The sequence below is a fragment of the Cupressus sempervirens genome, chromosome 7, assembly GCF_028749045.1.
Source record: "Cupressus sempervirens isolate cs-2001-9-10 chromosome 7, ASM2874904v1, whole genome shotgun sequence".
NCBI classification, from domain to species: Eukaryota; Viridiplantae; Streptophyta; class Pinopsida; order Cupressales; family Cupressaceae; genus Cupressus; species Cupressus sempervirens.
Window position 1 is genome coordinate 711,520,211 of NC_143124.1, and position 72,089 is coordinate 711,592,299.

At 35.8% G+C, this 72,089-nt stretch overlaps 1 protein-coding gene and 1 long non-coding RNA gene across 2 annotated transcripts; both read right to left on the bottom strand.

The window, feature by feature from the left end:
- Positions 1-6,599: 6,599 nt before the first annotated feature.
- LOC149549202 (Iron-sulfur cluster biosynthesis family protein) lies at positions 6,600-41,484 on the bottom strand. Its single transcript, XM_089792624.1, has 4 exons — positions 40,931-41,484; positions 27,974-28,104; positions 27,767-27,875; positions 6,600-6,898 (listed from the first exon to the last, which is right to left on the bottom strand). Exons 1-4 carry the CDS (start codon positions 41,171-41,173, stop codon positions 6,836-6,838), a joined length of 546 nt encoding a protein of 181 aa, XP_089648750.1. The 5' UTR covers positions 41,174-41,484; the 3' UTR covers positions 6,600-6,835.
- On the bottom strand, positions 28,243-28,915 carry LOC149549203 (uncharacterized). The gene is made up of 3 exons (XR_016354061.1): positions 28,806-28,915; positions 28,413-28,449; positions 28,243-28,296 (listed from the first exon to the last, which is right to left on the bottom strand). It is a non-coding gene; the product is annotated as an uncharacterized LOC149549203 (long non-coding RNA).
- Positions 41,485-72,089: the final 30,605 nt, after the last annotated feature.

The following is a 72,089-nucleotide window of genomic DNA, read 5'->3' on the forward strand; positions in this document are numbered from 1 at the left end:
GTTTGAATCTATATTGGGTTTTGTCATGAGTTATTAAGCTCTCTATGAATTGAGATCGATGTGCTACATCATTTGGTATCAAAGCCACAAGATGGCTGGGAGAGGAAGAGGAAGAGGAGGCATCACCCAATTTCAAAGAATCATACTAGACTTGCAAAGGCAGATTGATGAGCTTACTGAAAGAGTTGATAATCAAAGAACACAAAATGATAATGTATTGGAGGAAGAAACAGACGAAGGAAGCAGTGATCGAACGGAGGGAAATGTAGAAAATGAAACTGAGGAGTTAGCAGAAATGAGCTACGAAGATAGAGTCCTAAGGGCTTTCGAAGGAAAGAATGATGGTATCAAAATTGAAGTCTCAAACAATGCTGGTAGCCTTCAAGCAGAAGAATTGATAGATTAGTTAAATGAGATGAGTAAATTTTTTGACTAAATTAAAAGGTCATGCCATGATCTGGTGGGATCATCTCCAAAAGAAGCGGGTGAAGAAAAACAAGGACAAGATCAAGACAAGGAGTAAGATGGAAAAGAAATTGAGGGAAAAAATCTTGCCTATAGATTATTCTCAAACTCTCTTTCGTAGGTTCCAAAATTTGAAGCAGAACTTATCTTCTATGCAAGAATACATAAATGAATTCTATAAGCTCTCCATGCATATAGAACATCAAGAAGATGATGAGTAGATGGCGGCTAGGTATATAAATGGTTAAAATTCACCATCCAAGATGAGTTGAGCATGCACCATGTCAATAGTATGGAAGAGGCCTCTTAGTTGGCTCTAAAGGTTGAAGAGAAATAGAACAGACAATATAACCAGAGGAATAGAGGAGGACGAAGAGGCACATCAAACCTTTTTTGAGGAAGTTCCAGTTATGGTCGAGGAGACTCATCCTTGGGATTTGATAAAGCAATAGATACCTGACAAGAACCTCAAAACCCGAAAAGAGGAAAGGGTTTTCAAAGAGGACGAGGCTATGGCAGCGAAAGAGGATGGGAAAATCAAAGAAGGCCTTTTGTTTGCTTCAGATGTGAAGAGGAAGGACACATGGTTTTCAAATGCTCAAACTATAACATGCCAGAAAGATTGCAAGGACGACAAACCAGAGTGAACCTGATGTAGACAGAAGAAGACGAGAAAGAAGTCTCAGCAGATGTAGGAGAAAATATATATGGTAGACAGGGAAATCTCCTTTACAAATTATTTATGGTAGAGATCCTTCAGGTGTTCTAGATCTCATGCCTCTACCATTGGGTGATAGGATTAGTGATGATGGAGTGGCCTTTGCTGAACACCTTCAACAAATCCAACAAGATGTCCAACACAAATTACAACTCAACGATGATAGCTACAAGATTCTTGCAGATGCTACTAGAAGCCACCGAACATTTACTGAAGGTGACTTGGTCATGGTTTACTTACGCCGCGAGCGGTTTCCTACTGACACATATCACAAACTGAAATACAAAAAGATTGGGCCTTGCAAAATCCTTAAGAAAATTAATGATAATGCTTATGAAGTTAGGTTACCCGACAATCTAGACATCTCTCCTGTGTTTAATGTTTCTGATTTGCATTAATTTCATTGAAATGTTCAAGAGGTAGTTGATGGACAGGAAGTTGAGTGGCAATATCACCTTCCAAATAAGAAACAAGATACCATTGCTCATATTCTTGACAAACAATCTACTTCCACAAGGCACGGTCAATACAACCGCTATTTAGTACAGTGGGGTGACTTACCAGACATTGAAAACACATGGCTATCTAAGCGGGCAGTGTTGCAATTAGATCCTTCCAAGTTGCACCACTTCACCAACAGTCACTTGTAGGAGCAAAGTTTCTTTCAAGAAGGGGAGAATAATGTAGGGAGTTTGGAGAGTCGTAACTTTTGACTCGGATCTAGGTTTTCTTAGATTTTTCTGAATTTTTTCAAAATCTATAGTTGAGGTAGATTCCAACTTAGCCAGCTCTGTTGGGGCCCATTTTGATTTATTTTAGAGAGCCATAAATTCCATCTTGACCTCCAAATTTCAATTTTAAAATATCTCAGGTGGTTTTTTATTTTTTCTACTTTGTAATAACTTCGAAATTTCTTTCTAAATTTTGAAGATTAGTTGGCAATTCGCCTTTATGGTTTAAAGGGTAGATATAGGAAACTTCGAATTTGCTTTCAGAGATTTTTTAGAAGTTACCAAAAATGGCATATTTTTCCAGTTGTCAAAATCTGCCAAATTTGAAATTTCTCATTTTCTCATTTTGGAGTCAGCTGTTATTTAATGGAGTTAGAGATCCATGTAGAAGGAATTTTTTAGTAATGAACAATTCAGAGTTTGAATCTATATTGGGTTTTCTCATGAGTTATTAAGTTCTTTGTGAATTGAGATTGGTGTGCTACATCACAAGTGCTCGAAGCACGAAAGGGCTTGGTACCCTAGGTAGAAATTGATATGCTATCTTAGCATGAGATATTAACACAAAGAACTCAAGTATAAAAAATAAGGAGTTAGATTATTTCATATCACTTTCTACAATCAATAACATCACAGTATCCATTCAATGAAATCAATTAGTATTAAGAACAAAGTGCCAAATTTACCATTACAATTTGGGGTTTTACAACACTTCACCCAATGCTATTGTAACATTGCTTGCATATTTTATGGTTATCACTAACAATTTACAGCATAGCTCATATTGCTTTCATGACATAAGTTACATACACATTCACACACATGGGAGTGGCATTGCAGTGCCAAAAATGTGGAAGATAGATATTGGTTTAGAAAGACCTTTACAATCATGGGTTTCGTGTTCACAAGAATTACTCATTCAAGGTTTTAGAGGCTAATTGTTATCACTATGGACTCGTTTGTGATTGATGTGCCTTGGAATAACATCTCACATGATTTGTGTGTGTGGAATTTTCTTAATAATATTTCCTATCAGTGAATGTACTTTTCTTGCTTCTTACTTTTTGTGGATCGATTTCCTATACTTACCTAAAAAAATTGAAAAACCCTTGCCGAACTTCTAATGCTATTTATGTTTTGGAAAAGAATCAACAAATTGTTGTTGATTAACTCTAGGGCAATGATGACAAAAGCTCATTTCCACAAGTAAGTTTCTAAATTTGCAAAGAGGGAAGATCTCCTACACTTGCTTAGTTTCTAAATTTGCAAAGAGGTAAGATCTCCTACACTTTCTTTCTTGTGCTTTATTAGGATGTCAACTTATAAAAAATGCAATAGAGTTTGTGCTATAGTAAAAATGTTAAGTAGAGATCACATTCGTTGAAGGTGAATTCAGCATTGACACAACATAATCAATTAGTATTGTGATTTTTACAGAAGTGTTCACCAAGAGATTAAAATGCCACAATAAGCAAGACAATTGTTGGGACAAGATTTCACTCTCGAGACAATTTTCATATTACTTGCAACAGCAAGTCAAAAGCTTTGGCAAACAAACACAAAATAAAGCACATCAGTTTTCAAAATCTTCTGTAACCAGCATATTGAGGGGGCAAAAGAGAAATTTGAAAAAAAAAAAAAAAAAAACTCTGTAGAGTAAAAATTCCATATCCTTAGGCTTACTATTTCTTGTTGTAATGAGTAGACTCTCATTAAAAACATTTACTTGTAATAAAGTTGAAAACATAAGATGAACTTAAGGGGCTTTTTAATGAATGGTTCATAAGGCACAACACTTGGTGAAGGTTTTGCAAATGGAGTTGCAAATAGGGTGGAATTTACCATGGAGGAAATTGTCTAGCTTAGCACGCTCAAGTTGGAGTAGTATTGGGATGGGGGACCTCCCAAGAAGTCTCGATGCTTCACCTCTATGAACATCACCTAGATCCAATGAGTGCCAAGTGCTCCATTCATTCTCATGAGAGACAGGTTCGTGTGAACCACTACTCATGAAACATGAGTCAATGAGTTTGATTCAAAAACTACACAGTTGACTCTTGATAGCAATACCACAATTTGACTTGTTGTGGGAAATATCTTGCACTTATTGATGAACTTAAGGGGCTTTCTAATGAATGGTTCATAAGGCACGACACTTGGTGAAGGTTTTTGGTGCAGGAGCACCCTAACCATCTCCTTGGAATTTTGAGTCTTAGTTAGTATGCTTTTGAGTCTTGATAGATGAGGGAATCAGTTATTTCAATTCATGTTATTAGGTGTTCAATTAAGGTCATGTTGACCATGGTTATGTCAATGTGGGTCAAAGAGAGTCAAAATGTGGAAAATGCCATGTAAGGCCATAGATGGAATGTTAAAAGGTCATAATAAGCTTTTGGACCTATTTAGGGTACCAAGAAAGTATGTAAAAGCATAAAATGCAAAGATGTGGAAAAAGTGTAAAAGTTGCTATGTTGTCAAAAATGTTGCTGACAACATTTTGCAACATGACAAATTGTGGAAGATGGAAGGTCATCCATCTTGGACAAGCTCTTAGGGGAGGTGAAAGGTCATGTTATGGTATAAACAATGTAATCTCGTGTAGAAGAGAGGGGGAAGAGGTGAGAAGAAGAAAAGTGCATGGTATGGTGCGAATTTGTATAATAAATCATTCATTTTTTTTGTGAAATTTTGTTGATATACTAGTGTTTGAATTACAGCCCTTGTATCTTCTCTCATACCTCATGGTTATGGCAACTCTTGAGCTCCACATATATGGTAATGAAGTTTAGAGTTAATACTAATGTTATAGGTGTACATAACATCATTGGGTTATTGCTAAAGATCTCACTGCTCACTGTTATACAGTAAACACTGCACAATTTTAGAGTGAAGTATACACTGATTACATGAATTTCACTGTATGGGAATTAGGGAAGATGTTGAGAGTTTTTCTTGGTTGTCTTGATAGCCATCTTATAGGTTTGAATAATAACCACTGCCCTCTGTAAGGAGTTGGCCAAGAATTAGCAAGTTACATGTTGTTGCAAGGAAAATATAGAGATTCAACAATTAAAAACGTGATAGTGGCTTGGTTAGAGCTTGCATGTGTGTTGGAAGGTGTATATATATTCATGGGATGTTAAGGAACCTCTTGGAAGAGTAGAGTAAGTGAGCTATTGGAGTTTGGAAGTCAAGTCTCCATATTCAACAATGAAACCCTCATTATAGCAAGGGTTTAAAGGTTTGGGTATCTCCTCAAAGACTAGGAGCCTGAAAGTCGGCAATTGCAAAGTTTTTGATAAGGTAATGGTGTATTGAAGGTTGTTTGTTCAAGTTCTTGAGGGTTTTGAGAGGTGATAGGTGGAGTGTGTTCTTTAGGCCTATTAGCCTAGATTAGGGCCTATGAGTTATATGCTTTAATGAACAAGTTAGAACCTAAGATTTTGGAATTTGATAGAGTTAGAAATGGGTGTCTGAATCTACCTTTAGTATAGGTAGATGATTGAGAGGTTTTGATTTCTTACCTAAATCACAAGCTAGGGCTACAAGGAAGAGCCCTCATTAGGTTTGTTTGTAAGAATTGATGTTTGAAGCCCACTAAGGTGTGTAGAGCCTTATGAATGTTTGAAATCTCTTTATTGGTAATGAGTTAAGCCTTTGGAAACAATTTGGGGTATGGTGTTGTGAAAGATCTTGGAGAGTGTAAGGTCATGGAAGTGTTGTGTGGAGTGAGAGATAGTTGTTTGGGCATTGTGGAGATTGAGGTGGAGATACTTGGTAGAGGTGAGTATGGCATGAGGAAAAGGTCAATCACCTGGTCGCTAGCCTTGGAAGAGTCCTGAGGGACTGATGGTAATATGTTAGTTAGGCTTGGAAGAAGCCTAGTTATATAATTTGGTATTAAGAACAAGATTAACACCTCCTACTTGAATTAGTTTTGCAAATGGGCTTGCAAGCAGAGTGGATTTAACCATGGAGGAAACTCCTTAGTTAACCGCACTCAAGTTGGAGTAGTACTAGGATTGGTGACCTCCCGGGAAGTCCCAGTGATTCACCTCTATGAGCATCACCTAGAACCAATGAGTGCCAAGTGTTCCATTCATTCTCAGGAGAGATGGGTTTGTGTGAACCACTACTCATTAAACATGGGTCAATGAGTTTAACTCAAAAACTACATAATTGACTACTGATAGAAATATCACAACATAAGATGTTATCCAGACATTATTTGATCTACCATCTAGTTACAGTGGACAACATTATGCACTGCATATTAAATTGGAAAGAAATTCAAGGAACTTGAGTACTGAAATTCAAAGCATACTTGTAAGCAAAACCTACCAAAAATTTCACAATGGAGATACCACAATAGTTATGAGGACATATTAGATCATTTCAAAGACCCAAGACTCTACTCTCCATTAATCTCTTAGGAAAAAAAAAATCGCATTGAATTGATTACTCAAATTGTACATTCACAAAAGGATCATTGTTGAAGATGTATTGTTCCAAATTGGAAGAACAAAATTTATTAAAATCTTAAAATCTGTGACAAGTAAAACAATAATCGGTCAATATAATAGAAAATAATGAAAACTTCAAAGCCTAAACAAAGAGAATCAAAGTGAACCGAAAGATTACAAGAATATAAGGGTTAACACCACAAGCAAGTTGACTATGCCTCCTACACGTTCAATTGTATTTTTTCATTTTATACTTGTTCATATTAAACGTCAAGCTGAACTAAGGTGGGTTACATACATTAAAATGCAAGGGAACTAGTACAATAATAATTTGTTATTTTTAAAGTTGTTTGAGAAAAATCTGAGCAGAATTTTACAGGAAGATAAAAAAATGAGACTACCAGGATGGATTGAAAAATAAGATTTTATTTTCATTCGACTCCCTCTATGTGGTATGCTTATTTGACTGTGAATGAACTTCCACAGCTACACCCACCACCTGCATTAGGATTTGTTGATACCTGTAAAAACCTAAGTCAATTCAGTATCTTCTGTGTAAAATAATAAACAGATTTTCTTAATTTTTACCAAAACCTAATCACTTGCTCAAATAATAAACTAATAAACTGCAACATTGTATAGTATAAATATGATGGCTCAATCAATTTGACCTATAACAACCAACAATCAGTTCTAAGTTTCTGTTACAAAATGAGATATGATTGCTATCTTCCTTCGATGGAGCACAGAAACATTAATGCTTCACTCTCATATGCCTTGCAATCAGTGTTCCACTGAGTTTCGGGATTGGGGGGCAACCGGCCAAAGTTGGGGGCTTGGTTGTGGCAGTGCTGATATACATATGGTACTTGAAAAACTAGTTATGAATTAAATTTCAAATGAAACTTTAGCAAATTGCAAATACTAAACACTAAGATTTAATATTTCCATTTTAATTTTGAATACTCAATTACTAAATAAAAATTGATGAATGAAATTGTCAAATTGAAGATTTCTAAATATATCGTAAAGATACATCAATGAGTAGCATGATATCAAAATAAGTACAAAAACTCAAAATCTAGTGAAGGGAGGCCTCTGCCCATCCCTAAACTCCTCATACCAGGAACTAATGGACTCTTATCATTCGACCCTAATCCCCCCCACACAGAAAAAAACAAATTAAGAGAAAAACATTTTTGAGAACATATATTCCTAGTTTGCCCACTCAGATAGCCATATGTTTCCATTTTGACAGGTTGGCTTACAAATTCATCCTGCCAATTTGCCAAGTTATAAAATGCTGCATGTGTAATTAAATCCAGCAGATGGAAGAGACGACAATTTTAATGTAGGAGAGTGACTAGGATAAAGAAGAGCCAAGCCTTATGTGCATTACCAAAGCCCTCCATTTCAAGATAAAGATCTACCACATGTAGAGTGGACAAGAGAAGTGTAGGAGCAAAAGTAGAAAAGAAGGATATACATGCATAGATAGAGACTAGATAGTAGAATGTAGAAGATGTAATAGAAGATATCTAAGTAGGAAAAACTGGAACTATTTTTACAGGCATGCACCTTGCTCAGAGCTATGTAAAAGTCGAATGAACATTAGGAGTAATTCAAATGTAATACAATATGTTTTGAGCCACTTCTCTATAATAAGTGATGATGCTATGAACTGCCATGATGAATGTTTCATTCAACCGATATTTGAGGTAACTTTGCTAGGATTCTGAAAGTGAATGCGCACTAGTGTCTGTTTAGGTATGAATCCAGAATTCGCATCAATTTGCTAAAATTTTCTCAATGAATGGTGCTATTATTTATTAAAGAAGATAGAACGTCTAAAAAAGATCAGATATGTCATTTCCACTAAGGCAAGTAAAGCTGCAAACGCATCCTGGGATGTGAGTGCAATGTTACATCAACCAAAAAAAATTCTTTATATAATTTTTGCAATGCATCAACCAAAAAAATTCTTCTATATTTTTTTGCAATAGTTTAGTCTTAAATGTTTTGGTGAATAAATGTGAAGTAATAAGGCCTAAAATATATGATAAATCATTTGGCCAAGTCATAAGGTTTAATCTAGCATAGTATTACAAAACTTTATAAAACTAAACTCACTAAAGAAATCCTTCACTAGGAAGAAAACACACTTTTGCAGACATCCAAACCCTGGGTTTGGAAAAACCAATCGCCATTAAAGAATGGCCTTCAAATCTGCAAAGTCATTTCTGAATAATGAACTTAGGCTGAGACAAAAGTAGAAAACACAAAAATAAACTGCGAGGCCATCCAGAAAACGTAAGACAAAATGTGGGTTGCAGAGGACACACCAGTCATGGGTTGCAAAGAATGGCACACCAAATATAGAGAAAGCCGGAGCCATCACCTCAAATGCTTGGACATGAGCATGTCACGTGAGTTGAAGAATGCAGCTCAAAACAGTGCGAGCATAGGAAAAATGACTGACTTCCTCTTCAGCCTGTGAGGTGGATGGGAGATTCACATGAATATGGCTGCAATTTGCATAAATGCAGCTACAAAAACCTTTGACAAACAGAAAAAATCACTGTTTGGGGTCATGCAGGGAGAAAAACTGCAATCACGGGCATAAAAAACCTCAAAATGGTAGAAGAACCTGTGTTTTTCATAGAATAACAGACTCCCTGAAAAAGTGCACAGAACTTTCACAACTCAAAAATGACCTTGATGAATTTTGTTTAAAAATTCAACAAAAAACATAAGGCCACAAACTTTTCTTAACAAATTTGCCAAATCTTAAAGAACTCCATCAACCTGCTCTGATGCCATGTAACAAAACTTATCAGTTTGATATTAAACATTAATTTATAAAGACGCAGTTTCTAAACGAAACAATTGGTAACTAGGACTGAAACAAGAAACTAACTAATAAACTGAAGACTAATTAAGATGACCATTAAAGAAACATTAAAATATTTTAATACATAGTACTCTGACACATGCCAGCAACATCTTCTTTGCTTTTTCTTGAAATCCTCCACTTTGACTGTTGGTGGTGGCAGTTACTGGACAAAAATATTCTAATATATTACATTTGATATGTTTGAAGAGCATCTGTTCATAGGTGCATATCCAAGTGACAAGTGACAGTGCCGGTCTTTCTACAGATTGTTGTGGGGTTATGTAGCTGTCACAGTTGACCAGTTTGATTGGCTGTTTGAGGAGGTGGCTTATGACGACATTGACAAAGTATCTTGCAACATATTTATTATTATGGGGTGGCCTCCTTTTGGATGTCATACTTGAAGTAAATCTGAGATTTACATTAATAATTTATGTTAATTTTCATTGGTAGAAGTTGGGGTGGACTTCTGCAGCAATATGACAGCATTCAATGCAAAACGAGTTCTTGTTGGCATCGCATTTCATAAATTGAAGATAGGAGTTTCCAGAACAGATGCTGAAACAGTTGCTGAAGGATATTGGGATAGAGTTTCCAGAACATGTTATCATACATTGTGGTAACACAAGTACAGTGAGTATGTCTAAGAATCAAGTGTTACATTCAAGACAAAGCACATATCGATTAAGTATCATGTTCTAAGAAAGTTGCAGAGAAAGAGATTAGATTAGAGTATGTTAATACAAAGGAGCAGATTGCAAATATTTTTACGAAACCTTTGCCTAAGGATACATTTGAGTATTTGCAAGGTATGCATGGGGTTATGTCCCTGCCTACTTCAGAATAGAAGATGTAGAGATTGCATCAATCCAATGGTACAAAGCACTATTGTTTATTTGGACTAAATGTTGATGCTTCCTCAATGGAGGAGTATCTGTAATTGAGCAGAGTCATGAAGGACTCTTGGTAGCTAGTATTGAATAGTGTCTTTGGACACTTGAGCTAGTTGAAGACTTTGAGTAGCTGATTGACATAATGATGCCTTTGTCATTGATGTGAATAGGGGAGAACGAGCACATGAAAAACATCTCCTATGAATTGGGGAGAAGTAAGTGCATAAGAGAAGTATCTCTTGTGAATAGGGGAGAGTTATGAAGGAAAGATTGATTGATGTCAGTGGGGGAGAAATATGTCTATGAGAGAAGTTTATCAATGGGGGAGCAGCAATTGTTCCTCAGAGTTTTGAATTTGATTGATGAAGAGGATTTGAAAGATGAGAGCACTAGTAGCAGTAGAGTTGGATTTGGTATTCTTGGAACTTAGATGTTTTTCATCGATGTTGCCATCAATGCGAAAGGGGGAGATTGTTAGCATGAAGATACTATGAAGAGACAGTTAGCATGACTGTGTGTTGCATTCATGACTATGTTTGTCATTGATATCAACATACTATGAAGATTGGCAGAGTAGCAGACAGAGATGGAAGTTGTACGGATCTAGTATTAATGATAAGGTCAAGCGCTACTGAGGACATGTTCTACAGTGTGTCCTAATGACGTGGATAAGTGTGCATGCAGAAGCCTAGTGTAAGTTATTTGTGATTTACAAAAAACAGTGTGCAGATAAAGTATCTGAGAAGTTGTTTTTGGTCATTGGATTGTATCTCCTAACACGGATAGAATCTGGATGAGCGCAATTAGACAGAGACAATACACAGCCTATTGATGACATCAGCGAGTGCGCAAAGTCAAAGGTCACACATGTGAGAAGTTGTGAAGACTCGGAGCCGACAGTATTTTGTAATTATGAAAAGATGTCATGAATTGTATTATCTTAGTGAGGTCCTATTGTAATTAATTGGGAAAGCCTCAACACCAACTCAATGAATTATTTTGAGGACATGGTATAAAGGAAAGTTATTTTCCTTGTGAAGGGATGTGCTAAGGATGCAAGTGATTAAGTAATATGCGAATTTGGTAAATGCGAGTAAGCGATCAAAGGGATACTTATGATGCAAAATTGGAGATCTGGTATTGAGATCTGAAAAGTATTTGGGGTGGTATTGGCACGGTAAGAGGAGAGAGCAAGAGTTTGAGTTGCTGAGATCAGTTGCATTTCTATTATTTTGGAAGGAATAATACAGAGACCAATTGGACAGTGAGTTCAGTGGTCTTGCCCCTGAAGTTGTTTGGACAGTTGGTCCTTCTACCTTCTACAACTCCTAATAGGGTTGGAATCTCCTAACAGGGACTGATATGTCCTGAATGTATTTCATTGGCTCCTAACAAAGTCCATTCTCTTACAAGGAATATTTATATTAGTACATCATTTTGTGGGTATCATCCCCACTAGGGTTTTCCCTCTAATCAAGGGTTTCCCTAGTTAACATATCTGGCATTATTGTTCGTGTGTATCTTCTTATGGTTATTTATATTGATCACATATTTGAAGTTTAATAAGGTTGATAAGAGTTGTATTGATCAGATAACTGATTCACCCCCCCTCACGTAGTTATCTTTTGGTGGACTTAACTTTCAAACAAGTTTAAGGCTTAAAGCAATACCCAAATTTCAACCATGCTTTTTTTTCATACCATTCATCTTTTACATGGATTAACTTTCAAACAAGTTTAAGGCTTAAAGCAATACCCAAATTTCAACCATGCTTGTTTTTGTTAGTGTAGTTTTTTATTTTTCCTATTTTGCTAGGTTTTTCCTACACTTTTAATAATCTCGCTTAGGTTAATAAAGCATGTCTTATTAGGTGAATGGTTGTGAGGTGTCACCTTCTTACATGTGAGCATCCATTAGCTATCTTGGGAAGATACTTTGCTATTTTTAGTCCGATAGATGGTTGCTCCTCAGTGGTTGGTGTTGCCACCTGCTCCCTCTTCCTAGCCTATATAAGCATGCTACCTGGCTTGTATTTGTATCTCTTGTTTTTGCATCCTCCTAATGCTATTTTGCTTCCAGCATTTGCATTACTCTCTTGGAGACTAACTCTATGATGCTATTTTGATTTTGTATCATTTGCATTCATAGTTTAGATATTTACTCTTTGCACTAGTTTTCTGGGTTATTAATCTTTTCAGATTCTAACATGGTATCAGAGCTTTTCTATGTGCAAGAGTAGATTTTAGTTTCCTTATTTGAGAGATTTGGGGGGGGCAAATAAACTTTATTTTAGTTTTTTGAAAAATGAAGTATGCTCTTCTCTTGCATCTTTGGATGATCTTGAGAATCAGAAAAGTTTTGACAAAAACAGTTTTTTTCTGGGGTTTCAATCTCAAATCTGACAACCAACTTGCATATTTGGAGTTTTTAATCAGTTTTGCAGGTTCCAGCATGCCATTGATGGACTTAAGAAGCTGATCCAGCTTTTGCATGTCAAATTTTGGTTGCTGGGGTCGTTTTCTGATTTTTTGAGCCGTTTTTTACTGTTAAAGGCGTCTGATTTACACTACAACAACATCTTCTGTTCATCAGCAAGAAAAACACTTTCTGGGTTTTGTTCGCAGCCCTGAAAAACCATCTGGGTATCTTTTAGATTTTGCATGCAAGCTGTATATTTTTCAGGATCGAGCATGCAAAGCTACAGCCATACCCCTCTCCGTTGGCAGCCGCAGATTTGAATGCAGTTTTCAAATGTCTCGTTCTTGCTCATACGGACTTCGATTTTGATGATTCTTGTTATGAACTTGGCTATTTTTTTGTGCTCTATCCACTAGTGGAGTTATTTTTTGATTTTCATGCATGAATTCTTCAGAAATTGCAAATTCTCAGCCGTGACTGTGCACAGTTCTCATTTTGGAAACTTCGGAGGATCATAACTTTCTCATACGAACTCGTATCGAGGCGATTCTTTTTTTGAAAGTGCATATTTTTCGAGTAGATCACAGTGGTGTTGTTTGTTTCCTTGATTATTGTGCCCAAGTTTCACTTTTAGCATATGCTCTTCATGAGGGTTTGTAATGCATTGAAATCAAGACCACTAAGTATCTCTTTCTAGTGGTAGATGCACTAAAATAAAGTGCCAAATCATAATTCTTTGGGGGGGGGGGTTCTTTGATTGAGTAAAAAGGGGGGGGGGACATTGTCGTGGCTGGGTTCTCTTCTTTTTAGCATTTCTTTGCATTTCTTCATCATGGATCAAACAAATATGCCCATCCTAACTCCATACAATTACTTTGAGTGGAAATCACGCATGACAATTCACTTAAGGAAAGCTGGATTAAATAGGATAACTATGGGACTTGAAACTGAACCTGCTAAAGATGAAGATAAGCCTAAGTGGTTTAACAAATGTGATGAGGCATTTGGAACATTGTGTTTGTCTGTTTCTCCTGACTTGCTATTTCACATTGAGTCTTTGGATACACCAAATGAAGTATGGACAAAGCTAGAAACACTATTTGGCACACAAGATTCAATGAGGGGTCATATGTTGGAAAATGAATTAATAAGTTTGAGTCCAGGCAATTTCAACACAATCCAAGATTTCTTCACTAAATTGAAATCACTAAGGCTGCAGTTAAAACAATGTGGAATTGAAAAGAAAGATGAACAACTGATTCTTAGTATTCTCTCTAAGCTAAGTTCAGAATATTCTGTGTTTGTCTCTACCTTCTATGCTACTAAGGGTGCACTTGGTACTCAATTCACCATGCCATCTTTAGATGATTTTGCTATCAATCTCACTCGAGAACAGGACAAGCTAATCCAGATGGGCATTCTTAAGTCCTCTAAGTCACATGCCTTGGCTGCCAACCAAGGCACAAAAGAACAACAAGGAAAAAGTAGTAACAACAATAGTAAGGACAAGAAACAAAAGAATAGCGAGGAGAAGAAGGATCAGATGCCAGTTTCTTCAAAAGCAACTATTGATACACCATCTTCCAAGGGCAATAAACCTAAGAAAGAAAAGGTCAAATGTGCTTATTGTAAAAGACCTGGTCATGATGAACATAAATGTTTGCAGAAACAACTTGATCACTTGACATACATTCTTGAGAAGAATAATATCAGTGTTCCTGAGTCTATCAAACAAAGTTCTAATGAAGGGTCTAACAAAGAAAAAGAAAACAACAAGGGGAAAGGAAAGGGCAAGGCCCTTTTTGCAGTTGCTTCCTCACCATCCACTTGGGTTCTTGATTCGGGTGCTTCACACCACATGGCTTCATCTAAGGAAGAAATTGCATCCTTGGAGCAATGCACTATGCCTTCTATGTTGATGGGTGACAACAATCCTATTGAGGTGTGCGAGAGAGGGTCTGTTGATGTGGGGGATGGCACATTCCATGATGTTCCTTATGTACCCTCATTGTCAACTAATCTCCTATTGGTACACCAGATCACTCACACAGGTTTAGGCAAGCGGGTTGAGTTCACTCCTGATTCAGTGGAGATACGTGAGTTGCACAATGATTCTACAATTGCAGTTGGGAGAGCAGATCATCAGTCAAGACTCTATATGTTTTCTCACCTTGTTCCTGATCCTCCTTTGACTATTTTTCTCACTCACTCTAATGATGTGAGCAGATTATGGCATGAGCAGTTTGGCCATCTTAACTTCCACTACTTGCATCAGCTTAACCAGCAGAGCATGGTCACAGGGTTGCCTTCTACTTTGACATTAGAGTCACTTGGAATACATGATAGATCTCCTGATGGGTCAGATTCACTTGAGCAGTCTTCTACCTCCACTTTTGATGCAGAGAGTGACTCAGAGGACTCACCTCCTTCCTCTCCTAGTCATCATTCACAGGTTGATGATTCTCCTCTAGATTCTCCATCTTCTGGTCCACTTTGGGCTAGACAGACCTTGCAGTTTGCAGGTGATTGGGTTGGGGATCCATCAGACACCAAGCAGACTCATTCACAATTCCAGGATGCTCTACATATCTTCATTGCTACTGCCTCAAATCCACAGTCCTTTCATGAGGCTTCTGGTATTTTTGAGTGGGATACAGCTATGCAGGAAGAGTATAGTTCCTTGATGAGGAACCACACTTGGGATCTTGTCGCTTTTTTTAAGGGAAGAAAACTTGTTCGATGTAAGTGGATCAACCGGACAAAATTTGCAAGCTTTGCTGGAGGTGCGGGATGCTTCATCTTTTGGGGGGGCCTCTTCCTCTTACTTGGAGTCCTAATTTTCTTTGGGGAGTCTCTTTTCTCTCTCTTTTGGGGGAATTTTATGTACATGGGTACCTCATCAAGCTTGACTTGCCGGGACCCATTTCTACATCCACCTAAGCTTCACTTATGGGGGGGTGTTAGTGTAGTTTTTTATTTTTCCTATTTTGCTAGGTTTTTCCTACACTTTTAATAATCTCGCTTAGGTTAATAAAGCATGTCTTATTAGGTGAATGGTTGTAAGGTGTCACCTTCTTACATGTGAGCATCCATTAGCTATCTTGGGAAGATACTTTGCTATCTTTAGTCCGATAGATGGTTGCTCCTCATTGGTTGGTGTTGCCACCTGCTCCCTCTTCCTAGCCTATATAAGCATGCTACCTGGCTTGTATTTGTATCTCTTGTTTTTGCATCCTCCTAATGCTATTTTGCTTCCAGCATTTGCATTACTCTCTTGGAGACTAACTCTATGATGCTATTTTGATTTTGTATCATTTGCATTCATAGTTTAGATATTTACTCTTTGCACTAGTTTTCTGGGTTATTAATCTTTTCAGATTCTAACAGTTTTTCATACCATTCATCTTTTACATGGATCACGAGGCCTCAAAGTATTTGATTAAGAAACCCAATGTTTATGGACAAAGATGCAAGAGGATTGTCTTATTTCAAGAACATTTAGTCTTACTCCAACAAGAACCTAGTAAGTGTCACTATGGATCAGACTATTTACATCCTATTAGAACAAGAGAGGATGTAATATCAATCAATGATGATATGATGGAAAGGCATTTATTTTGGGTCAGCATGTTCTGAAGGATCTGACTGAGTTAGAAGCATTTGTCACTCCCAAACAAACCCCTAAAGGTTACTCTATACGCCAACAACAACAACTAGCAATATGAACTGCCCCCACACAATCAGAGAGATGAAATGTCACTGATTCCTGTTCTTGCACGAGAGTCATTTGACAAATGGGCAATATATTTTTAGGGACCTATTAGCTCTTTCCCATGCGAAAATATGATGCCCAATACATTATCACTGCAACTAATTATCTTATCCAATGGACAAATGATGCTCCAACCAGAAATTCCTATGGTTGTCACAGCTGGAAAGTTTATTTGAAAGTTGGAACTATTATCAGCCAATATGGGCTATAATCCAGTTCAAAAAGAGACTAACAAAGCAATTTATGAATAATACAATAAAAATACACTTGAGTGAGTTCATGATGGCACACAAAAAAGTTAACACAAATAACCAAGACACAAATGAAACCATGGAAGCATTTAACAAAATCCTTGAAACCATGCTTATCAAGGTTTGTGACCTGGCCAGACATGATTTGGATGATCATGTTACTAGAATATAGTGGACTTGTAAGACAACATATAAGCACCTCAACATATTTACGCTATTTCAGCTTGTATACAAAATAGAACTTGTTCTCCATTGGATATTTTGTTCCATGCTATGCATCACTCGGTTAGTTTCGATAGTTGGGCCAATTTCATTGCAAGCATTGACTGGATGAACCTATGAAACTAGATGACAAACAAAGAGGTATCAGGAAAACACAACCAACTTGATAGTCATATTACCAAAAAACAGCTGCAAGAAGATCATTTTATTTTATTTTGTTGTGCAACTCCAAAATTTCCAGACACGCAAGGAAACTAAAAATTCAGTCGCCAGGACCTAATATTACAAAGGAACTTCCCATCAAAGCATGCAAATTGCAAGGTTTACGTGGTGACTTGTTACCTAGACACTTTAAATCATATTGCAAAAAAACAGCTGCAAGATCATTTTATTTTGTTGTATGACTCCGAGTCTTCCAGACACACAAGGAAACTAAAATTTCAGTGGCCAGGACCTAAGATTAGAAAGGAACTTCCCCACCAAACATACAAATTGTAAGATTTACAAGGTGACTTGTTACCTAGACACTTTAATGGTAACAAATTAAAACTTCATCATTCATGATCAATAAGGAAACTCATAAGAAGGCAGCTACCCAAGACAAGGGAACAGGGAAGTAAAAGAGGTAGGAAGAAACATAAGAATGAATCATTCAAAGGCATTTTATAAATATTTCAGTGCACAAAACAGAAGAAGCGGTTCTGCCAAAAAGGGAATAAGAAGAGAATAAAGAATGGAAAAAGAAACATGGAATGGATAAAGAAATATGCAAGTTAACAAGAATGATTGTGCAAAATATATAGTTACTAGTGCACAAAATGGTTGATAAGAAGATAAAGAGACTACGTCAAGCAGAAATCATGCAAAATCATAAAATAAAATAAAAAGTAGCATGGAAGTGGAGTCTGCATGGGAAAATTGGTGTTGATTAAAGAGGTGACATGACATCATGAAAGCTACAAATGCACAAGAATAAATTAAGTCATTAAAAAAATAAGAAAAATTAAATGAAAAAACATAAAAATAAAAATAACAATTCATATAAACACCATATCAATTCAGGGTACAAGTTTACAAGAAGAACAAGGATACAGCTATATTACATTTATTTATAGTTTCCTGATATGTGGTATGTGTATGGTATGGGAGTTGTATGTATTAAGTTACAGTTTAAAGTATGACGAACTTTGAAGACATATAGAGCAAGTGCAAAACTAAAAAACTTTCACTTTATTATATTGATATTTTAGACACCAAGTCAATGGTGTTGCAAATCGATCACATTTATGTTTTTGCCTCCACATAATTTTGTCGTTATGCAGAAATCATGTTTCAAGGTCATTGCAAAATTAACATGCAACATGATTGAATTGTCACTGATAAAAAATCCATATATTGGAATGAAGTAGACTGCACAAGCTAGACCTTCCTTAGGGCAATAATCCTGTGTATTCTAAAGTTAAGCTTGCCAAATATTTACAATTTCAAAAATAAAATTAAAGAACTTGTAAGATTAAAGTAGCAAAACGTCATGTCTAAATTACATGACCATTCAACAGAAGCTGATATGAACATTGCCCTAACACTTGCCCATAAAGAATAGCTCACCAAAAATTCATATAAGTGCCCATGAAGTATAACTCACCAAAATTCATATGAGTGCATTTAAAACACCAGGTTACGTTAGAAAATTTGTTCATTACTATTGATCTTTACCCTTATTGTTATAGGTAGCATAGTTAGCCGATAGGCTTCTCCTCTGAAGCTGTTTGCAACCAGAATTTGTCTCACAGTGATAAACTACTGCCAGAAAATGGTTTTCAGATCATGGTTTCCAATTACTATTATTATTCATCCATTACCTGCAATAAAAGGACAGTATGGATAGGCTCACCCAGTAATTGGGTTGTGCATTTATGTGGACCATAATGCTTTAATGGGAAGGATGGCACGAGGGGTCTGAATATTTCCAGACATCTTTTCACCAAATTAATTTTCTGACAGAAATCTGGCATGGATAGCATTTTATAAGTTGAAATCTCTTTGAGCCTTGAGACATCTCGTCAAATAATTTTTGTGCTTGGTTTGCACTTACATTCATCACATTTCATGGGACTCATCTCTTTGAGGTGTCTTGTCAAACACTTTACATACTTTTTTTCTACTTCCACTTTTTGCATACATATCTACCGGAGCATTGTAACGGTAACAAAGGGAACAACTCATCTGACATTTCATCGCAACAAACTTCCATTATGGAGATTGAATAACAATGGTTCAACAGTAGAGATTGATACAAGGATTGAAAACTGGGATCACTAAAGAATCATGTTTGAACTTTAGGCTTTGTGAGAAAGCCGGGGTCACTCAAGAATCATGTTTGAACTTTAGGCTTTGTGAGAAAGCTCATTTGAATGGTCTGAGATGTAATGTAGTCTTAATTTCTGGCAAGTGCATCTTGTTGAACACCTTGACTCATTTGAAGGTGTGGATGTGAATAGACGATGAAGGCATGACTGCAACCATCACACCATTCTTGGTTGTAAATCATTATGTCTTTGTGTTTCAGGTAGCTGTAATGATGATGAACTTTGGCAGGTTAGTGATCTAATGGCTTGTTCATATGAGTTGCCTCACAATTTTTTATCCTTTCATTTACTTTCCAAAACAATGAACTAGTTTGTCTATTCTTTGCCATCAAAAATACAGTTGACTATAAAAGAATGAATCAATCTTTCTTCGATTTTCAGACTTATTGGATGATATTTATTGATGGCCCACTCAGTATTTGCTATGCTTGCACAGAACAGTTTTGTGCAGTTACTGTAATGATTTCTGAGCATGTGACCATTGGCAGGATTGGGGTTTTGTGATGTGTGTGTGTGTGTATTTGGAGGCGACCCTATTATTATCTGTTCCATCCAATATCGGTCCTGATTAAGGGCTTTGGTATTGAGACATAGTTGTGATCTTACAACCAAATATTCAGGTCTTAGTCACCTAGGTTTTATATTATATTAAGTCTGCTCCAACCAATGTTTTTTCCCTCCTATTTGCCAGTGAATCCTTGACGATGCTCCCTCAATCTTCGATGAGTCTTCTCTGGTATTGACGGCTAAGTTTTCAATAAACATCGTCAATGCCTGTCCTCTCTCTCCATTTTGTTCTGCATTCTCCGGTGTTTAACATGGACCTAGGTTTCATATATCGATTTCCAATCTTGCTAAATACAATATCCCAGATCATTGGAACATACTCACACCTTTGTATCCTGTCAAGAGCCATGTCCTCTCTGCAGTTGTCTCCTGGAGTTGTTTGGCAAAATGCCCTCCGATCAAAAGGTACCAGGGGAAACGTTAATTTAGTGCTATGTTACCCCAAGTTTCTGGGATGAGGGGACGGGGGGACAAGGAAACGGGTTTCCGGGATGGTTTTTTTGGTGCCGAAACAGGGGATGGCAAGGGACAGCTATATATATATATATATATATATATATATATATATATATGAATTTTATCTGAATTTTCAAATATATTTATCAATTCTACATTCATCACAGCAACATAGTTTAAAATTATCAATTTTATTCATCAAATAATGATTCATCAATGATCATAGAGCATAGCAATCAGCATCTAATCGAATCATCATAGAATAAATAGCATCATTTTCAATCATCATTTAAGTACTTAAGATACCATTAGTACATAATGAAATGAGTCAAATGAAAGAATGAAAAACATCAACTCTCAATAAAATGGAAACATTGAATAGATAAAGACTCAAACTTTAAAGTTTTAAACTTTTGAAGTATCAACTATAGTGTATCAATGATAATATAATATTATAATGTCAAGAGAAAACACTCCAAGTCTGAAACATCAAAGTCAAAATGAAAACAAAAGATACTAAGGCAGCTGCCCCTAATCATCCATATCAAAGTCACTATCACTATCATCCTAAGCTTCAAAATGAAAACAAAGATAGTATGATAGTTGCCCCTAATAACTCATTTTATAAAAAAATTGACTTCTACATGTCCAGGCCTGCAGATGACTGGAAAATCATTTTTTTAATGGTTTTTTTGAGTTTAATAAATTTTAATAGGAAACTTTTTATGCAGTCCCCAGGACGTTAGGAAACGGAAAAACAGTCCCCGAAACGGTCAACATGGTTCGGAAACTCGTTGACCATTTCCGAAGTTTCGGGGACGCGTTTCCTGTTTTCTTCTCTAAGTGGGGACGTCTGGGAAACGTCCCCTGCCGTCCCCCTGTCCCCGAAACCGTCCCCGTTTCCGAAACTTCAGGTTTAGGGGTGGAAACGCGTCCCCGGCTAACATAGATTTAGTGTTAATCAATACAATTTGATAAATAATACATTGGTTAATAATTACCAGTTTTATCAATATTTGGTATCGAATCTAAGCATCATCAGTATTAAGTATGTAACTAATTAGTTGGTGAATATGTCAAGTGTATTTAAAGTACACATAATATAATTAAATAAATTATATTATCTTATATTTTAATATTATTATTTATTTATTATTTGTTTATTATGATTATATCTTATTATTAATTAACTATTTATTGTTTTAATTGTTATCACTTAAATTTATTATGGATTTAGTTGATTGTTATGCATTATTTATTTATTTAATGATTATTTGTTATTAAATCCTTTTCAAAAACAGGGACATCACAGGAAAGGCTTTAACTAATCAACTCTGAACATAAAGTTTTCTAATTAATGTTTCAAATGAAAGGTTGTAATTGACTTTGGCCTTGACAAATGTCAATAGATAAGTAAGAGTTTAAATGATCTAGGATACAAACTTTCATGCAACTACTGTTTCGTTAAATGTATCAACTCAAAATAAGTCTATTGAATACTCTTTGAATGTGTTGGTGCTCTAACACATGGCTTCACAATTGTTAAAGGCCTACACGTACACCAGAGGCCAAGGAATGACAACATGGGTGATAGGCAAGACTTGTGATTTAGAATGAAACATGAACAGACGAATTATCATGAGTGGGTGGGCTCGTATTCATCTTTAGTCTTGAATTGATACTGAAGAGGTTATTTCTCAAAGGTTGCCTTAACAGTATATTGTAATGCTATAAATTACAAAACTTTCCACCATGCATATGCTTGGATGGATGTCCATACCTGATTTGAAAATTCTTATCTTTGTCACAGTCCTACATTTCAATTTGTGTGAGAGTTCCTAAGCCGTTTGAAACAAATGGGATTTTGTATATGATCTGCAAAAGCATAGGTAGCAGCTGAAACCACATTTCTTTAAGCAATACATTGTTATTTTTAATTTTATACCTACTTGTGGTCATTGCTACAAAATTCTAAATTTCCTAATCCATTTTGGCACAGATAGTGAGGACATGGGTCAAGGGTGGCTATCCTATAATCATGGAATAACCCTATAGCTTTCATGTCAATCGGGGACTACTATTTTTTAAGGCATCCTCCAAGAAAGTTAACACGCTTTTCTTGGACATTGCAATAATGGAAGCATTAGACTAAATTAATTCACCGCAGGTGCATAGTATAATGGTCATATGAGTTGCATCCAAGGAAACTGAAGTAACCTGATTGGCAGCAGAGCCAACACCAAAAATAAATCCTCATGGAAAATCTTGTGCAGAATATTGTTGAAGTGGATTACAGTTAGATAATTGCAGAGAGCTATCCAATAGTGAAATATGATCCCATTATATCTCCTTCAAATCAGAAGTCATATTTAGAAGAGGAATATGGCTTTACAAAGCTGTTTGTTGTTGTCTGATTGTACATAATGTACTTCCCTCGAATGCTAACTTTTTGGGACAATCGTGGCAGCTTTCCATACAATCATGCCTATTTTATCAATACTTGGTAGCAACTTTTTTGGCTTGCAACCCTTGTTTATTTCATTTTTGCTAAATTAATTTACTGACCTGGTAAATTTTTTAATGGGGTTTAGGTTTGTTGATACAAAAACATGTATGATATGTGTGTGTGTATTTAGCCTAGGAGCATGAATTAAGATTATAATATCAAATAGTATCTTATGAACAAAAAATACATCATGATCATACCATCATAGCTGCTAGCATCATACACTTCAACTATTCGGCCATTTATCAAGAGGAACGGTAGAGACTGTTAAATCTAAAGCCCATAAATCAATGGAGATAAACAACAATAAGAAGAAGACAAAACTGAACCAATAAACACCAGAAATATCATGGGAAAACCCTTCAAGAATGAAGGAAAAAACCCAGCCACACAACAAAAATATATCTTTATTGATAATAAAAATGTTCAAGTGTATAATGCCTATATTAAGATAATATCTTATACTTTCTATAATAGTCAACTACTTGTTTGTAGTCCGTCTTTCAGTCTAGATAGGAATGTTTCCTATCCCGTCTCTTTTTTCTTCAGTCCAGATAGGAATGTTTCCTATGCTGTCTCTAGTTTTGTTTCTAATTCCGTCTTCAGTCTACGTTGTTTCTTTTAGAAACAACGTCCTTGTAATTCTTTATAAGGAACACATTTGTTCCTCTGTTAATCAATCAATCATCCGGAAATCCGTTAATCTGCCAACTCTTCTTGAATCTTGTAACATGGTATCAGAGCGAAGTTTTTTTTTAAATAATAATTTCTTTTCAGAAATTATCAGTAGCTATTTTCGAAATTAAGTATCCGTGATATTTTGCTTCAAACTGGGTTTTTCCATTCGGAGAAATCTCACTGTAAATCGAAAGCAGGGTTTCCGTTTTCTGTGAGAAATTCATAGAACTCCTGGTTTTTGGCTAGGGCTTGTGAGACCAGTAAAGGGTGTTTTTTCTGCAAATCACGACTCTACATTTTCTCTGATCGGCTTGTGTTCTGCCTGGTTCGTGGTTCGAATGTGCCAACTTTCGGCCGCAGTCTACAAGGCCTGAAGTCGTGCGTTTTTTGGCCGTTTTTTATTGCCGTTTTTCTTGCAGCCGGGCTTTAGCTTTCATGCGCCTGTAACAGCGAAATGGTGTTTTTGCCATGCTTCTCAGCTCCTGTTTTTTTTTTCTGACGTTTTTTAAAACAAAACGGCTCTCAATCCGGCCTCTGCGATTTTCCTAAATCTGTGACTGTTTTTGGAAGGTCCTCTGTCTTTTTGGCCACTGTTTGCTTCATATTTGGAGTCGTTTTTTTGCATACTCAGTCTATAATCGTGCTTGGGAAGCAGAATCGACCATTTTTATCAAGAAATCTGAAGATTTTTCAAGCATTTTTCAGCCAGGGCCTTTTTTTTTCCAAACCCTAATTTTTGGGGTCGGAAATTTTTTTTGTTTGCAGATTCTTGGTGGGTTTTTCGAGACCTCATCTGGGTCTTCGTCAGAATTTTCTGGGTACCTCATTTTTCGTGCCTTGATTTTCGAGCCGGCGGATTTACATTGCGACTGCAGATTCCTTCTGGGTTTTCTGTCTACTCTTCTGGGCACTTGTCATTTTTTTTTTCTGGGTCAGCCTCAACATTGCCTCGAACTTCGTGCAAATGGCATCTTTGACTAATCTGATGTTGGAGGGCAGTCTACGATTCAATGGCCACAATTATAATCATTGGAAGCAGCGCATGTTAACCATCTTCGAATATCGTCGTTTGGATGAGCTTGTTCTAGGCACAAAGACTCGTCCGACCTCTGACCAAGCAGAACAGGACAAGTTTGATGATCGCAATCGAGAGGCTGTTATGCTTCTTAAGCTCTCTGTTATCGATGATCAGCTACCACAGATTCCTTCAGGCAAGTCAGCTGCAGAAATCTGAAAATATCTGAAGGAGCTGCATGAAACATCTGACAAAAGTCGGGCATTCTTTCTAAAGAATCAGTTGTTCTCCATTATGATGGATGAACGTATGTCCTTACAAGAGCATCTGACAAAGATTAAGGACATCCGTGATCAGCTCGAAGCTATTGGTCGAAAAATGGAGGAAGAGGATATGGTAGTCATCACTCTGAAAAGTCTACCATCATCCTATGAGCACTTCATAGAAACACTCAACATGACGTCAACTAATGTTGATCTGAAGTTTCCAGAATTATGCACCAAACTTCTGCAGCAGGATCGTTGGAAACAACAATTTGGCAGCAGTGCTTCTACAGCCTCCTCAGAGCAGGCATTTGCTGCAAAATCCTTTCAACAGAACATCGGCAACCATCAGTCTTCTCAGCCTTTCTAGCATCAACCTTCTGCTCAATCCCTGGATGGCTCTACGAAGCAAAATGTGCAGTGTAATTACTGCCACAAGTTCGGCCATATGAAGTTCGAGTGCCGGAAACGTTTGGCTGCCCAAGCAAGGCAAAATGCTTCCCAGCCAACAGCACAAGTTGTCGAGCTTCCTGATCAAGGCGAAGCTGCATTTTTCGCCTTCTGAATCTATTTCTGTTTTTCATGGGTTTGTTGATTTTCTCCTCAAAAATCATTTCAAGTTGTCTATAATACGCAAGGTTGCGTGAGATTCTGGGTTTGTTGATTTTCTCCTCAAAAATCATTTCAAGTTGTCTGTAATACGCAAGGTTGTGTGAGATTCTGGGTTTGTTGATTTTCTCCTCAAAAATCATTTCATGTTGTCTGTCATACGCAAGGTTGCGTGAGATTCTGGGTTTGACCGTTTTTTTCACAAAAACGAAGTAAATGCAACTTATTTTGAGTCATAGCACTCTTCTGGCAAAGCTTCTTGGTTTCAGCATTATGTAGATCCAGGGAGGGTCTCAATTATCACAGAATGTTCCGACATCCGTACGTTGACCATTAAGGGAGGGTATTAAGATAATATCTTATACTTTCTATAATAGTCAACTACTTGTTTGTAGTCCGTCTTTCAGTCTAGATAGGAATGTTTCCTATCCCGTCTCTTTTTTCTTCAGTCTAGATAGGAATGTTTCCTATGCTGTCTCTAGTTTTGTTTCTAATTCCGTCTTCAGTCTATGTTGTTTCTTTTAGAAACAACGTCCTTGTAATTCTTTATAAGGAACACATTTGTTCCTCTGTTAATCAATCAATCATCCGGAAATCCGTTAATCTGCCAACTCTTCTTGAATCTTGTAACAGCCTATCGCTTGATGCAATATATATATCTTTAGGAGAGACTCTCCACATTATAATTGAAGGTCTCTTGAGATTCTCATAACTCCTATAATTAATTATAACTCTTCGAATATTCATGCCTCAATGCATGTGAATGACACATGTCATTTAGATTTAATATTAAAAATTAAACTAAGTGTCCTTTTCAGCTGAAGATGACAATAACAGTAATAACGTCCAAATTTTGAGAGATATAGATCTCTATCGCAGCTACAAACTTTAACAGAGACACTATCAGATCCAATGCTTGAACAAAGGTATTAGACAAGGATTAAGTACAATGGTTATTATTACATAAGCATGGGAAAACTCTAGATCTTAGACACATTTGGTAATAACATCGTCTTTGTTGAAATACTTATGACGATAATTGTTCACTCATAGTAGGTAAGCAGGTACCAAGACAACAGACTGAATATTTATTCTACGAAAATATAATTGCAGCGAAGTCGAAATGTGTCATCCCTGCATGGTTGGTTTATGATGAAGTGATCAACACGTAGAGGAAAATGTGACTGTATATTTTAAGAAATATACCTAAGATTACTCCAAAGTTTATTTATAGATCTTTTTGCAATCCTGACTACTTTATATGCTCATTGCAGTGGTGAATTTTGGGAAATTTCCATTCTAAATAGTTATGGCTAGATATTCTGGTAGGATATTGGAATAATATTTTTGAGCACAAGGGCTTGTTTTAGGTGCTTACTCGTTCTTCAAAGGCTGCATTACAAAGTTTTGCATAAAGAAGTAGACATGAGAAAATGTTGCAGTCTGTAAACATATTAACTAAACTTTTTTGGCCTGGTTGGTTGCTAAAGAAACATGGAATCTATTAGATGCTGTGCTCTTATTAGTTGGAAATGTGATACTAATATTGAATTGAGTCAATTTTGGTTTCTATTATTTACTGAAATCTTATGGCAAATATGGATTGATCGAAATGAAGAAACATTTCAAGGTAAGGAAATGACCCTTACTGAGTTTTCAAAGATAAATTTATCATGTTTAATAACATTTCACAAGTCATTGATACTCAGATGATTTCAAAGAGAAATTTCAAGAAGCTATTGGAAGAAGGATTAGTAGCGGTGAATGTCAATGAGATACTATATGGATAGACATGGGCCTTTTAAGAAATACAATGAGCATGAACCAACGCAATACGTCTCCAAGGGGCCATGAAAAAAGAATTGGAAAAGCTCCCTACACTATTGGACAGTGAAAAAATGTAACTGGTGGCACAACAGCAAGAGCTAACTTTTAGCAAGCCTTCCATACTTTGCTAATTTGTAACAGCATATATTATGTATTTTGATTGTTTTTTATAGCCATGTAACTAATGTAAAATTCACATTTTATATGTGACTTGTGCTCTGTAATGATCAGAGTTCTTTCGCTCTTTTTGTAAAGTTTCTATATTCCATATACAATATCAAAAAACATATTTAACTTTTACCTTTAAAATCCTATCGGCATATCCTTGAGCCCCTATAGGTGCAAGTACTAGTTATAACAACTTGCAGAAGCATTTACGTTCTAAACCTCCCTACAGAAATTTTTCTTTAATAGGAAAGTCGTAATTTTATTTGGAATCTTACTGTAAATATGTTCAAATCATTTACATATTCATTCCACGTCCATTTACTCCCCAACCAACCCACATCTAACAACAATTTTACTTTAGCTTCATTCATCACTAAATCACTGAGCCAGTTTACAATGGAATTAAAGTCCAGATATGCCATCGAGAAAATTCAATTTATGTCGAGACATATATTTCAAATTACAGGGTAAATGCCACTAACCATAAAAGAAGACCGAATAAGCTCTTCAACATAGTCTATCGTAGCACCCTTCACAAATCCGTAGGAAACCTCATCCACAACTAATTTGATGCCTTCTTTCTCAAAAACTCTGCTAGCATGAGAATACAATTATGCAATAAATATTAATGAAAAATCGAATAGTTAGCAAAACGGTATATACACTTCAACAGAAAGTGATAGCAATACCTATCATCTGGATTCTGCTTATTGTCCAAGTTAAAGCTGTACTGAAATCCAGAGCAACCACCACCTTCCACACTCAGTCGAAGCATTGTTTCTCCTTTCATACCTTCTCCTTTCTGCAACTCTTTAATTCTCTACAATCAAAAGTTGTTCATATAATGAGTGAAACATACCTTGTCTGAAGCAACATACTATGCATTTCATCTTGAAATCAAAGTCCCAGTTTCCATCTTGACAAAAACATCTTAGGTTAAGGGAATTTGAGCACATACCATGAAACAAAGTGTTTAAGCTTAGAACAATACAAGCCATTGTCCAGTGTAAATCTGACAACAAAGAAATCACGAAAAAAAAATCTTTACAAGGAAAAGTAATCCAAGCCAACTTAGCAAGAATTACAAATAATTCATGCTAATCACTCATTATTGGGAATCAGACCTACTGGCAATGTGATCTGAACTGGATAGCCATTTTTTTTCCTAAACTCAGACAGGGTTCCCAAGGCAGCAAAATCAAGAACAACACGAAAATCAATCATCAGATATTGAATAAATTGTGGAAAAGATTGAGAAATAAAGTTTAGATATATCTGTCATTGTTGAATTTGATTACACTTTAAATATGCAACTGGAATTGCCAAAACTTCCAAGGAGAGAATATTAATTGATTTCCATATCTCTCTTGGCCATTTGATATTGGTATAAGTATTGTCTCGAAGAGACATGTCATGAAAGGACATGTCTCCACAATGTGGAGCCATGTCTGTTCATGTCATAGCTCTTCATTTAAAAAAACAAACTTAGTCAAAACCCAGATTGGATTAGTTAGTACTTACCTAATTTTATTATTGCAAATCGTCAATCTGCATAGAAAGTGAATGGATCAATTGCTCAATCCAAATTATGTTCCAATATTAGTATGCTTGGTCATTCCTTGATCAATTCTACACATGTATATCAGATCATTACTCTATCTGTACCAAGAGAATAATATAATCTGCAAATTCAGATTTTAGTATACTTACTGTGATATATGGAGTTTTGATATAATACAAGAATGATTTCTCTGTCTCCAAGGTATATGAAATGATAAGTCTTATTGAGCATAAGAACTGTGTATAATGAATTGACATACATACACATGCACATATATAATCAATACAAGCAATCATCCTTATATCTGACCGAAGCTACTATGTATCAACAAAAACAAATGCTGGAAATTCCTTGAAATAGAATACAGATTGCCAACAAATTTTTGCATAGATTGGTTTTTCCAACTCACAATCTATTCCAAGAATCTTACCCACAATTTTGGGTCTGTCTTTACAAATTATTCAGCACTTTCCAAATCCCAAGTTTGTCCAATCAATTTGAAAAACTCTTTCTTTTGGTTTGCATAGTCAAAACCTAGAAATAAGATACTACTATGATCCTAACAATTAACGAAGATCTATAAAAACACTACAATTTGTATCAACATCTTAGAAAGTTGAAAACAAGCCTTAGACAAAAAGTATCACAAGGACGGGAATACAATCTATGGAGATACGCTTCTGGTGCCAAACCCAACATAAGAATAAGATTCATAATCTCGCTCAGACTAAGAAGCCTCCTCTGAGAAATTAATGATCAGTTATTTTGAAAAAAAATTAATCTCCAATACTTCCAGGACATAGCATGCACCTAGGTTCGAGTTATCAAATATACGTATGCTCCTTCAGCCAAATTTGAATGTCAAGGAGTATCTGCACATAATTATGGACCAAAAATTTTCTTTGAAAGGTAAATGATGACTCAATAAGAAACATGGGGAATAAGAGAACACACATACACAACATGCTTCTATTATTCCTGTCTCATTTATGAAGAAAATATATCAAAATTTAGACTTCAACCACTAAAATTGCCAAGTTTGGAGAGCATTATCTCTTATCTTCATGGAGTCAAATTGTGCTCTGTGCAACAGCTTCGTGCTAAGTAAATGAAAGGGTAAAAAATGAAAATAAGAAATATGATGAATATTTAATTTTGTTTCTGCCATGGAAAACACAATCGCTCTGCTGCAACATTAAAAGCTTGTTGGAAGATTAACATTCTACTTTTTCTAACCCCTTTACACCAACCTTGCAACATTTGGTCTTGTCTTTTACTTGTACAAATTTTTAATCATCTCTGGCACATAAGCAAGTGCCTTATAAATCCTGCCACAAATGAACATTATCAACTTCAAGTGCCTTGTTGAATTGGAGGAAACACCTTTATTTTGATTTTTATGTTAGAAACCATCTCCAAGATGCACAAGTGTAGCTCCAAAAGATTCCCTCAATCACATTTGCAAACCAGCCTCACATCCACATCATGGTCCACATACAATACACCAAATGCTGATTTTCTCATTATTGGTAAGTGTGTGAATGAGCAGTCACCAGAGCAATGTCATCATCTTTCTTTAATATTTATTATTATTTGCTACATAGATGTTGCCTATTCAGTGATTTTTATCATTGCTTGTTACCTTTGAAATTTAACATAAATCTATTGTAAAACAAGCCTTCAAGTGAGTTCATTTTCCACACGATTGATAAGCGCCATGCTTTTGGTGATACCCCTTCTATTTTTCCTGAAACATCTACATTGGTTGGAAGGCTCCCTCTTCACTTTCTGCTTGGCCTTAGATAAGATAAGATGAGACCACAAAAGGGGTCAAAGGGACTTCCAAGAACAATAAAAGGTGCCCAAAGAAAGAAGGAAACCACCACTGCAACAATAGCACAAGGAGAGGGGTCCAAAGAAAAACCCTCTCAAATGCCGCTAAGGGTTCTAAACAACCATGGAGAACCTCAAAACTAAAGGATAAGTAATAGGACCAGTTGGAACCTTGGGCCACCTTAGAGTGATCTTGGAAGGTCACTGATGATAGAAGCCCATCTTGGGCCTCACAGATTTGGCACAAGGGGTAGGGCCAAGCTAACACTTGGAGGGATAAAATGAATGAAGTTCTATGACGAAGGAAGTAATGAGTTGACTAGGTTGAGGGATGACAGGATGCAGGTGCTAGAGTGTGTGATCACAGAGCCTACTGGCTTCCTAAATATAAAGTGCAAGGCACCTTTGGTCTATATTTTTTGAAGAACTGGAGAACGATTGCACCTCCCTGAAGAGGCAGTAAATCCTTCCATGGATCTTATAGTATTAAGGACGGCGAAAGATGACGTGCTCCTCCGACTTAGCCTCCCTAATGCTGCAAAGCTCCTATCAATATGATGGTCGGCCTTGCATCGAAGCTGAAACAAACCTACTTTGAAAGAACCCAAGGGGTCCTGAGGAAATGAAATTGGTGATGAGATAATTAGGAAGGGCAAACAATGAGTCTATCCTTCAACTCCAGAAAGTTCTCTGCATAAGAGGCCATCTTAAGGAGGAGACCCCATTGACCCAAATAGTATGAAAGAACTATCTATATATGTCATCTTTGATGTACCTATTTAGCTGCTCACAAGGAGGAAGAAGATTTAGGAGGCATCAAGAGAGTACTCGAAGGGAGGGAGGCAATCCATCGCAATCCCAATGGACCCAAGGAGATTCGAAGTCTCAGCAATCCATCCACGAGCTCAACCAAAGGAGACAACAAAAGTAGTTATAGACTTAGGAAAGTAGTAGGGAAGGGAAGGGTATTTGTGACGCCCATCACCTGAATCAACAAGTCCCAAAGGTGATGAACGTACCAGATCGAATCAAAGGTAGCCTCAAGACAAAAGGGGCAAGCCCAAACTCTGCAAGAATAATGTTGTACGAGATGAATTCCTTGCATCGGATGATGTGTTGAAGGAGGATAATCTATACTCACTCAACAAAAGCCCAATCAAAATCTAGCAAAGGACCCCAAACAACCAAACCATAGAGAACAATAAGCATATCCATAAGATTCAACTTGGACAGACTATCACTTGAAGAGAGCCAACAACCACACCACTTATTTATCCACAGCTGAAGAGTGGGTCTCATGGTAAAAAGGGGGTTAGAGAGCTTACTTCCAAAGCATGTGTATGATGAAGTGATCTCCAAATCAAAACCTCTAAAAAAGAAATGAAGGTGAGAAGTTTTAAGTGTATTGAAGGCCATCACCTTGATCCTCCCCAAATTAACTATCAAATCTGCAACTCGCAAAAGGATGCAAGAGTGTTCATTGTCTTTGCGAACCCTTGAGAGAGAAGGCCAAAAGAAAAACATCATCCACGAAAAGAAGAATAGATATCAGAACCTGGTGAAGGAGGCAAACATCCCCTGGAAGAGTATAGTCCTAAAAATACCTCTCCAGCTTGTCAATATAGATACCAAAGGGAGTAGGCGACAGGGGGAAGCCCTTCATAACCCCAATAGTACTCCTGGTAAAGTCAAGAATCTAGAAGTGGTCTTGAGATGACCCAAAACCATCTCAAAGAGTCTCATAATAGTTGCTAGAAGAGTCTATGAAATACCACTATATTGAAGCCTCTAAAAATGGGTGTCCTTAGGATAGAGTCAAAAAGGCTTTGTGTAAGTCCACAAGGCAACAATACACCTTCAAGGAGCGATTGCATGCCTCTTTAAAAAAACTACTTGAAAAGTCAAGATTTAATCCATAGTTTAACAATCGGATCCGAAACTAGCTTGCCCAGTGGCACAAATATGATGGTGATCCAACTATCTCAAAAGAACAAAATGGAGAGCCATGGCGTACAATTTGGAGGTGTGTCCAACCATGATGGTCTTGCAATTATTAAGTTCCAAGGTAGGACCCACCTTGTCAATCAGATGGATGAAGTGATGTGACCAAGGAGGGAAACCAGTGCAAACAACATGGTTGAAGAAATAGGCTAAATAGAATCCCAAAACTTTGAAGTCATGCTTGAAAAACTTGGCCTAGAAACCTTCCTCTTATGTTGCCCTATTAAAGTTCATAGCTCTACTTTCCTCACTAATGGTGGTGTACATGAAAAAAGTGACAGGGGAGGTGACTTGAAAAGGGTAGTGACCAAGGACGTCATAGAGAACAAAGGTATGGGGAACCAATAAATTGTGGTCATGCTCAGAGGGAAGGTGGGTATAACGGGGGAAAAGAGTATGCCAAAAGGACTTAGTGGAACAATGGAGGGAGGCCCGAAGAGTATGTCTGCACTAGGAGATGAAAAACTGTTTCTAATGGAGGAGAAGATGGCGGTAGGAGGTTTTTAAGGAGGTGTAAATTGGGTGGTGGAGCAAGAATGCCAATCACAGGAACTAATGAGAAGCTTCATAATCTTCATCAAACCATTTGTTCATAAGGCATGTGTTCTTAGGCCTCGGTGGGAGAAGATGGGGATAGAGAAATGAGGGAAGGAAAACAAGGCAGTTTGCTAGGTGGCTCGGATAGATGGGAGAACTTGGTGGTGAATTCCAAGGTGAAGAAGATAGGATCAGGAAGGAGAAGCTGTCTAAGATGGTTGACAAAGATGTTAGGATAATCATTGTTAAAGTGAACCACGATGCACAGAGGGTGGGTCAAGAGGGCAAGGTGTGAGAGGGGACTAGGAGTAAGGGGGTGCAAGGGATGGAGAGACAGAGCAAGGATTTGTTGGCAAGTGGGAGGGGGATAATGGAGAAGTGGTTGATGAAAGGGATGAACAATTGCCTCGAGATAGCGTAATCCACCATGCTAGCACCACCATCATAAGGCCTTCATGTAAAGAAGTGTAATCCAAGAAAACACGATAACCCATTAAGAACCACTAGGTCCAAAGACTCACTGAGTTGTAGAAGATGCATACCATATTTGGTCAGGGGGACCAACCACATCCTTGGAAGACTTATGGACCCCATATAGACTAGATCTAAATCCTCAATGTCCAGAGAATCAACCACCTAGTTATAAAGGGAGGTCTACACCATCTGAGTCCTAGCATTGAAGTCCCCCAAGGAGGAGAACTTCCCCAATTGTAGGGAATCGGATGATGTCATAAAGGTCAGAGAAGATGTCATGTTGAGGCTTCTGTGGATAGCATAGGAGTAGGACGTCGGTGGAAAGTAGAAAACCCCAAAAAGGATGTCTCTAGCACAAGCAACAGTTCAACATAATTGGACCCACATGAATCTAGTAGAGACGTATAATAAGACAACTTAAAAAACCATAAAGCCAATCACTATAGAAGTAGGAAACTCTACCAAACCCACGAACCCCACCAAAATTCCTAGTCTCATCCTTGAAAGCTGAAAACCAGTAAAACTGACGATAGTGGGAAGTGGGCATTCAAGATTGTCATGTGTCTCAATAAGGAAGAGTATATTTGAGGAATCCAAAGCAACATGAAGGAGAGCTCGTGAAGACCAAACTAAACCATTGCAATTCCAACATCTAACCTATAAAGCCTAATTCCCAAGAACATCCCTCACAACCCTATACCTAAAGTGTCATTTGGTGGCAATAGCTATACGTTTGATCTCCCAACCAGGAGGAAAGCTATCCCTAATACTAACTTTATATTCCTAATCACGACCCACTTGTCATTTCGTCGTGTCGCAACCACCAGAGTTCTAGCACACTTAAGTTTTGTAACCTAAGATTATCTAAGATCCTCATCAAGAAAAAATCTTACTTGGTAGAGGGAAGAGTTTCCTACACGCGTAGCCTATTTGAGGATCTGAGGAACTGCAAAAACAAGGTGGATTCCTAACCAACCCAATCCCTATCAAGAGAGATATTTGGAAGATCAAGCTGATTGCAAAGGAATGCATATGCAGCATCTTAAGAATTGGTAGTAAAGGACAAGAAGCCACAAACCTTTGGGTTGAGTTCTTGTGTTCTTCCTACACATTCTTCAACAAATTTGGAGTTGGACAGATTCCTTAACACTTGCGAGAGGAGGGCCATCACTGCTGCAAATAGACACCCACGACTTCAACTACCTCTCTTTCTCAAATTGGAGAGAATCATGTTTGTTGTCTAGCTTTGACTATTTAGCCTGCAGTTAAATAATGATAAGATTTATGTCCCCTATTCCATGAGAAGACAACAAAGCCCAATATTGTTTGTTGTGACTAATGCTAGTTTATGGAGATATCCTACACTGAAGTCTTCTAAAGTTTGTCCTCAATCCCTAGCTTGTAGACCCAATCCAACAAATTAGTTAATGCCATATCCATCGATTTCTTCTGATAGGTCTACGGAGGAGTGAGAGATAGGGGAGTTGGATCAAGGGGATCAACCTTCGATGATGTATCCATGATGAGCATAAAGCACAAAGACATAAACTAAGCCAAATGTAGCAAAGATGCTAGCAAAACCAAGTGAAAAAAACAAGCACAAGTCGCTTGTTGTTACATCCCAAATTTTTTATCTTTTAAAATCATGTCATTGTCGTTGTAATGGTTAGTTAGATACTCTTGGATATCATGATCTTGTGAAATGGAAGTTATGAGTTACCGAATTGATTGATGTGAAAATGACTTCTTAGTTGAGTTCTACTATTTTGACAAAAATGAATACTTATATTTTAATATAAAGATTAGTGGCGGTTAGTCGTTGTGATAGTTATCAGTTATGTTGTTTTATTGATATTTCAACTTAAATGGAGGAACATGTTATTATTGTGGAAAATGCATTTTTGGTTGCAGGAGCAGACGAAGGGGGGAAGCATTGCTAAACGAGATTCAAGGAATGGGGCATCAATTTAGTCCATCGTCAGACTATCAAGTATGGGTTCTAACTACCTTGATGAAGGATTTAACGACTAGGCAACGGAGTATACCTTGGACAGTCACGAGCTACTTGATCAATTTTATACAAGAGAAATAATAAACCTCTAATATCACGAAAGAACTATTACCTCTCCTTCATTTTTGAGACTGTGGATGTGCTCAACATTATAGACTTAACATATATATTTATATATGTATATGATGCCACCATGATACTCTAATAATGTCTATGAATTGCACTTAAATGTATATATAAATATATGTGTGCGCATCTAGAGAGAATATAATGATAAAAAGAAATCATATGTACTCTCAAAATTGCACACGCATATAGATATATGTATATGTATCTACAATCGTAGACATAATTCAATAGCATGATGAGATAATATTTATTTGTATATATATACATATATAAACATTAGATTTGCTTAAATTTTGGAGAAAATATATACTTCTTATGATTCCAAAACATGAGCGTTGCCACCTTTTATCGGTATTGGTTATTAAAATTCGAGCTTAAAAGTATTCTTGTAACTGCAAATTGAGCTCCTTCTTGTAACCGCAGCGTGAGATTACATTTCCATTCATCGCAACAAGACACTACATTTCCATTCCCCACAACTTGGAGAGCACTCTCTCTCATGCGCTCTCTTTCTCATTGTTGCATACAATTCTCTATGAACCAAGTTCTTCTTATCTCTTGTCTGATATCAAAAGCATGATATTGTACTAGTAATGCAATACTAAGCTGCTCGGGTGAAGCCATTTCATACATAGTGGTTGCTACCGCACCAGCGACTGGCCTTGTTTCTCTTTGTATCCAAGTCATGTATCTTTATCAAATTATTTGCATTATATGCAATGCCTTACAATTCAAAAAAGCTCCTTTTATTCAAATGCAATATTTGCATGAGTTTGATTTAAATCTGAGAAGCATCGGCTTTGCTCCTTATTTTTTTTTATATATTATGACAAGTTCCTATTCATAGGCATCGGGTGCATGCCCATAAGGATGAACTGTTATAATTTTGGGGAAAGGAATGCCCAACCAATGCAATCATATAGTACTTTCATGTTGTGTAAAATCTGCGTTGAAATATCTTTTGTTTTTCTCTGCTATTTGATATCTACCAATTGTGGTTGATTTCAAAATGGTTCTCACAAATAGTTCTGACTTAAAAGAATCTCATGATTATCAGCAGTCTCTTAGGATGCACCCAAGGCCACTAGAGCCAAGTGTAAAAAGCTGAAAAGAAGAGGAATCCTGCAAGAGAAAAGAAAAGAAAATTATTATTCAATGTCTTGAATATATGATCAATTAAGAAAGAGATTGCACAAATCCAAGTCAGCTCATGATTGTCCAAGATGTAATTGGTTGTCAAGTCAAGCAATGGTGATCGGGTTGTTTAATACCCACCTGAATCCTTGGCCAATGTAGTATAGAGGCATGCTTGCCATAAATGATCACTAGAGGTCGAGAGTGCTAATTGCTAGAGGAAAGGTTGACGGAGGAATTCCTCAGCCTTGTCTACTACTTAGCCGACACTCTAACACTGGTATGCTCAGGATGGTAGGACTATGGTGTCCCCGGCCTAACTCGAAGTAGGAAGGGTCTTTCTCGTAAGAGATTGTGTGGGGATATGTTAAGTCCATGGTTGGGAGGTTAAGCCTATGTCAATGCTCCCCTTTGCCAGATGTCAAAGCTTGCACAACACAGTTAGTAAATTCAGCTAACTCAATATGTGACCTAAATCTTTTACTTGTGCATACCTTTCTATTACTTCAAATGTATAGTCGTAGATGTGGTTGAATTGATTTGTATCTTAAAATTTGAAATTGTGGAAGACAGTTAAGGAAGTTAATTTAGTTGTCTTTCATATGAAATGGATATAGTCATTATTTAGATTTGGATTTATAGTTATGATGCATTGTTTCTCAACTACTTCATGTCATTCCGTTATGGTGTTCAATTATAATCCTAGAATACGTACTTTATTTCAGCTTAGTAAAAATGTTGTGTTAAACTTGTAACAATGGATGTTGAAGCAATCAAACACATACACCAACAGAAAGAAAATTCTATTATGTATCTAGCAAGTTGTTTGTAGTTAAGGAACACATCGTGGTCATGGTTGAAAATATATTGTGATGCCACACACAAACAACTGCGGAGTGCCCACTGAAGTTTGTATCGGGTTGGTAACTGGTTGTTGAAAGTCGATAATCAAAAGCAAATGCTTTTGAACACCTAGTCATGGTTGTTATTTGTCAGGGTTAATGTTTGGGGTCAAGGAATATAAAAAATACAAAAGTCTCACCTTTGCCAACCAAGCTACATGTTTGCCAAGCTAGGGAAACAAAAGGCAAAAGCGCGATGTATACACTTGAGGTACCAATTTGGCTTCCAATATATGGATTATCGGACAACTTAGTTGCATATGAAGAGGTCTTTGTGGACTATTTTTATTGTCTTGGTAGTTGTGCCCTTTGTACCCTCCTTTTTTTCCTAACACTTGTCCTTGATTCACTAAATTTTTTTTTCTATGGTCTTTTTATCCTAAAATCCCCTTTAGGTGTCCTTCAATTCCTTTGTATACCTTATATAAATCCTTCCCTGTGTAGGCAATATCACTAGACCAAATGATAATATTGCCTATTCAGATACTAAGTTGCCACTTATCTTTCTTTCTCTTGTATATTCATTTAAATTTGAAGCCTTACAAAATTCTGAAATTCATTTAACATTTTTTTTGATGGTGACCAAAGGGAAATGATCAATCTCTTAGTTGGTTCAATGTCCTAGGTCAAAGTTCAATTTTCTATATTTGTATCTTCCATCTTAGAGCACTTCAACTATATGTTGCCAATTTAGGTTCGGATTCAAAGAAACAGTTCACTGGTACGGAAAATTTTTGAAATGGGGTTTGGGTTTCTTAGTACCAAAAAAAGTAAAAAAAAAAAAAATATATATATATATATATATATATATATATATATATATATATATATATATATATATATATATATATATATATATATATATATATATATATATATATATATATGTGTGTGTGTGTGTGTGTGTGTGTGCATCCTAGAAGAATAAATAAGACTCAAATGTCAAATAGTATCATATCAACATCAAAATATTAAAATAATAATATTGACTTCAAGTATCTTGTTTTGAATTTCAACAATTGGAATTTTATACCAAGTTTCAATCATCTAATGGATTATCTAAATGGTCATCTTCTTTCTCTTCTTCTTCATCAAAGGCATTAATTGATTCAAAAACACTGCCAATGCCAATGGAATCAGCTGCACCAATAACATTCTTGCTTTTCAAGTCCACAAATGCTTATTATTTTTTCACTATACAAAGAGCTTGTTTGCTTTCAATTAACGTCCTATTTGAAAAATGTCAAAAAAGTACCTTGCAACTCCCTTCACCTACTGAAGATATTATTTAATGTTTAAAATATGAATTATCAATATAGAGAGCTTCCAATTAATCGGTCAGGGCTCATTATCAGTAATTGGATATTAAAATTTCATTGGAAGATATCTTGAGGGCTGGCTTAAATTGATGCAATAAATATCTGAAATTTAACAAATTTTGTTTTGTAATGTTAAAGAACTTATTCAAATTCTGTAATTGTTTTCCAAACTAAACTATAGAGTGTTTCTCAGTGGAAATCTACCTGGTTGGCAATCAGTTTGTCTGGGTCTTCCCTGGGTCAAGTTGGGTTTGGCCTGGACAAACCAGACTGCCTAGGTTTGAACTCTATTCAAACCCATAGGCGAACTGGACCCAAACCAAGAACCCTGGCCGAACCAGGGTCCCAGGCAGGTGAACCAGACTTCATAGCTCCACTCATAGAGCCAATCTAGCAATACATCAAGTTTAAGCTTGCCATTAAAATTTGAAGGTTCCACCTTTACTATGAACTTTGCTTAGTCAATGTTTGAATAAGCCTCTCTCTGGAGTCTAATACCTTAATAGCATTTAATAAGTTCTCTAGTTACTCTTGGACTCCACTTGTAATCTGGCCTCAAGGACCTCTAACCTTCTAAATGCTTCACCAATGTTTCTTTGAGGTCCTGTGTTCTTCCTACCCCTTCTTCCCCAGTTCGCGCAAACTCCCTTCTGGACCATCACTGACCGCTTTAATAATTAAAAAATGATACAAATCATTCCCTACTATCAAGACTCAAAAACTGTTCTTTGATCTCTCTAAACAAATTCCATGAAATGCTCTGTTCCTAGAAGTCGTAAATATCAAAAATAATGTATAGGCCAAACATCACACAGGCTGGAATGATAAATCTAGAGGAGCAAATCAAAACTAAAAGGAGAGAGAACAATATTAGCTTATGCTTTACCAAACCAAAAGCAAACTTGAATATTACCAAAGAGCACACAGCACCAAAGACTTCTCATAAGGAGTCGCAAAAGCCCCAAAAATAGGAACTACCATAACAGCCCACAACCCATGAACAGCAATAAAGCAGCAAAACGGATGGGTAGAGGGAATCTACAATCAAACAGCCGTTACAATAGTTTATAATCCCACTACTGATGCATCCATTCCTATAACTGTTCTCTCGACCTGATACTGTTAATAAGGTTGCTTAAGAGGTTGTTCCCTCTGTAGTTCAATCTCCTCCCCCGCACACTCACTCTCCTCCACTCTTTGTTGATGTGGTGCAGTCCACTTTGTGGCATCAGCACCTAGTTTTTATGGAATGGATCGATCTACATCTCTAACTGAGAAGACATTCCTTGCCGTCTCAACTTCTCCTCTCCTATCAGGCCACCAATTTCTGTCTTCAGGGGATGTTGCGTATCCAGCAAGTTTTAAGATTTCAGAGATGGCTTTGTCGATTCAGTGTTGCAGCACTTTTCCATGGAGACATATTTTCCTCACATCACTCCCTTTCGGTTTATGTTGATCGGACTGATCTGTCTAACAGGAAAACTGCGTATAGCTAAAAAAAAATACAGGCAATATGGTCCTTGGATCCCACAAGAGAAGGGGTGGTTTTTAGCCTATCCTGTTTCTATGTTCTCTTCGGTTTAGCCCGTCTTAACAGTTTAGTGTAAGATTTGACAGGGTTTTTAACAGCACTGTATCTATCTTGAGATTATTTTAGCTGGTATCTAAGTTTACGTTTTTGCTTGCTTCCTTCTCCTGGATTTTTATCTAAAAATGAAATAATACAGATCACCAAAAGCAAATACCTGGACGCAACTGTCCGTAATAACCAAGTCATCAGCTTGAATTGGCAACTGCTTCTCTGCTGATTCAGCTGTGGATGAAAAGCAAGCCCCTCGCCAAATCGAAAAATGGATTGAATTGGACCCAATTGGATTGGTGATTGTTCTAGGTATTGTTGAATTAAATTGGTAGGGGCTAATTTTCGTTCTTGGTATTAAGAAAATTAAAGGATTTGGAGATATTTTCTTCACAAGAGCCCTCAACATGGCTCCAGAAACTTATATAACTCGTCTATAACTCTTCCGTGTCATCAATCGCCTTCATCTTTAGCAGAGCAAATGCCTCTCCTGCGATATAGCGAACGGAGGACTCGGGTAACTTTTTTGAAATGGGATCGTGCTAGGACAACTACTGAATAATACTTTGAAATCTTCTCATGTCGATCACGTTGAACTCAAGGCCGTGCTCTTCAAAATGAAAAACCTGTTTAACATAAACTTATAGATGAACAAAGCTTATTTATTTAAGAATTCTCGAGTCAATTGAACTCAAGAGGTTCAATGGAAATGTCGATATAGGGTGAAATTTCCTGAAGTTGCATAAAAATAATGATATTTATTTTTTATTTAATTGAATATTTGTTTATATAAATGAAACAATAATATTATTTTTTATTTAACTTTAGAAAAAAATAAATTAGAAGTAAATTGTATGTGAAAGTAAATATTATTTTTTTTTGAGAAGAGTAATATAATTTTTATGTTCTTTTAAATCATTTGGTGGGATGATATATTGATGTTGGAGACTTCTAAGTTGTAGTGACTTCAATTCACTTTTAATATTAAAAAAATAAAAGATAATGTACGAATTTATGTCCTTTTTGAAATAAAAGTATAATAGGTCCTTCCAAAATCTCTCTCTCTCTCTCTCTCTCTCTCTCTCTCTCGTTGTTAAAATGACTTGACTTCTATTTGTACTATTTTAAGTATTGTGGCTACTAAAGATTTGTTTTTGGAGCAGCTTGATGCTAAACATTTTTCCTTCATGGTGATTTGAATGAAGAATTGTATATGGAATAGCCACATGGAGTTGAGGTCAAAGGTAAGGAGAACTTAGTGTGTACATTGAAAAAAAGTTTATTTGGATTAAAGCAAACACTTCGCCAATGGTATCTTAAATTTGACCATTTTATGCATGAGCATGGATATACTAGGTGTCATTTAGATCATTGTATTTATTTTAAGAGGTTGGATGATGACAACTAAATTATTTAATTTGTTATATGTTGATGATATGCTTGTAGTTGGGTCTAACGTGGATCACATCGAGGGGTTGAAAAAACGATTAGCACATTCATTTTCTATAAAGGATTGGGAGGCAGAAAAATAAATCCTTTGTATGAAAATTTGCAAAGATAGAAAGAACAAAATATTGACATTATATTAGGTTGATTATATTGAGAAGGTGTTGCAACATTTCTCTATGGAAGATGCTAAAGTTGTCAGCACAACTTTTCTTGGTTATTTGAAATTGACTAAAGAGATGTGTCCAAAGACATAAGAAGAGGAGGCTAAAATGTCTAAAGTATCTTATGCTTCAGTTGTCGGAAGTTTAATGTATGATATGGTATGCTATAGGCTAGATATTGTACGTGTAGTGGGAGTTGTTAGAATGTATATGAGTCATCTTAGGATTGAGCATTGGAATGTAGTCAAATAGATTCTTGGATATTTGAGAGGTACATCTAGTAAATCTTTATGCTTTGGGGGCTCTATTATTGATTTAAAAAGCTATGTTGACTCAGATTTGGCAGGGGATCTAAATACTAAGTAAGTACTACAAGATATGTATTTACTGTTGGTGGGACAATAGTGAGTTGGATTTCTTAGTTATAGAAGGTAAATGCTTTATCCACTACAGAGGTAGAGTATGTTAATGCTATATAGGCAAGAAATGATATGGCTCCAATTCTTCATGGACTAGTTGGGACAAGAATTGGGACACCCACAGAGGGGCAATTATTTGTTTACTGATAGCTAGAGTGTTATTCATCTTACAAAGAATTTTTCTCTACATTCAAAGATAAAATACATACAATTGTGGTATCATTTTATTTGGTCAGTTTTGGATGATGGATAGTTAAAAATAGAAAAGATACATACAAATGATAATCCAATAGATATGTTTACAAAGGCAATGACAAGGGAGAAGTTGAACTCCTCTTCAACTTCAGTTGGTCTTCTAGACTGAATAGAATAAAAGAACAACAAAGTTCGAGGTGTTTTTACATTCAAGTAGGAGCTACATGTTTAGCAATGCTATGATCAGTCTCCAAGTTGGAGGTTATTGTTATGGAGTCTGGTCAATCTCCAAGTGGGAGATTATTGTTATGTGGAGCCTAATCAAACTCGAAGGTTAATTTATCCCTACTTCATTCAGTGTTGTTTCTCCCAAATTATTCTATGGGGGTTGGGGGTAATGCCCCCAAGACGAGGTCAAGGGGTAGGGCCCCTGAAGCCAAAAATGAATTTACTATTGTAAAAGGTGTTGGGAGTTATATTTTTCTATTGGTTGATTTTTTATCTCCCTAATTTTGTAAGCAATAAAATACTTGTATAAAATGGATTAGGGTTAGGGATTTCATAATGTATGATGAGATTGTAGCTTCTTGTGGCAGTATTTGAGTTATAAGGGATTACATATTTTAATCAGGTTGCAATCACTAAATAATAAGATTATTGGACTCATTGTTTGATAGACGTAGCCTAGGGATTAGGTGAACCACGTTAAATATGTGTATCTTATGTTCTCTTCTATGTGATTTATTATTTTCTGATATTGGTTATATTTACATGTAATGTTATTTATGTCTCTTTAATCCTAATATGGAAAAGTATAAAAACATATTCTCTACAAAGAATAGGGTTGCAAAAATATTTGCAAGATTCAATCAGTAAGTTGAAGATGAAGCATTAAAACTTTGGAAGACAATCCTTCATGCGATACAAGAATTAAAATTTAAAGAATCACTAAATATTGGAGAAACATATAAAACTAGCAATAAAATTGGACAAAATATCAAAGATAAAGTGCATATTGATTCAATACAGGAACATGGTGATGTTTCTACAAGTATTGATACAACAAAAATTGAAGATGTTATTCAATCTAAAGATGGACAACAAGAAGATCAACCTATTGAAATTCAAGAAGATATTGATGAGAAAAAAATTGGTAAGGAAGAAGAATTCCAACAAGGATCATAAGTCAAGTACATAACAAAACAAGAAATAGGTACAAGTATTAAAAAAATAGGAAGCATCGACAACCAATAGGGTACAAGTCCCAAATGTCGTTGACAAGCAAAGCAAAGCTACAAAAGAGAATATTGAAGAAGTAGAAGTTGCTAGAACTTTACAAAGTATGATTATGATCACAGATGAATAGGAAAAAAGGAAAAGAAAGGTTGAACTAGATGACGAGGATGAAGATATTGATAATGAACTCGAATACGTTATTCAACAACAAAATCCAAATGAATTAAGTTATAAAGAGAAATTAATTTTTGTACAAAAGTTTGAAGAGAAGATTCTAAACGAAACATTACAAAGAAAGAGATAGAAGAAAAGTATTTTAAGGCAAACTGTTGCAGGAGCATCTTGCATGGGAAAATTATTATTATTAAAAAAAAAAAAAAAAAGAGGCAAAGAGGAATTTCTATTTTTGAGGTGCATAGGTGGCATAAATAGAAAAACAAAATAAAAATGGTTTTCATTCCATTTATCAAAGTGTGTAGGTGGCATCTTAGAAGCTTGTGGAAAGTTCCTTAAATCATGCATTTAATATTTGTTGTGATCCATAAAGGAAATGTAATTTTCTAATTGGGCCACATGGTGGTGCTTAGTTGTAATTCTAGAAGGTTGTGGATATTGTGGAAGGATGTGGACATTGTGTAGGAGGAATTCTAGAAGGTTGTGGATAAGTCATGCATTGGGTGGTAAGTGCCTATTTAAGCAAGGCATATGAGCATTTCTAATGAAGCTCGAGAAGTAGAAGCTCGGAAAGGTGAAAGCTTTGGAAGGAAAAGCTTCAAGGTATGAAAGCTGGAAGGTGTGAAGGCTTCAAAGTGTGAAAGAGAAGGAGGAAGTGAGGAGTGAGTTTCCTGAGTCTGTGGATAGAGCATCGAATGTGAGGCAGTTTACAGTAGGATTGTGGTGGAGTTGCAAGTTTGTGAGAAGAGCTAGTGACTGCAGTTTAGAAACAAGGAGGTTGCTTGGTAGCTTGCAAGCACAAGTTGAGATCTCGGAGGTTTCTACCAGAGTGTGGATCTGGACTAGCTTGGGCTTGGATTGGATCTTGAGGGATCTTGTAGAAATGTTATTGTAATTAATATTGAATTTTCAAGTATAATAAAATTGTTTGAAACATTTTGTCATCTCTTGTCATATTGTGGCATTTTTGGTTATGAGTTGGTAGGGTGGTGTGGCCCTTCATCAAGTGGTATCAAAGCGTACCTTCATCAAGTGGTATCAGAGAAGGAGTTCTTGAGTCTACAAGCAGTTCGCCAAAGGGTGAGACAGTTTGTACTAGGATCTTGGTTGGGTGAAGTTTATCAAAGTAGGACTTCTTGAGTGTGTAGACAGATCACCGAAGCTGAGGTAGTTTGCACTAGGACCTTGGGAGGACATGCAAATGGATTGATGGATGCAGAGATGGAAGACTAAATTTGTTGAGGCATGATCATAGAGAGTTTGTGGATTATAGATCTGTGGTCCTAGACTTGTGATGTGGTTCCTAATTGTTTATGTGAGGTGGCAGGTTGTGATCTGACTTGCAAATAGTTCAAGGTTGTCACAAGGAGCATGGGAAGGATTTGTTGCAGAGGACTTACGAAGATCTTGGGAGATGGCTCCAAGAGGATTGGACCCTAAGATGATCACGAAAATCCATGATATAGTGGAGAGAAATTTTTCTAAGATGTTTGCTCGGTTGGATGCTAGATTGGCTAATCAAGCTAAGAAGGTCAAGGTGGCAGAGGTTGGTTTTGCTGATCAATTTGTGGAGCCTGATGCAGAACTTGCAGAGCAACTAGAGGTTGTTGTTGAAGATATTCCTAACTTTGTTGATGTTGGGATAGAGGTTGGTTTTCATGATCATTTGGTTAAGTCTGATATCGATATTGTGGAGCACTCGGTCATGGATGATCCAATTGTTGTTGGTGGTGACTCATGTGTTGCAGAGCATCTTGTTGTAAGCAAAGAGATTGTTGGTGTTGTGAGTTTGGAATGTGTTGATGGAGATCTACATGTGGTTGCTGATATGGATTTTTTTATTGCTGGTGTGGATTCACTAGTTGCTAATGTGAATGAGGTTTTGTTGATGAAGCATTATGTGCAATTTATCCCTGGGGTTGAGCATGCTGATTGGATGGTTGAGATTCTGGCATTTGACAGAATGATGCATGTGTGAAAGATTTGCATGTTGGTTTTCATGTCCCCGTTGAGGTGGAAACCTTTGGTGAAGATGAAGATGGTTGTAGATCTTTCTTTTTGGCATCAAAGTGTGGGACACACTTTTCTTGATGAAGGTACCCTCCACCACCCTTACCAACTCACAACCAAGAATGCAACAATATGGAGACAACGAGATGACAAAATGCTTCCCAAGAAATTTTATTATACTTGAAAATCCAATAGCAATTACAATAACATTTTTGCAAGATCTCTCAAGATCCAATCCAAACCCAAGCTAGTCCAGATCCACACTCTGGTAGAAACCTCCAAGATCTCAACTTGTCCTCACAAGCCACCAAGCAACCTCCTTGTTTCTAAACCACAACCACTAGCTCTTCTCAAACTCTATCCAAGATCCAAGTGTAAATTGCCTCACATTCGGCACTTTGTTCACACATTCACAATTCCACCACAATCCAACTGTAAACTACCTCACATTTGGCGCTCTGTCCACAGACTCAAGAAAACTCACTCTTCACTTCCTCCTTCTCTTTCACACCTTGAAGCCTTCACACCTTCCAACTTTCACATCTTGAAGCTTTTCCTTCCAAAGCTTTCACCTTTCCAAGCTTCTATTTCTCGAGCTTCATTAGAAATGCTCATATGCCTTGCTTAAATAGGCACTTACCACCTAATGCATGACTTATCCACAACCTTCTAGAATTCCTCCTACACAATATCCACATCCTTCCACAATATCCACAACTTTCTAGAATTACAACTAAGCGCCACCATGTGGCCCAATTAGAAAATTACATTTCCTTTATGGATCACAATAAATATTAAATGCATGATTTAAGGAACTTTTCACAAGCTTCTAAGATGCCACCTACACACTTTGATAAATGGAATGACAACCATTTTTATTTTATTTTTCTATTTACGCCACCTATGCACCTCAAAAATAGAAATTCCTCTTTGCCTCTTTTTTCTATTTTCTTTTTTTTTGTAATTACTTTTTTTTCTTTCTATTTTCGTCACTTTCTCTCTCCTCCACAAATTTTTTTTTTTTTTTAAATAATTTTTTCCCATGCAAGATGCTCCTGCATCCTTGATGAAGGTATGCTCTGATACCACTTGATGAAGGGCCACACCACCCTACCAACTCATAACCAAAAATGCCACAATATGAAGACAAGAGATGACAAAATATTTCAAACAATTTTATTATACTTGAAAATCCAATATTAATTACAATAACATTTCTACAAGATCCCTTTAAGATCCAATCCAAGCCCAAGCTAGTCCAGATCCACACTCTGGTAGAAACCTCCAAGATCTCAACTTGTGCTCGCAAGCCACCAAGCAACCTCCTTGTTTCTAAACTGCAGTTACTAGCTCTTCTCACAAACTTGCAACTCCACCACAATCCTACTATAAATTGCCTCACATTTGGTGCTTTGTCCATAGACTCAGGAAAATCACTCCTCACTTCCTCCTTCTCTTTCACACCTTGAAGCCTTCACACCTTCCAACTTTCACACCTTGAAGCTTTTCCTTCCAAAGCTTTCACCTTTCCCAGCTTCCACTTCTCGAGCTTCATTAGAAATGCTCATATGCCTTGCTTAAATAGGCACTTACCACCCAATGCATGACTTATCCACAACCTTCTAGAATTCCTCCTACATAATATCCACATCCTTCCACAATATCCACAACCTTCTAGAATTACAACTAAGCACCACCATGTGGCCCAATTATAAAATTACATTTCCTTTATGGATCATAGCAAATATTAAATGCATGATTTAAGGAACTTTCCACAAGCTTCTAAGATGCCACCTACACACTTTGATAAATGAAATGACAACCATTTTTATTTTATTTTTCTATTTACGCCACCTATGTACCTCAAAAATAGAAATTCCTCTTTGCCTCTTTTTTTTTTTTTTTTTTAAATAATTTTCCCATGCAAGATGCTCCTGTATCACAAACTGTTGAAACATTTTCAAAGTTACTACTAAAAGGTATTTATAGATGTAATTCAAAAGATTGAGATACAAGAAGAGATTTAGAAAGAAAGTTTAATATAAATTACAGAATGACAAAGATGAAAACCTAGTGCAAAAGATTGCAACACTTATGAAAGGATTATCAGAAGGAATAAAGGAAATGAAGAAAAAGCTAATGGAATCCAATAAGATATACAATAGAAAATGCACTGCTATTAAATTCACTATAGATATCAATGCAAAGGTAGACACAATAAGAGCTAACCTTTTTATTCCTATAGCTACACTGAAAATAGTGAATACATCATAGATAAAAGAATTATCTTACAACCAATAGGAACTAAGACATACAGAGGACAAGATCAAGAGAAATTTACTAGAGATATAATGTATGCTATCAACTATTATGGATATGATGCAAAAAAACTTAGGAACTACTTGTTAAGCACGAATGCTTAATGCAGTTGAACAGGGATTTTATGAGTATTTCAGAGATATTATCGAGTACTTATGTGTTGCATTCATGACATTATTTGTCATTGATGTCAACGTATCAATTTTATGGATAGTTTAGCCAAAGTTGTAGAGGAAGATTTGTTTGGCATAGTGTGTGGTTAGTGAGTTGTGTTATGCACAACTGAAGTTATATTTAGGAACCTATGTTGGTGGAAGAATTATGAAGATTTGTGTACATTACAAAAAAAATTGTGGAGACTATTCTAAGAGAGAGACTTTATGGTTGATAGTTTATTGTATTTACATTGTATCTTTTTGGTGAGTTTGAGGATTATTCAATGCACTTGGATTATGGTTGAAGGCATTTTCTTGATGCTATGGTTAACGTGGCAGAATTAGATTGTCATTTCGTGTGGATATGTGAAGACTCTTCAACATGTTATTCCCAGGAGGCCAACTATTGATAAAATCATTATGGGAAGTGTTAATTATAATGTAACATGTTTATTAACATCTTAATGTGGTCGAATACCATTTCCTCTCTGCAATTTTCACGATTTTAATCCCTCATGAACAATGGAGTGCACAGGGAAGAGCTTTGACGGCAAGGGACACGAGCAGAGATTCCATAGGAATGAGGGGGATTTCCATGGCATTCTGGTTCAAAGGCCTCCGGGTTTGGATTAGCTTAAATATAGCAAATTGCCTATTCAACCACAACGCATCCAGCATGAGGGAAAATTGGGAGGCCTAGATTAGCTTCAACATAGGTGTGAGGGAAAATCTAATGGCAACATGCAACAAGAACAGAGTAATCATTCTGCCTCTGATCATATCTTTCATGATTTTTCTTCCATTTTCTCATCTACCCCTATTGTCCAACCAGCTAGGGATCATGACCACAAGTTCAGATAGATTTTTTCTTCTACACCAGTGGTAAAACCAATCGGCTCCATGTCGAACTCATTTCCATTTCAGAAATGTCCTTTCGGAGATATAAATTCTAATACCACTGATAAGTCTATTTTCAAAGGGAAAGCAATTGTTCAGCCTGCCAAACCCTTTTTCCTTAACCCTCATTTTCATGATCAAAGGTTGCAGCAGGGATCTAAAGGTTCCCAACAAGTAAACCCTGACATCTCACCTTATTTTGAAAAGGGTGAATCTTCTCGCCATATACAACAGCCTCAGCCACCAAAATTTTTTGGGCGGGAAAATATCTCTCATTCTAATCCTTTAATGAATGGTTCATCCTAGAGATTTGTTTCAGATCCAAATAGGCGACATAAATTTGATCAGAGAAGTCAAAAGCGATGAATCTTCCAAAAACAACTAGTATTTGATATATGTGAAGGTGCTCCTCATGGTTTACCTATGCAGCACAATCTGAATCAAGAGAAGCTATACTGTTAGAGCCCCCTTCATGCCAAAAAAGATCTGGAGGAAAAAAGTTCATGGTAAGGTAGATCAAGGTCTTTCGCACCTTGCATTTGATCTAAAGCTGTTGGACAAAAATCAAGTGAAATTCCAAAATCATGCGGATTAAGGCCTTTGAATCTATCTCAACAACAGCTGAATGTTACTTTTTCTAGTCACATGTTGCAAAGCTTGGTCTCTACCCTTCAGCAATTAGCTCTCATAGGTAAGTTTTCTATGGCTTCTTTATCTTTTATGGATATCAAGAACTGGGCTTTCAAGATCTGGTCTGGACTTAAAGATATTTTTTATTATGATTTGGACTCCAATTTCATTATTGCTATTTTTAATTCCAAAGATGAAAGAGATGTTGTTAATAAGCAGAAAGGGTGGTTTTGTCAAGGAGTGGGTTTATATACCATGTTGTGGATCCCAAATTTTAATCCACAAGATATTAATATCCAATTCTTTCCTCATTGGATTTATTTTCCTTCTCTGCCATTAGAGTATCGTGATCCTGAGATTGTGGAAATTATAGCCAACAAGTTGGGTATTTTTCTGAAACGTGACTTGATTCCATATGAGTGTCCCCATTTTGAAGTCAGGGTTTGTTTATTGAGTAACATGCACAAACCATTTCCTAAAACTATTGCTCTCATATCCAAATGCGAAAAATGGACGCAATCAGTTATGGTGTAGGATTCCTCTGTCATTCATAAATTTCAAGATAAACTCGATCAATTCAATTTTATGTGTCATTCTGGTTAAAAGGATGGTTTACAAGTTTGTCTCGATCATTGTTCAGATCCCAACATTTGCTCTCAGAAAATTTCCTTCATGGACTGTAACATTTTTGAGGCCAATACAACTCTTTCCAAGTCAGGGGACCAAGATGATACAACAGATAGTTCCTACAATTTGCATGTAGTGAATAGGCATATGCCAAATTCATTCTTGGTTTTTCTTCAACAATTTCTTTGGATTATGGCTTTCTTCCAGCATGCGTATTTCACTAGTAATTTTTTTTTGCTGGAGTTCGAGCCTTCATCTCCAAGGGATTCCTTTATAGATTTGAGCTCCAAGTTACTCCCTTAGATAGATTATCAACATTGTGTATCTCTAAAGTCACTCCATTTGATCACTTTTCATAATAGAAGATTCTCAATTTCATTGCTAGGGTGGCCTATCTGGAGCCTCTCTATCCATCCTTCTTTTGTGATATTGACTTTTATTTGTGATAAAATTTTATCTGAAATTACCACTTCTATTATTTTTGATATTGCAAAAGAAGAAGGTTTGCAAGCTGGAGATTATATTTCACCTGTAATTGACACCCTGCTTCAAGAATTTCAATTTTGGAATGAATTGATCCCTGATCAGGAATTTGACTCTCAGATAGTTTTTAACCAATTTCCTCAAGTCCTTGGCATAGGCAGTGTACATCTAATGGTAGAAGATTCCTTGGGATTAGAGGCTAACCTCTATCAGCTTGTGCAAAAGTCTACGGTTTCGTTACCACAAGAATCTCAATTTCCAGATCTACACAATTAGGATAATTTGAAAGTTCAACCTTTATCAATATTGCAAACTCCGTCTATTAAACCTCCTATTGTTAAAACATCCAAGGCGTGAGGTAGATCGAAGGGTTCCAAGATCAAAACAGAAATTGTTGTCGATATCCAAACAACATTGGACAATAGCTTCACTGTTATTACAAGATCGACAAGAAGAACTAGTTGTTCTCCTTGTCTCCAATGAAAATCATCTCTTGGAATGTCAGAGGTTTAAATGCCTCTAACAAAAGGCAAAGAATCAAACAAGTCATTGATTCTTTGCAATCAGATATTATTTTATTGCAGGAAACTAAAATGTCCCAACATAACTTTGATACAACAGTTGCTACATGGAAAAAATGGAAGTCTCATCATATGCAAGGATTGGGTGCTTCTGGAGGTATAGCAGTACTTTGGAATCCTCTTTTAGTTAATTCACAGCTCATCCAACAAGAGAACAATTGGCAGATGCTAAATATATCGACATTTGACATATCTTTTATTCTGATTAATGTATATGTTCCTATTTCGTCTTTGGATAAGGTATGTTTATGGAATTCTATCACATGCTCTCTTTGAATGCAAGAGCAATAGCAAGTGGTTTTTGGTGGTGATTTTAATGCATTATTATCTCAATCTGATAAAATTGGAGGTATCATCCCTCCCGATAAAACAATACTAGATTTTAATGCCTTTGTGGATAATAACAATCTAATGGATGTTCATCCAATTAATGGCTCTTTTACGTGGACTAATAAGAGATTGGGATTTGCTATTATTGTTGCCCGCCTAGACAGATTTCTCTTATCTAATGACTGGAAGTTGAGTTGTTCAGATATCTCTTCAAAAATTCTCACTTTAGCAGGTTCTAATCATTTTCCTATATCTTTAAGCCTCATTTGCAATAAAAAATCTTTAGAACAACATTTTCATTCCTCATGCAAATTTGAAAGTATGTGGCTTAGGCATCCCACATTTCTCCTTAGCATCCAACAGTGGTGGAATGAAGTTCCAAGGGAAGATCTTAAAATGCACCAGTTTTCCATGAAGCTTAAATATGTCAAATCTCAAATTAAAATATGAAATCAACAGGTGTTCAAAAATTGTTTCATCAAAAGGCAGAAGTCAAGGCACAGTTAGAAGAAGTATATGATCAAATCATCCAACAAGGAATGAATGAAGAAACATTCTCTTCTCAAAATAATCTACAATTGCAATGGGAGGATATGTGTGCTAGAGAAGAGATGCATTGGAGACAAAAATCTTGAGAATTATGGCTCCAGGATGGGGATAAAAATACAAAGTTTTTCCACAATTCAGCTAAGCAAAAGAGAATTAATAGCACAATCTTTCATATCAAAGATGCTTCATCTGGTGATCTTCTGACCAATGAAGAGCTTATTAGAAATGAAGGTGTTAAATTTTTTAAAAGCCTTCTTGCACTTGATGTTTTTCCTAATCCTTCTATGTCACAAGTTGAAGAACTTCTTGAATCTATTCCAAAATTGATTTCAGATCAAGATAATGATATTTTGATGGTTCCTTTCACCATTCAAGAAATTTGAAAGGTTGTATTTTCCTTTTCGCCTGACAAAGCCATAGGTCCATATGGATTTTCTACATTATTCTACCAGAGTTGCTGGAATATTATTGGGTGGGATTTATTGGCAGTTGTTGAAGAATCTCGACAATCTAAAAATATGCTGAAATATTTTAACACTACAAATATTTCCATTATTCCAAAGATTAAGGATCCCCAAACCTTTGCATATTTTTGACCAATCTCTTTGTGTAATTTATCTTATAAGATTATCACTAAAGCCATATATGTGAGGATTCAACATCTTATTGCACGTATCATCTCTCCAGAACAAGGTGGATTTGTCCCGGGAAGGGAAACCATGGAAGGGGCTCTTGTGGCTCATGAAGTTCTCCAGTCTATTAATTCAAGTAATTCTTCAAATTTTATTATTAAACTGGATATGATGAAAGCTTATGATAGAGTTTGCTGGAAATTTTTACTTCAAGTACTTAATAAAAAGAGTTTTCCAAAAACTGATGTAAATGGATTAAGGCATGCATTTTGGGAGCTTGGTTTTCATTGATCATTAATGGTAAGCCTGTGGGTTTTTTTCCCTCTACTCGAGGGATTAGACAGGGAGATCCTTTATCCCCAATCCTTTTTATTATTATGGCTGAAGCATTTAGTAGGGCAATCTCACACCAGCATGTGTTAAAGAAATGGAAAGGAGCTCTTATTTCAGGAACAAACATATCTATCACACATTCTCTTTTTGCGGATGATACTCTATTGTTTGGATTGTCAGATGTCCAGGAAGCTCGTCAAATTCTTTATACCCTTGATCTCTACTCAGTTCTGTCTGGCCAAGTTATTAATGCTCAAAAATCCAAGATTTACTTTTTCAATACTAAGAAGTTGGTTTCGAATAAAGTTAAATAGATCCTGGGTTTCTCAAAAGATTTTCTTCCCTAGTATACTTGGGTATTCCTTTCTTCATGGGTTCAAATAGATCTTCATATTGGTCTTCGGTTATTCAGCATATTCAGAGTAGAATTGCATCTTGGAAATTTAGATGGTTTTCATTGGCAGGAAAAATATTGCTGATCAAATCAGTTCTAGCTACAATTCCTAATTACCTCATTGCTATTCTCAAGATCCCTTCCAAAGTGTTACTAACAATTCAAAAATTGATTAAGGGTTTTCTTTGGTCGAGTAATTTGAATGAATCTCGTAAGATCCCACTCATTTCTTTGCAAGATATGTCATAGATTCCTAGTGTTGGAGGGGCAGGTATTCATGATCTATCCTTTAGAAATGAAGCTTTTGGTGGGAAATTGATTTGGCACATGTATTGTAAATCTCAGTCCAAGTGGTGCAAAATTATGTAGCAAAAATATCTTGATAATAATGATCCCTCTAGAATCCTCACTATCTCAAATCCTCCAAAAGGCTCGGTTATTTGGGACTTTATGACAGCTTCGCGCAAAATCATAGTTGACTTCATCTCTTGGGAAGTAAATAATGGTTTTAGTATTAACTTTTGGAATGATTCTTGGAATGGTCAAATTCCACTCTCTAAGAGTGGAATCTCAGTGAATGTTATCCAAGTTGTTGAGCTTCACTAGGGGTCTCAATTTTTTCATTATGTGGATCATGTCTGTGAATTTTCTAAGAAAATAGTTTGGAAAGATCCCATGAAGTTACTCTATCACCTCAGGAAATCAATCAATTTCAACATATTTTGTCTTCTAGACAAGTTTTTTTCTCTGATGCCCAAGATCGGATTTTTTGGGCTCCAGCTAAGGATGGAAATTATTCAATGTAAGAGCGATACAAAATTTTGCAACAGAATGGTCTGCAAAATCCTATTTCAAGAGCTTTTTCATTTTTTTGGAATCTGGTTGTTCTTCCTAAAGCAGGTTGTTTATCATGGTTAGCTCTTAAAAAAAGGATTTTAACTAGTGACAGATTGACCAGATTAAATATTGCTCCTCCTTTTAAATGTGTTCTTTGTGAGAAGCATGAAGAATCTATGGATCACATGTTTGTTACATGTTCCTTTGCTTTTCAATGTTGGTACTTTATTTTGAGTAAACTCAATTAGTATACTCCTTTTCCAAACAATCTCTGGGATCTCTTTCAAGCCTGGCCAGTTCTTTATCAAAAATCTTTGTTTGCAAATCTCTGGAAATGCATACCAGCATTGGTTATCTGGGCTATTTGGTGGGAATGTAACAAGCATATTTTCTAAAAGGAATCACTCCCTTTGGACATTGTTTTGAATGGTATTGAAAAATCAATCTTGGAAGTGACTAATTCTAGTCTAAAAGTGGTTAAAATCAACCCGATTGTGACCCAATGGGATTCTCAAATTGTCCAACAATAGAAACATTTTTTCATACCATATGGTTGGAAAATTAACTATTCCCCATCTTCTCTCTTACCTAGAAAAAAATTTTGGATACCGCCAGCATATGATTTTTGGAAGCTGAACTTTGATGGAGCTTCAAAAGGAAATCCTGGCCCATCGGGTTTTGGGGCATGTATTAGAAATCCCTCTGGCCAGGTTGTGGCTATCATAGTTTCTCCTTTGCTTATTGACACTAATAATATTACAGAGGCTCATGCACTATTGGTTGTACTTATTCTAGCTAAATAGGGTTGTTTCCATAGGCTACATATAGAAGGGGATTCATCAGTTATTATTGATGCTTGTATCCATAGGCGCATCATTTCTTGGAAACTAAAATTTGTTCTTAATCAAATTTGAAGACTTCTCAATGAATGTTTGGATATTAGCATTTCGCATATTTATCGAGAAGGGAATAAAGTTGTAGATTTTTTTTTATCAAATTTGGGTTGTGCGGGGATTACTACTTCTACTCTTCACCCTTTGCCTTTTATTGAGAAATATAAGGTCCTTCAAAATATTATTCAAGAAGATTTGAGTGCATCTACATCTACCCACTCAACACCTGAAGTTCATATTTCAGGCATCGAGTAGATGCCATGGCTGCCGAGTTTTGTGAACTAAATTCAGATGCCCCTTAGTGCCGAGTAGACCAAGCTTTATCAGGTGTCGAGTATGTTGTTTAGGTGCTGAGTAATCCAGATTTGCATTAAGTGCCAAGTTTTCTGGAGTTGTATCAAATGCCAAGTTGTCCAGAATTGTATCAGGATGATGAGTTATCCAGATTTGAATTAGGTGTCGAGTTGTTCAGAGTAGTATCAAATGTCGAGTTGTCTAGAATTGTATTAGGAGCCAAGTTGTTCAGATTTGTTTTAGGTGTCGAATGAGCCAGTTTGATGGTGCAGTGCTAGTTTGAGTTGTTCAAAATTATATCAGGTGTCGAGCTGGTCAGTTAGAGGTGTCGAGTGATGCAAAGTTGTATGTCAGTTAGTTGGTGAAGTGCTTGTTTAACAATATTTGTATCTGGTGTCGAGTTGTCCAAATTGGTATTAGGTGTCGAGTTGCTCAAAATTGTATCAAATGCTGAGGGATGTAGAGTTGTATGTTTTTTGCCGAGTGAAAACTTGTACGTGCTAATTTTTGGTGCTGAGTTTAAGGTTTTCAGTTGCCGAATAAGTGTCGAGTTGCCCTGGTAACAGAGTACACATTAATAAATGTCGCATGATTTACTCAGAAACATTTATGATGACATGACTTGCACAGTATATTTTAAGTGCTTCAATTCTGATTATACCCTGATGACATTGAATTTTTTGATACTGGGATTTGATTTTCTCATGTGGCTAAATTCGAGTCATTAAAATACATTGTTGCCAATACTTTTTTCAGCTCTTGCAAGGACGTTCTCTTGTGCGAATATAGATGGATTTTAGCATGTTGCACTGTATAATTTATTACATGAGGATTGCAATCTTTATTTACCTCAACCTTTAGTTACATTTTTTGCAAGAATACAATTTTGTGATTTGGTTACAAGATGAATTATGGGTGGGATATCGCTCAGGCTTGTGTGTCACAAACAGCACCATGCCATCATGCCAAAGAATTTTCACATTTTCTTATCTTCATCTTTGGAGGAAAAGGTGTTACTGAACATTATTATGGATGAAGTGATGGATCAAATGTTTTTAATTTACTCATCCATAGTTCGAAGAGCTATTCAGCATATTATTGGTGAAGAGTTCTTTTTCTCTTCGATACTTATGTTTCTATATCCATCTCAGTTTATTTCAATTTTCCTTTCTAATGTAATGGATTTAATATAGTCACCTGATTTGCTTCAAACCTTGGCCCATAAGGTAATCCATCCTCATTATCTGGTTGATAATAAACTGATTTTGGTTATGCAAAAGTATGACTTATGGAATGGAGCGGCACTAGTTGGTGGTTTGTTCTCACATTATCAACTTCTATATAAACATGAGTTTTTGGATATTTTTGAAGCAATTAAGAAAGTTGTAGACATTGGCAACTTTAATTATTTGAAATATTCTTTGCCCTCTACACCAAATTTAATGGATGTTCAATTGGTGGAGCATATTAAGTTAGTAGGTTAGGCTTTGTTTGATTTACAGAAGGATTCTACTGCTTCAGTTTCCAGGGGTATGAATGTAGCTTTAGTGCTGCCAATTGAACAAAATTTTTGGGAATTAATTGATCAGGTTTACTTGGATTTGGACTGGATTCAAACCTCCTAAGAGTTTTGTACTGGCTTGGGTCCTCTTCTTGGTGAGCTAGAGTCACTTGAAGATGGTTTTGGATCTGATTGGGTAGATTTGTAAGATTTGTGTTTTTTGCTAGGTTATTGTCATGAAGATAGAGCTTGGAGATTGCCAAAATGCCATGACACTTTCTGTTTTGCGATGGGTGGTAGTTGAAATACCTCTTGTATTTATTTTTTTAAACTATCTATACTTTTGTATATATTAGGGACAATGCTGGGTTTTCTTTTCTGATTCTTTCCTAGGTGACCTCGTTGAATTAGAATTATTAAAATAATAAAATAATATAGAAGCTTGCCACTTTTGCCTAACAAAAAAAAACATCTTAATGTGGTCCTATATTATTAATTATAAATTGAGAAAGCCTCAAGGCCAACTTAATACTTGTTTTGGGACTTGGTATAAAGGAAAAATAGTTTCCTTATGGATTAGTATCCAATGCAAATAGTTGTTGTTTATGCAAGCTTTCAATGTGAGATATGTTTGATTAGAGAAGAGATTGATATTGAGGATGTACTGTGAGATTCAAAGGAATTGTATTAGAAAATACATTTTTGTTTAGTTAGTTTAGAAATTATATATGATATCTTGAAGATTATCTAATGAAGACAACATGAGGTTATTTGAACAGTGGGTTAAGTTGTCCTCCTTTCAACTCGTAACAAGGTTTCCACAACTCCTAATAGGGTGGAAATCTCCTGAAAGGGATTCAAAGTCTCCTAATAGGAACTCATATGTACTGATTGTATTTAATTGGATCCTAACAAAGTCTATCCTTTCAAAAGGAACTTTTATAATAGTATATCATTCCAACTAGGGTTTTCCCTTTGATCAAGGGTTTCCCTAGTTAACATATCTGGTGTTATTGTGCATGGTTATATTTCTATGGTTGTTGCATCTATTTTTTACACGTTTCAAAATTAATAAAAATATTGAGAATTGCTTTAAATGCATAACTGATTCACTGCCCCCCCCCCCCCCCCAGCCCAAGTTATCTTGGTGGACTTTACTTTCTAACAATTGGTATCAGAGCATCAAGTCCTTGAAAGAAAAGTTTAACAACTTGAGGGGATCCATGGCTTCTTATTTGAACAAAGAAAGCTCAAATTTTGATGGAGTTGATTATTACGGTGGAATGGGAAGATGGAGACTCATCTATTGTGCATGAGTCTAGAAATTTGGTCGGTTACATTGAAATAGAAGGATATGGTTGATCAAGATAAGCTTGACTCTTGTAAACAAACTAAAAAATATCTCTTCATGTAGAATATGCTTGCTAAAGAAGTACTATTGTCATCTCTTCCTAAATCAGAGTATGCAGAGGTAAAATATTTCAATCTTGCACATGAAATTTGGATTACTTTATATAAGATATTTGAAGGTGATGAATATGCTAAGAAATCTAGATTCTAGAGTTGGATATGTATGTTTCAAGATGCTAAAATGCAAGAAGATGAAATTATGAGAGCATATTTTAGTAGGATATCTAGTATTGTTGTTGGAATTAGAAGTTGTGGTGGAACTAAGACAAAAGATGAGATTGTGTGGAATATTTTAAATGCCTTAACCCCTACTTATCATTAAAAGGTACAAATGATTGAAGAAGTTATTCCTTGTACACCTAACTTCACAAAAGATACTCTTCTTGGAAAGTTGTAGACATCTAAATAATGGATTAAATAGAATGAAAGACAACTACCTAGAGTGGAGACTACTTTGAGCATACAAAGAGACATACCTATTTTAATAAAGTGTGAGTACCAGTGGAGATTATGCTAAAGAAATAGAAACAAAGCAAGAGGAAGATAAGAAGATTGTTGAAGGACTTGCCTTACTTATGAAGAGAGAACTTAAGAGTAACAAAACTCTTGTTTGTTGGACATGTAAAGAAGTTGTTCATTTTTCATCTAAATATCATAAGAGTCAAAATAAGTTTAAATCTAGAAAGCCTTACAAGTCAAGAATACCTAAAGATTGCTTCTTTATTAATGATGGCGATGAACTTGATCTTAAGATGGTGAATTTCCTAGATGATAGTGATGATGATGATGATGATGATGATATGAGATTTGTTTCTATTAAAGAAGAAAGTCTTGAAAAAGAAATGAAAGAAGTAAGATAAGAAAAATCCTTAGTATGCATGTTGAGAAGAAAAATTCTAATTGGATTATAGATAGTGATTGTTCCCATTGTATGACTAGAGATATGAAAAATTTATTGAAGTTATGATGGAGGAATAGTCAGAGTTGTAAATAATGCATTGTGTCACATTAAAGGAAAATGATCTATTACTCTTGATGGAAAGACTGACACTGGGGATGTTTACTTTTTGGATGGGTTGAAACATAATTTTTTGAGTGTTGGACAACTTATTGACAAGGGATATGAGTTGTACTTTACAAAGAATACTTGCATTATTAAGGATAAGAATGACACTTTGACTGGTATAGTTACAAGAACAAGAGGTAATGTATTTCACTTGAACCCAATTGAGATGACATGTTTGGTTGCTAAAGTGGATGATGGTTATGGCATAAGAGATTTTGTCATATTAAAATTTAATAGCATTGTGAAGGTCATTACAATGTAACATTTGCACTTAGAGATTTTCCTTAGATTGTAAAACCTTCTAAAATGATTTACAAAGAAGGTGTGTTGACCAAGAAGAAGAAAAATTCATTTCCAAGCAAGATGTTTACTACTTCAGTGAAGTTGGAGATTATGCACAAATATTTGAGCAACCCTACAAGAATGAGAGATTTAATAAAGAAAGGTACTTTATGCTTCTTATTGATGATTTCACTATAATGACATGGGTTGCATTTCTTGGAGAGAAATACGAAGCTTTTGAGAAATTTAAGATATTTAAGAGTAGAGTTGAGAATAACTCTAGTTTGAAAGTTAATGCTTGAGATCATATAAAGGTGGAGAGTTCATTTTGAATGAATTTAACAACTTTTGTGAAGATAATGGTATAAAGAGACAACTTTTAGCCCTAAGACTCCACAACAGAATGAGACAGCAGAAAGAAGGAACATATTAGTGAGTAAAGCAACTAGAGCAATGATGTTTGAGATGATTATGATTGGAGAGGGAAATATTTCTCATAATTGTAGATTGTTTAGAATAAAGATGGAATTTTTATATCACAAGCTAAGTCTATTAAGTATTTGTTAAAGAGATTTGGATTGGATAATTGTAAACCTATTTGAACACTTATGGTAACTAGATTACATTATCTAACAAAGACAAATCCCCTGGTGTAGAACAAACAAAGTATACATCTATGATTGGTGGATTGTAGTATTTGACACATACTAGATAGATATAACTAATATCATTTGAATTATGGCTAGATTTCAAGCAGATCCTAAAGAGACATGCCTTGTAGAAGTAAAACTTTTTTTAAGATACTTGAAAGGAACTCCTTATGATGCAAGGAGGAAAAGAAATAACTAGGGCCAAGGGCACACCTAGCTATCCTAACCACCTTGCAAACTAAACACAATGGAAGAAAATAATAGAGGAAAAAACCAAGGGAGAGAGAATAGAATATTTTATTGATTAATCAAGTGATCAATATACATGCCTAGTTGTATAGCCTTCTGGGTTATAACTAGATACAAAATACAACTTCCAGATCCACGATCCAGCTTCAAATTCTCATTTCTAGACATATATGCATTCCCCATTCAAAACCCTCCAAGTTCTCCTCCTAAACATAAGTCTAAGTACTCTATTTATACTTACCAAAATGGCTTACAAAAGATTCTAGAAAATTACATAATAGAAAGGTCGACCTCAAAATGGACTCATCCCTAAACAAGATCCTATTATTAAATTCACAAACAAAATTAAATACACAAGTCAGCTCCCAAAATATAGACGACTCGACAAAATGTTTCCACTTGGCATCAACAAGTTCACTCGATACATGAAGGATCACTTGGCACATATTGTGGAACTCAATACATACTGCAGAATTACTGGCACTCGACAATTGTTGCAACTCAGCAATAACTGGTAGAATGAACACAAATGAGCAGGATAACATATCAACCCATGATGCTCATGCATTAAACAATTAGGGTAGAAAGAAATGATTCTCTTGAATCATGAAAGTATCACAACCTGAGCTAAATCTAGCTTAGATTGAGAAATCCATGTAGCATCTTCAACTGGTCTATTTTTCCACTTTACCAAATATTCATAATAGTCTTTTCCTCTTGTGCTTTTACAAACTCTCTGATCCAATATCTATTCAATCTGCTTCTTAGGATAATCATCAGGTACAATAACTTCATCATCTGACTCATGATACTTATATAAATCAGTAATATTGAATATAAGAGATATATCCATGTCATCAGGTAACTCAACTTCATAAGCATTACCACTATCAAATTTCTTCAAGATCTTACAAGGTCAAACATCTTCATCTTTAGCTTATCGTATGTTACAGTGGGAAATCTTCCTTTCTTCAAATGAACCATCACCTCATCACCAACTTGAAAAACATGATATCTTCTAGACTTATTAGCATTCTCTTTATACTTTTGATTACTTTTTTCCAACCTCAACTTTATTTCCTTACGCAAAGACTCCATAAAATCAAAAAATTCTTCCCCTATAGCACTTCTCTTTTCTTCACCAGCAACATCCCTCAAATTTGATACTCCTCTAGGCTACATTCCTGTAACAATATCAAAAGGTGTTTTCCATGTACTCCTATTCATAGAATTATTATATGCAAACTCAACTTATGCCAATATCATCTCCCAATTACTTGGCTTATCTCCAACTAGACATCTTAGCAAATTACCCAAGCTTCTATTCACAACCTCTGTCTGTCCATCTGTCTCGAATAGAATGTAAAACTAAACCTTAATTTAGTACCCATCTTCTTCCACAAAGTCTTCCAAAAATAACCAACAAACTTACTATCTCTATCAAAAATAATACTTCTTGGTAATCCATGCAATCTCACAATCTCTTTGAAGAAAAGTTCAGCAACTTGCTTAGCATATGATGTCTTCTTACATGGTATGAAATGAGCCATTTTAGAAAATCTATCCACAAAAATAAATATAGAATCATACCTCTTCACTGTTATAGGCAATCCAAGAACAAAATTCATACTGATGTCACTCCAAGGTTTCTCATGAACAACAATAGGTGTATACAAACTAGAATTCTTACTTACTCCTTTTGCAACTTGACAAACTCCACGACTCTTCACAAAATTTTGAACATCCTTATACATTTGTGGCCAATAATACTTCTCCTTCAGCAAGTTTAATATCTTATCAATTCCAAAATGTCCAGCCAATCCACCACTATGCTTTTCCTTGATCAAATTAACTCTCATAGAACTTCTAGGGATACATAATTGAATTCCTTTAAACAACATACCTTCTTGAATGAAATATTCATCATACTTACTTATGTGATCTATTAGATTTGGTACTCTGCACTCTCTCCATGCCTTAGAAAAATTAGAGTTAGTATCATGCAACTCTTTCATTTCATCAAAACCAAGAACTTCAATCAGTCAATAAAGAATGTCTTCTACTCAATGCATGAGCAACTCTATTAGTAACTCCAGTCTTATGCTTGATAAAAAATGTGAAACTCTGCAAGCACTCAACCCACTTCATATGTTTCTTATTCAATTTATGTTGACTTCCCAAGTACTGTAAAGCTTTATGATTAGTATACAACACAAACTCCTTAGGAATCAAATAATGTCTCTACTTCTTCAAGGCTTGAACAATAGCATAAAACTCTTGATCATACACATAATACTTCCTTTTAGCATCATTCAACTTCTCACTAAAGAAAGCAATAGGTTTACCTTCTTGACTAAATACAACTCCTATTTCACTACCACTAGCATGACATATTAGGATTAACCTCAGACAGAAATAACAGTTACGTGCAAATATAACCAATACTAGAAAATAGTAGATTGCATAAAAGAGAACACAAGACACCAAGATTTAATGTGGTTCACCCAATCCTTGGGCTACGCCCATCAAAAGCAAGTTAATATTATTATTATCTAGTGATTACAACCTAATTACAATCTGTAATCCCTTCCAACTCAATACCACCACAAGAACCAATTTTTGCATTACACATAATGGAAATCCCTAACCCTAAGCCTTTTTATACAAGTTTTTTTGCCACTTACAAAATTAGGGGTAGAATAATAGAAAAATAGTAGTTGATGCCTTTTACAATATAAGGGAATTTTTAGCTTTAGGGGTACTACCCCCGAAAACCTCTACGGGGGCATTACCCCTCGACCCCACCATGTACTGCAATAGGGAGCACACCTAGGGTGCTACCACAGGACCCCACAAGGGCCCTACCCCTTGACGCCATCTTGAAACCCCTATAGAAATAATATGGGGAGAAAACCACACTGAATAAACTTTCGAGTCTAATTAGACTCCATATCACAATAATCTCCCACTTGGAGACTGATTAGACTCCACAATAATAACCTCCCACTTGGAGAATGATCATAACACTGCTAAACCTATAGCTCCCACTAGAATATATCAAACCACCCTAGACTCTGCTATTTTTAAATTTTGTTCAATCGAGAAGATCAACTAAAGCTGAAGAGGAATATAGCTTCTCCCTTGTCACAACCTTTGTAAACACATCTATTGGATTATCATTTTTATGTATTTTTTCCATCTTTAACTATCCATCATCTAAAACTGATTGAATGAAATGGTACCACAACTGTATGTGTTTTGTCTTTGAATGTAGAGATGAATTCTTTGCAAGATGAATGACACTTTGATTATCTATAAACAAATAATTTTCCTTCTAAGGGTGTCCCAATTCTTCCAGGAAGTCATATCATCTCCTTGGTTGCCTTTGTAGCAACAAAAAACTCTACCTCTGTAGTGGATAAAGCATTAACCTTTTGTAACCTAGAAACCCAGCTCACAACTGCCCCACCAATAGTAAATACATAACCTGTAGTACTCCACCTAGTATCAATATCCCCTACCAAATTTGAGTCAAGATATCCCTGTAAATCAGTAGTAGAGCCCCCAAAATGTAAACATTTACTAGATGTTCCTCTCAAATATCTGAGAATCCTTTTAATTACATTTCAATGCTCAATTCTTGGATGACTTATCTACCTGCTAACAACTCCCACTGCATGTGCAATATGTGGCCTTGTACATACCATAACATACATCAAGCTTCCTATAGCTGAAGCATAAGGTACCTTGGACATCTTATCCTCATCTTATTCTATCTTGGGACACATCTCGTTAGTCAACTTCAGATGACTAGGTAAAGGTGTGCTGACAACTTTAGCATTCTCCATAGAGAAATGTTGCAACACCTTCTCAATATAATCAAGCTGAGATAACATTAATTTCTTATTCTTCCTATCTTTGTAAATCTTCATACCAAGAATTTGTTTTGCTGCCCCCAAATTCTTCATAGCAAATGCATGTGTTAACTGACATTTCGACCCCTTAATATGATCCATGTTAAACCTAGCTACAAGCCCATCATCAACATATAAACATAAAATAATGTAGATATCATCATCCAACCTCTTAAAATAAACACAATGATTTGAATGACACCTACTATATCCATGCTCATGCATAATTTTTTTTAGATACCACTGCTGATGTGCTTGCTTCAAGCCATATAAACTTTTCTTCAATCTACACATTGAGTTCTCCTTACCTTTGACCTTAGATCCTTGCGGTTGTGCCATATATATCTCTTCATCCAAATCACCATGAAGGAAAGTTGTTTTAACATCAAGCTACTCCAAATACAAATTTTTAGTAGCCACAATACTTAAAATAGTGTGAATAGAAGTCATTTTAACAATAGGAGAAAAAATATCATCAAAATTGATGTCTTTTCTATTTGCAAATCATTTTACAACTAACCTAGCTTTAAATATTTTCTTACCTCCATCCTCTTCTTTCAACCTATAAACCCACTTATTTTGTAAAGCCTTTTTACTTGCAAGAAACTTGCATAAATCCCATGTCTTTCTTTTTTAGCAAAGAGTCCATTTCTTCTTTTCTTGTAGACTCCCACTGAATCTTTGTATCCACCTACATAGATTCATCATAACATTCAAGTTCATCAATAACAATAAGTAAAATAGAATACAAGGAAGAAGAAAATCTTTTTGGAGGTCTACTCATCCTTGTTGATTGTCTAACATTCACTGGGGTGTGTGGTATTTCTTGTTGCGGTTGTTGCAGATCATGAGGAATTATTGAAACATTAGCTTTGGGAGTATCAAAAAATACTACATAATCATTTTCTTTCTTCTCATGTTGCTGCAACAGATCTTTGTACAACACTTTCTCATTGAATATGACATCCTTGCCTTGTACAATTTTACAATTTTCAAAATCCCAAAGCCTATAACCAAATTAATTAATGCAATATCCACCAAATACACATTTTTTTGACTTAGCTTCCAACTTGGTTCTATTTTCAGAATCTATATGAGCAAATGCTTCACAACCAAAGATTCTGAGAAAAGAATAACTCACCTTCTTACCAGTCCATGCTTCCTCTGGAATACCAAAACCCAAAGGAGTAGAGGGACCTTTATTAATCAAATATACAATAGTAGTAATAGCCTTTGGCCACATGTTTAAGGGTAACCCTGCATGCAACCTCATACTTCTTGCATACTCCATTATAGTCATGTTCATGCGTTTAGTCACTCCATTTTCCTGTGAAGTCCTAGGAATAGTTTTCTATCTATGAATACCATTAGTGGAGCAATAATATTCAAATTCATGACTGTAATACTCACCACCATTATCAAATCTCAGACATTTTAATTTCTTTCCAGTCTCATTTTCAACCAGGCATTTCCATTTCTTAAAAGTTTGAAATACATCAGATTTTTGTCTAAGGAAATAAACCCATACTTTTCTAGTTGCATCATCAATAAATGTAACATAATAATGAGAGCCACCAAGGGAAGATACTTGAGCTAGTCCCCATACATCTGTATGTACAAGCTTTAATTTCTCACTTTTATTTTCCTCCCTAGTCTTCACAAAACTCACTCTCTTTGTTTTTTCCATACACACAAATTTCACATAAATCCATATTAACACATTTCAGACCTCGTAAAACTTTCTTTGAATGAAGTATTTTCATATCTTTCTCACTCATGTGCCCAAGTCTATTGTGCCATAGCATTGTATCAGAATCTACAATAGCTATTTGTTCTCCCTGCTCAACTACAACAATTGTTCCTGAACATTCATTTTTCTCTGAAACAATCAAAGTAGAAGGAACAATATGACCTGTACAAAGAATAAAGGTGCCTACTTTCACACCTTTTTCTATTACAAAGGAACCTTTTGAAACCTTCCAATTTTAATCATTAAAAGTAACTACACAACCCTCATCACCGAGTTACCCTGTTGAAATTAAATTCCTACTTAGCCTTGGAACATGTCTTACCTCATGTAGTAGCCAATGATTCTCATTCTACAACTTAATCTTAATTTTTCCCTTTCCAATAATCTAACAGGGTTCATTATTCCCCAAATAAACAAGCCAAAAATCGTCTTAGACATAATCAATAAAATAACCTCTATGAGATGTGGCATGAAATGGAGCACCATAATCTAAAATCCATGAATCATCAACACTTTCCAAAGACAAAAACAAAGCATCCTCTTTAGATTTGTTACTTACCACATTTAGCTCCTTGTTACCATTTGGTTTATCTCCTTCATTATTCTTTTGAGTCCAACAATCTTTCTTCTTATGCCCCAATTTCTCATAGTACCATAAATCTCTCGATCCTCTAGATTGAGACCTCTTCCCCTTGACTTTCCTAATAATTTCTCACAATTTCTAGAATTATTTCCTCTCTTAATCGTTCTACCTCTACTTTGCACGTTCAAAGCACTTATTGATGTAGATCCACCTAAGGTTTTCCAATGAGTTTCCTCACTCAAAATAACGCTGATCACATCATCATATTTTAGGATACTAGATCCAAAAATAGAATTACTAACAGCCATTACCAAGCCATTCTAATTTTCAAGAAAAGAACACAAAATCAAGAAAGCCCTAATTTCTTCATCAAAATTGATACCCACAGAAGATAACTGACTAGTAATAGTATTAAAATCATTTGAATGATCCATAATAGATCCACCTTCTATCATTTTCATATTAAATAAACACTTCATTAGAAATACCTTGTTTGAAGCAGAGAGCTTTTCATATAGTTTTGATGGGGTTTGCATCAACTCTTCTGTTGTCTTTGCTTTTGTAATAGTAAATGCCACCAATGGTGCCAAGCATAATTGAATGCTTCTAAGTTCCTTTCTATCCAAAAGATCCCAATCATCATTTGTCATAGATCCCTGATTCTTGGTTTTTCCTTCCAATGACTTCCATAAATCCTTCTAATAAAGATAGTCCTCCATTTGCATTTTCCATGATTGAAAGTTATGCCCATTAAACTTGTCAACCCTCAGCTTACTCTCATCTACCATCACTCCCACTCAACTGTGAGACCTTCCTATAGAGGATCACTAAAAAAAGACAATCATAGTTTGGCTTAAAAAAATGACAATTGTCTGGCTTTGATACCACTTGTTAGGATTAACCTCAGGCAGAAATAACAATTACATGCAAATATAACCAATACTAGAAAATAGTAGATCACATAAAAGAGAACACAAGACACCAAAATTTAATGTGATTCACCCAATCCCTAAGCTACATCCACCAATGGTAAGTCTAATATTATTATTATCTAGTGATTACAACCTAATTACAATCTATAATCCCTTACAACTCAATACTGCCGCAAGAACCAATTTTCACATCACACATAATGAAAATTCCTAATCTTAAGCCTTTTTATACAAGCTTTTTGCCACTTACAAAATTAGGGGTTGAATAATAGAAACATAGTAGCCAATACCTTTTACAATATAAGGGATTTTTTGGCTTCGGGGGCACTGGCCATGAAAATCCTAGTGGGGGCATTGCCCCTCGACCCCACCTTGTATTGCAATAAGGAGTGCACTTGGGGCATTACCCAGGACCCCACAGGGGTGCTACCCCTTGACCCCATCTTGGGGGTGCTACCATCAAACCCCTGTACAAATAATATGGGGAGAAAACCATGTCAAATAAACCTTTGAGTCTGATTAGGCCCCACATCACAACATCACATTCAACTTAAAATCCCTTATTGAAACCATGTAAAGCCAATACAAGCAACTCAACAACCTTTTGTTTCAAAGTCTCAAAACTATTATCAACTCCATGTGTCCACTTGAATTCCTTTTTATCTCCTCTCGTTGTCTCAATCATAGCATTACAAACAAAACTAAAATTCCTTACAAAAATCCTATAAAAACTAGCTAAATCATGAAATGATCTTACCTCACTCACATTCTCAGGTGTAGGCCATTCCAAAATTACTTTAACTTTCTCAAGGTCCATCTTCAAACCATCACCTAAAATCACAAATCCCAAATACACAATCTCTTCTTGCATAAAAGAACACTTTTTTCAGATTAGTCATCAACTTCTCTTCTTTCAATCTCTGCAATACTTGTCTAAGATGCTCAAGATGTTCTTCCTTAGCTTTATTGAATATCAAAATTTCATCCAAATAAAAAATCACAAACTTACCCAAGAATATTTTGAAATTTTCATTCATCAACCTCATGAAATTTCTAGGTGCATTAGTCAAACCAAAAGGCATAATCAACCATTCATACAAACCATCTTTACTCTTAAAAGCAATCTTTCATTCATCACCTTCTTTGATTTTGATATGATGATAGCCACTCTTTAAATCAATCTTGGTAAAATACTTTGCTGTACTCAAACAATCCATTATGTCATCCATCCTCGACATAGGAAACCTATATTTCACTATGATCTTGTTAGTAGCTCTGGAATCAGTACACATTCTCCATTCTCCATTCTTCTTAAGTGCTTATAGGGTAGGTACAACACATGGACTCAAACTTTCTCTAATCAAACCTTTCTCCAATAACTCATGTACTTATCTATTAAGTTATTCATTCTCTATAGGTGTTAATCCATATGGTTCTTTATTCGACAAACTAGCTCCAGGAATTAGATCCATACAATGAATTATACTCCTTACTGGTGGTAAACCATCAAGAATATCTTCTTCAATAATATCCTTGTCTTCACTTAGCAAATTTTCAATTTTTGCTAGTACTCAACTTCTACCAGTTTCTACTATCACTTAGCCATTACAAGCTTCTGTTGTCACTCGATCATTACTACCAAAGCTCGGTCCTCTAAGAATTATAGCAAAACAAACTTGGTTCCTTTTCATTTCTTTTTCAAGTTGTTTCTCATTGACCATGAAAATTTTCACGGTAGTACAATTAACCTCATCTAGACTTTCAATCAAAGGCAACAATATTTTCTTTTTCCCATTTACCCAAAGAGTAGATTGATTCAATCTTCCTTCATGTATAGCAATTTTTCACACATAGAGTTTCTGGCTTGCAATTTCTTGTATTTATATTGTATTTTTTTTTGGTGAGGTTAAGGATCATTCAATGTAGTTTGATTATGGTTGAAGACATGTTCTTGATGCTATGGCTAATGTAGAGGAATCAAATATTCAATCTATGAGGATTTGTGAAGATTGTTCTTTGTATCATTCCTAGGAGGCTAACTATTTGTAAAACCATTATGGAAAGTGTTAATTATAATGTAAAGTGTAGTGTAACATCTTAATGTGGTCCTATATTATTCACTATGAATTGAGAAATCCTAAAGGCTAACTCAGTAATTGTTTTAGGACTTGGTATGAAGTAAATGTTATTTCCTTCTAGATTAGTATCTAGTACAGATGGTTATTATTTATGTGAGGTTTGTGTTGGAAATATAGATGGAGTAACTAAGAGGTGGGTGAATCAATTAGTACAAAAACAAATCCACAGATCCCTTAGATATCTGATAAAACTATTTACTGTTGTCACTCGGTAAACATACTTAAAATACTGTAACTCAGTAAATGTAGTGTATGTTAACTTTAATAGATCTTAAACATTCATAGTGATTAACATGCAAGCATAAAAGAAACAACATGAACACATGAGACACCAAATTTAACGTGGAAACCCAATATGGGAAAAGCCACCAAGTAACTAGCTACTAATTTTCACTCTTCTGAAGTGAGCCCTGTTAGGAGCCAACTTGGTTAAAGGTTACAAAACACACTATTAGGTGTGACCTTGTTAGAGGATTTAATCACCCTGTTAGGAGTGGCCTTACAAAAGGTCTTTAGAACAATTCAATGGAACTATCACCTTGTTAGAGGATTTACAACTGGATGTTAAACCAACTTTGCTAAGAGATTTTGGAATCACTACTGCAATGGTAAGAAAGTAACAATGAAATGACTTGAATGAGATGCAACTGAATTTGTTGATTACAAATCTCTATGCTGCTTCATGCTAGATCCTTCCTGATCAAATATAACTTGCTGCTCCTCAAGGATATCTGGCTATCCTTCAAATTCACTCACACTTTCCTCTTCAAACAATCAATACACTTGTATACTTACTCATACATTTAGAATCTCAACTTGAACTTTCATTTATACCATTCAGATTATCGAGTCAACCCATTACAACTTACATTTACCAATAAATATTACCACAATTGGCTAGAATCAATTTAATTTGAAACAATTAAACTTCATTTCCAAAATTAACAAAATCCTTCATTGGCTGACCCTGCTCGATAAACATTGATCCTAAAATGATTTCCTGTGTTAACCAACACAAGCTCAGTTAACATAGAAAACTTGCAAAATCCTTTAGAAATCGAGTGAACTCGATAAGCACTGACTTTCCTTTGTTAACCATGAGAGCTTGGTTAACAATGCTTTCTACCACAATTTCCTTCGACGCCCAAGTGGATTCGGTAGACACTGTCTTCACAAAGTAATTTCCAAGAATGCTCGGTAGACACAGAAAATTGCCTTGTTGACCAACTGAGCTCGATAAGCACTATTTTCC

What these genes read in the sequence shown, in the direction of transcription:
- LOC149549202 (XM_089792624.1), bottom strand. Translation starts at nt 41,173, where the DNA reads ATGTTGAGGGCTCTTGTGAAGAAAATATCTCCAAATCCTTTAATTTTC. An exon ending in TTACGGACAGTTGCGTCCAG is followed by an intron (nt 28,105 to 40,930) that starts GTATTTGCTTTT and finishes TTTTGATTGTAG; the next exon opens with AGAATTAAAGAGTTGCAGAA. An exon ending in AAGCAGAATCCAGATGATAG is followed by an intron (nt 27,876 to 27,973) that starts GTATTGCTATCA and finishes TCATGCTAGCAG; the next exon opens with AGTTTTTGAGAAAGAAGGCA.